Here is a 72,089-nt window from a genome sequence, read left to right on the forward strand (position 1 = left end):
ACTCTTCAGCAGAACAGTCACGTAGGCATGATGGAGAGTGAGTCATGTAAGTATAACCAGCCAGCATTTCCCCCACTGACTAAGGCAAAAGAGGAAGTCAACTCATCCTCAACTTAAGCCTAAGTAAGGAATATTAGGCTACAAAAAGTTCCAAATGAGACTTATGAGCAAGATGGCAAATAGGAGACCACAAGCCCCACTCATTCTGTCCTCAGAAACAATAGCTTAGCAGCCATCCATGGTCAAAAGTGTCTTTGTGGTAGCTTCAAGGAGATTGTAAAACCCCAACAGAGCCAAAGACTGAGGAGGTCCATTTTAAGAGGGCAGACCCGTGTCCAGGTGGCAGACTCGCCAACCATGGTCCTTGCCACAGACTCAGAAACAACCTCAACTCCCTGTGAACTCAGCTATAGTCCTATCTGGCCTTGGTTCTACCAGCAGTACCATATGCCAAGCAGATTATTTTAAATTGACCAGTTAGGGGAATAGAAAGAGAAAAGCACCAAGAGTACACAATGGAAAAAGGAGAATCTCTTCAATAAATGGTGTTGGGAAAACTGGATTTCCAAACAGAAAAGAATGGACCTGGGCCCTGATCTTATCCAAAATTCCTTGAAATGCATTAAAGATGTAAATGGGAGACCTGAAAATTATAATAAAGAGAAGAAATTAAACTGACAACACAGAAATACAAAGAATTATGAGACTACTGTCAAAATTATGCCAACAAATTGGGCAATCTAGAAAGAAATGCATAAACCTAGAAACATAGAGTCTGTCAAGATTGAACCATAAAGAAATAGAAAATCTGAACAGACCAATAAGAAATAAGGAAATTGAAGCAGAAATAAAAAAACCTCACAACAAAGAAATGGCTTTATGGGTGAGCTCTGCCCAATATTTAAAGATTAATTAAAATCAATTCTTCTCAAGCTCTTCCAAAAAAATTAAAGGTGAGGAAACATTTTCAAATTCATTTTAGTGGATCAGCATGGCTCTCATACCAAAGCTAAATGATGATACTACAAGATAAGTACAGGCCATACCCCTGATGAACATAAACATAAATTTCCTCAATGAAATACCAATAAATCAAATTCAACACACATTAAAAGGACCATACACTATGATCACATACTATATATCCTTGTGATGCAAGAATGGCTCAATATATGCAAATTAATAAAACTCTTAGAAGAAAACATAGAGAAACAGCTCCTTGACACTGATCTTGACAAGAGCTTTTTTTAGATATGACACCAAAAACAAAGGTAACAAAAGCAGAAATTACAAAGTGGGACTACATCAAACTAAAAAGCTTTTGCACAGCAAAGGAAATCATCAACAAAATAAAAAGACAACATAGAGAATGGAAGAACATATTTGCCAATACATCCGATAAGAGGTTTGTAACAAACTTACAAAACTCAATACCAAAAAAACAAACAACAAAAAAACCAAACAACCCAATTAAAAAATGGACAAAGGATCTGAATAGATTCTTCTCCAAAGAGAAAATACAGATGGCCAATAGACATATGAAAAGATGCTTGACATCACTAATTATCAGAGAAATGCAAATAAAAACCACAATGAGATATCATCTCACACCTGTCAGGATGGCCACTATCAAAAAATCCACACACAATAAGCGCTGGCAAGGATGTGAAGAAAGGAGAACTCTTCTGGATTATTGGTGGGAATACAGACTGGTGTAACCACTGTGGAAAGCACTGAGGTCTGAAGATACCTCAAAAAATTAAAAATGGATATGCCTTTTAACCCAGCAATCCCACTTCTGGGAATATATTTAAAAGAACCCAAAAGATTAATACAAAAGAACATAAGCACCCCTATGTTCATTGCAGCATTATTTACAATTGCCAAGATATGAAAGCAGCCCAAGAGTCCATCAGTAGATAAAACAACTGTGAGATACTTACATAATGGAATACTACTCAGCCTTCAGAAAGAATAAAATTTTACCCTTTGTGACAGTATAGATGGACCTGGAGGACATTATACGAAGTGAAATAAGCCAGTCAGAGAAAGACAATACCATACGATTTCACTTATATGTAGAATCAAACGAACAAACTGAACTAAGAAGAAAAATGGGGACAGGCTCATAGATGGAGAACAGGAGGACAGCTTGTGGAGCGGGGGATGTTAGGAGGTGGGAGGGTTGAGCAAAAGGGAAAGAGGACTCATGGACATGGACAGCATTGTGGCGATTGCTGGTGTGCAAGAAGTATAAGGGGACTAAACGGTAATGGAAAAAATATGATAAAGATTCAAAAATTAAAAATAAATAAATTAATGATCTGTAACATAAGGAAGCAGAAAGCAACCAATCAGAGCAACAAAAAGAAAAAAAGAATCCAAAGAAATGAGGATAGTGTAAGCAGCTTCAAGCATTCCAACATTTGCATCACAGGGGTGCCAGAACGGGAAGAGAGAAAGCAAGAAATTGGAAATCTGTTTGAAAAAACAATGAAAGAAAAGTTCCCTAATTTGGTGAAGGAAATAGACATGCAAGTCCAGAAAGCACTGAGCGTGTTCTTTGTGGATGCAAAGAGGACCACACAAAGACACATCATTATTAAAATGCCAAAAGTTAAAGAAAGGATCTTACAAGCAGCAAGAGAAAAGCAGTTGGTTACCTACAGGAGAGTTCCCATAAGACTGTCAGCAGATTTCTCAAAAGAAACTTTGCAGGCTAGAAGGGATTGGCAAGAAATATTCCAAGCAATGAAAAGCAGAGATCTACAGCCAAGATTGTTATACCCATCAAAGATATCATTTTAATTCTAAATGATAAATGATAAAGGGCAGATAAAGAGCTTCCAAGAAAAGAAAAAACTAAAGGAGTTCACCATCACCAAACCATTATTATGTGAAATGTTAACGAGACTTATTTAAGAAAAAGAAGATCAAAACTATGAACAATAAAATGGCAATAAATACATATCTAACAATGATTGAATATAAAAAAATAAACTAAGCAAGAACAGAGACTGAGGATGCGGAGAGAGTTTTGATGGTTGCCAGAAGGGAGAGGTTATAGAAAATGGGTGAAGAGGTGAGGGGATTATATACAAATAGGTAGTTACAGAATAACCAGGGGATGTAAAGTGCAGTACAGGAAATGGAGTAGCCAAAGAACTTAAACGCATGATCCACAGACATGAACAAAGGTGTGGGGATTGTCAGAGGGAGTGGGCAGTGCTGGGTGGAAGGGCACAAAGGGGGAAAAATTGGGACAACTGTAATAACATAATTAATAAAATATAATTTTTAAAAAACTCATCTAACTGCACCCTTAAATAAATGCATTTCCTATATGCAAATTATACAAATAAAGTTGATTTTAAAAGAAAAAAATGAGTCAATCCTATTATCATAGAATTTACCTTATTACTAAATACACCAGACCTCAGAAAAACTGTGGCCCTCTCACTTAGTATTACATAAAATGACCCCAATAATTACCCTCAATTCTGTTCCTTTGCTCCTTCTGCTGCTTATTAGTTGTCAACAAATACCATGTTTATATTTGTATTTTTTGAAGAAACTACACTGTAAGACAGATGGACATGATTGGTATACTTCACATGAGGAAGAACACCAGAAAGCTGGTATACATTCTCCCCACCATCCATCCTTGAGCTCTTCACTGTAGGGATCCCACATCCAAAAAAAAACAAAAACAAAAAAACCTAAGAAGGTAATATAATGTATGAAGAGACCCAATATGAGACATCATAGAATAATTGAGGACTTATAGCAAGGGAATTTGTCCAACCATTTAAAAACTTTTAGGAAAAACAATGGGACATTTGTAATCACATAATCAATAAAATATACTAAAAATTTAACATTGTGCTATCCAACATAATCAAGCATTTTCCAAATGCTAATAAAAAATTTAACACTCATATTTTATTTTAAACCCTGATTTTCACCAATGTTTAATCCATAGGAAATGCATACATCTAAAGTAATCAAATAGATTTCCTTTAGGGTAGATTAAATTATTGATTTATAAGTTATTAATGAATCCCTCATTAATAACTTATAGAAAAAATTTGAAGATTTAATGAAAATAGATAGTGGGAGAAGAAAATAAAATTAGGTGAGACCAAGAAAAACAAAGCTTAAGTCAGCCTAAATTTAGGTCCTTTTTAAGGTGAAGTGAACAGAAGTGAACCAAAATGTAAAAGAACAATTTTTTAGAAACCAACCAAAGAGAAGTATTTCTATCTTGATTTTGAGCTTGGTCTAAATGTTTTGAACTATCCATCCGTCCTATTTCATTTCATTTCAGGTGGGGTTCATGTGAAAAAATTATGTCATATTTCTAAGTATGCCATAAATCTGGACTTCAATATCCCATTGATCTCTTTCCTACTGCTGACAATGGTCACATTACAAAATCCTGTTTCTTCCACAACAGGAAGGCCTAAGTTGCAGCACGTTGTTTTCAGAAACTTCAGAGAAACTGTAGGACCAAGTAACATAGAAAAACTAAGTGGAAATTCAATTCTATATAATATAAAGGTAGGTAGTCTAGAGGAAAATACTGACCCATTAATAACAGAGAATTAAACAGCTAAAATACAAATCCTTATTAAATGCTCCAAGTTAAAAAAAAAAGCTTCTTTTTAAATATCAGAAACCACATTTTGTGTTTGTTTCTATGGGATCCTTTATGTATATAGAACTTACTTGTTTTGCACTGTGGATATTTCAAGAATCATTTATTCTACACAATTATAAAGCCATTTAGTAAACTCATAGACTTTACAGACATTGTGCAGATATGATTATCAAACTGTGGCTTCTGTGGCTCAGTAGCTTCTGCCACTGAGAAACTAGAAATAACCGCAGGAAGCTCTACTTAGCTGCAACAAAGAGACTAAGCTCTGACATCCCAAAAAGTACCTGGAAGAACTGAAATCAGTCTTTCCAGTTTACAAGATTCAAGAACAACCAGGATCTTGTTACATTTTAAGCAGGAGACAAAAAAAAAAAAAAAAAAAAAAAAAAACCCACAAAGTCCTCTGCTCAGGGGTAGGAATTAGAGAATAATTAAGGTGCCTTTTCAGATCTCAGCAAGGAAACATTGGTAGGACTTTAAAGGATGAAAGCCAAAGCCTGCTGAGATGCAAAAGAGCACTAAATTTTCAGTAAGGTTTCAGCCACGTGTTTGCACAATCTGTGCTGCTGGCACTTTTGCAGAATCAAAGGGAGAGATTGGAGAGTGGGGTGAGAGGGTGAAGGAGAAACACTGGAATGGGCTCCAGGGCAAGTCACTGTCTCTACCCAACTAAGGATAGCTACTACTGATTAAATATTTATGACTGTGTTTGTTGATCATACATTATCTCGTTAAATCATAATAATTGCTATGAAAAAGACACTATTAATTATTCCTATTGTCAAAGAAACCAAGTTCATAACACTTGTGAATTTGGAAGCTCTGATTGTTATAGTTTGCTTTCAGGCCCTCAGGGAAAACTGGGCTGGAGCCCAAACTACTTACACAGAGAAAACAAGGCTGTTGAGTTCTTTTACAACTTAAGAGAAGAATTCCATTTCCTGCACCACATCTATTATATAAATTAAATGAAAATATAATGTATCCAGGAACTTGCCCTTGGAGGTTAGATTCCAGACTAATTAAACATTAATTTTTAAACATCTTAAGAACTTGTGTATAGAGAAAGAGCAAAGTGGAGTTTTGAACACTTTTGACAATGCAATATGGAGTCACTGTTAGCCATGACCGTTATGTCAAGTGTTATGTAAGACGAAGGCAATGGAGTATAATGGGAATGGCCTTGGGAGGGGCCTGTAATGCGCAAAGCCACAAATCTGGACACCTGGAAAAGGACTCTATATAAACACTGATATGAGTGAGGCCTATGCATATTGTGGGCTATAAGAACTCAGAGCTCTGACCATTGGAATTTTGAGCTTGGCTATATACCATGGGTCATGTTCAAAGACCCGCCAGACTTCCACTCTATCAGATGCAACTTGCCAATATAGCCTCCTGGCTTGAGGTCCATGCCCACCCCTTCACCTGCAGACACCGCCAGTGAGCAGGACTTCACACTGGACACTGAGCCAGTGCTCTGCTCACTTCTATTGTGAAAGCTCCCTTTATCTGTGTGTAACCTGCATGTGACTCTATTGGCTAAGTGGGGAAGTCTCCTCTAATAAACCTGACATTGTGGAAAGACACAAACCTGTGTGAGTAACTCCCTTCAGAAATGCTCCCTTGCTCATGACACCTTATCTTCTTAAGGAGAAAGCATCTTCTATCCTTCTCTGTTATACCAAAAGACAGAATCTGTATAGGTTTGAACTTAAACGGGGCCATTTCCCCAACCGTCTGTCTTTAGAACGCTCTGTGCTGATTGTGTATCTTTGATCACAGAATATAAATATCTTTATCTTACCAGTACTTAAAGAAAATTTATTGATTGATTTTAGATGGAAAGATCAATTTGTTGTTCCACTTATTGATACAGTCATTGGTTGATTCTTGTATGTGCCCTGACCAGGGATCGAACCTGTGACCTTGTTGTATCAGGACAATGCTCTGACAACCGAACTACCTGGCCAGGGCAACTCACCAGCACTTAATTTGCAGTATTTCCTCCTAATCCATTATCATTATTTGTGAAATGTGATTTCTTTTCTCTTTAACCACGGCTGAATCAGGTTTTCTGTTTTATAAGTTCTATTTCCTCACCACTTTACATATGAGAACACTAAAGTTCGGAGAGGGTAAATATACCCAAGTTCACACAGATCTAATTGGAAGGTCTTGAACCTAGGTCTATGTGAATCCCAATCCCCTGCTTGGACCTGCTATATTGTCCTGTGTCCTTCAGTTATTAGTAGAACAGCTGAGACAATGGGAAGTTTAATGTGAATAAGAAGTGCCATTGGGCCAGAAGTCTGGATATATTTCTATGTGGGAGCTGACTTTTTAGACTCAAAGCTTTGGAAAATGTATATTAATTAAACAGAATCTCACACTCTCTGAGCCTGTTTCTATATCTAGCTGATGCATTAGAAATTTAAGTACACAAAAATGCCAAAGACATAAGAAAGCTGCACCATTATGTTTAATCTGAATAAGGCAAATTCCCTAATAATATGGTCAGGACACATCTAGTACCAAGTTACTAAAAATGGACCCAGGATGACTTTCTATGGTTTTTTTAATCTCCATATTAGGTAGATCTGCTATGACTTCCAGTCTTATAGGGTGGCCTTATGTAGTAGGTATCCTGGGGGAGCTAATGGCACAGCCTCCTTGACCGCCTGAGCTGGGTGCTCCAGGGATGTCCCTTGTGTGGGCTATGTGAGCGTTCCTGTTATAATTGAGTCTTGGATAGTATTGGCCTGTCATGTGTGAGGTCAACCCTCAGGGTGGCTGACTGTGAGAATTGACCTTGGTCACTGTGTATGAGCTGCTATGCAGGTGCTGACCACACCAAGTAAAATTTGCCTCAGCAGGGCCTGGTCCCTGCTGAGATCTCCTTTTGGATATGCCATTTGTGAAGCTCATTGGATTCTTCTCTGATGTTGTCTAAAGCTGGGCATTGGGTGTGTCTGTTATAGGACCTCTTGGGAGGGACTCTGGTGCAGATCAATATCAGACACTACCTATGACTTGCCTGAGCAACCTGTTTGAAGAGACAGAGTGATCCACTATTCGTTGCTGCCTCTGCTGGGTCTTGGTACATGTGGGAAGGACCAAACTGTGCACCAAGGCTAGCTTCCACCAGCACCGACCCCAGGAGCAGGTCATCAAAGCTCCCAAGGCATCCCAACATCTGTCTTTGCCTGCATCCATCTGCCAGCTGCCTTCTAGGCTCAGTTACTGAAAGAGCCTGTGGTAGTCCTCAAGTTGCATAAGATAGGTTCACAGTGACTCACCAGGTAAAGGTGAATGGTATTCATCAGACTGATAAAGGTTCATATGCAGTGCTAGTGCTGGGCCTGAGGCCACTCAGAAAAAATCCCAGGGTCCAAGTCCAGTTGCCCCCTACTGAGTGCCTGCAGACATTTGTGGTGAAATGGGGTCTCAGGGAATTGTTAAGGTTAGGTCATCAGAATTTATAAAGCCCAAACAGACCAAGATTTGGCCAAGTGAAGGGAAGGCTCTGCACCAGTCAGGTGAGCAGGGAAAAAATGACTGTCATCCTAGAGCCGTACCACCCAGTCTGCCCCAGATTATTCTGGGAACCCAGGCTCAACAGGGCAAGACTGCTGAGAACTGGGAGGGTAGGCCTAGTGGATCTCCCATGATGGAGAAGCACCAATGAAGCTTGGGGGATAATGAGGGGAGTAGCCCCATCCCAGAGCCACAGAGCTTAGTATGTCTCGAATCCTGCCCAGACATCCTGGGGAGGCTGAGCTTAGCGGGAGGGGTCACCAGGACTCAGGAAGGTAGCGTTAGTGCATCTCCTTCGAGGGAGAGGCCCCCATCGGGTGCAGAGGGAATTGGCGGGAATCACCCCACTCCAAAGCCATATAACTCAGTCTCTGACACCCCCTGAGTCTTCCCGGACCTTTACACCTTGGCCCAAGCAGCTGACTCCTCAGCAGGATGTGAGCTCAGCAAAGTGGGGTGTCAGGGAGTCCAGACAGTGGGGCTATTGTGTTTCAATCAGGCTGGTGTCCATGGAGGGCAGTGCTCCAACCAATAAAGATGCCCTCTGTGGTGTGGGAGAGGGACTCAGCATGGGAGTCCTGGTGGCTGTCCCTTCAGCCCTCTCCCCAGAGCCACACACTCCAATTTCTCCTCACACAGCTCCAGTTTTCATCTTCCAGAGCCTCCAGTGAGTGGCTGCAAATGAGATTTTGTTGATTGTCCCTTTAAGAGAGCAGGCTCCTGTCTTTCTCTGGTGAACAGAATCCCCACTGATTTTCACAGCCAGATGTTATGTGAGTGGCTCTTCCTTGTTCTGATGCTCTGGGCTGGGAAGCCCAATAACTAAGCAATCCATCTGAAATGTGAAAAATCACAAGGAAGGAAACTTGGCAGTGGCTTCTAGCCCTACTGGCTCCCCAACCTGCTGTCATTGCAAGGTTTTGGGGGGATTAAAAAATTTTGAAGGGTCTTCTTACATTTACAAATACAATGCTAACCTACATTCTAATGAAATAAACTAAGAACTTGATAATGTACAATTAAATTAGAAACTACTTTGGGACGATATCCAAGTGATCTGAGACTATTCCACCTTGAAAAAAAGCTCACTGTAAGTAGTTTTGCTTAGATTATGTTGCTTTATTGTATGAAGTAGATAGACATTTGTACTAACTGAAAAATTAAGACTTTTGATTTTTAATATTATCAAACGTTGCTTCCTTATTAAGACTAAACCAACTGAGTCCGTAGTAATTGACTCCCTATTATTTAAGCAAGTCTTGAGAGTTATGGTTCTTTATCAAGTAAGACCCATGGACATTATGCTTTTGTCTCCCACCACCCTTTAAATATAGTCAGTGGGGTTAGTTTATACTCTGCCTTTGCCTGAAAACTCATTCAGCCCAGTGATTCCCCTAGCACTAGCTGAGTGAATAGTCCTAAGCTGGCCTCATACTCTCTTGGTATAGGAAATGTTTTTAGCTGGCTTTCTCTGATGAAATGAATTGGTGGATTTTTCAGAGATTTTTCAGAGATTTTTCAGCATTAGAGTGAGCTCTCAAATGTGGTTCCTTGATCCAAGCACATCTATTTTCTTTCAGGGTTTCTTTATACTCTCTCCAGTCTCTATCATGTGACAGTCGGTTCTAACTTCTCGTGAGTGACCCCTAAAGTTGCCCTACCGGGCAGAATTAGGAACACCCCATTCCAGCTTCCTCGGACCTGTGGCCCACTCCAATTTGGATGGCATTTCTTCAGCTTTCGCCTCCACAACCTCCAGGACATTAGTGTGAGTCCAACGTCCTCTTTGGCCAGCAGATTTCCAATCAACCTTTCCAAGTAATCTCCTTGAATCCCTCCTCTCCTGACATAAAATGAAAGGGACATGCCCCATGGGTAGAAAAAAGTTTTATTAACTCCACTTTAAACTTTGTTTCATGACTCACCTTGATATCTTGCAGATATATTGACATCTAGGTTAACATATCAAATTTAACATCCAGTCCCATGTCTTAGGAAAACAGTTGCCCCCTCAGGAGACCCCTGAAGTCCTAACAGCCCCATCCATGCAGAAGAACCCTTAGAACATGTGAGTAATCTGCCTTAGAGCCTCGTTGAGGAAATGGGGAACATAAGCAGCTGGCTCCCTAACTAGAAAGTCAACTTCTCTCTAATTTTTGGCCTTTATCCCCTGTTAAGGAACATCCTTTTTCATTTGCAAAAATTATTTGTACTAAATTCAAATGGCTATTGAGGAGGGTAAGTTAGGGAAGATTGACTCAGAGGTCAACTAAAACAACTTTTTTAAGCCTCATTAAATTTTATATTTAAGGAGAATCACTTTCTCACTTGAAGTATTTAGGTAATTATTTTAATTTTCTGTTTCCCTCTACTAGTATGGAACTATTCTAAACCAACTAGCTTGGAAGAAATCTGTGATAGAAATATACCTAATATTAATAAGATCTGGATAATTAGTTTACAGGACAGAACCAATATACTTCCCCAAATTAACTAAGTTTTGCATTCAACTACAACTTATGTCTTCTTTAAAATTCAAATTTCCTTGTTTTTAAAACTCTAACAATATACTTAAAGCTGCACAGTTTATAAAACAAGATACTAGCTAATATTTTATGTTATTTCTCTGGTAGGAAAGACCATCTTGGGGGTCCATTAGAATATAAAATTCTTCTTTCAAAGTAATAATTTTAAAATAGTATACTACTGTGCTGGCCAAAAAGTTGATTTGTTTTTTCCATAAGATAGCTCTAGTAGTGCTTAGTTATATTTAACTTCATTTGAAACAATTTCATTAGACCGTATTGTGACAGCTGTCATATCAGCATGCATTTAAAAAAAAAATCAAAACTAGTGAATTTTTGTGTAGCCATTTAATATTGAAGATGGAGTAGAATAAGCAATAGTTTTTGCATGCTATGTTTTATTACTTCAAGAAAGGTAAAAATGCAACTGAAATGCAAAGAAAAAGATTGTGAGGTGTTTGGAGAAGGTGCTGTGACTGATCGAATGTGTCAAAAGTGGTTTGTGAAGCTTCATGCTAGAGATTTCTTGCTGGACGTTACTCCATGATCAGGTAGACCAGTTGAAGTTGATAGTGATCAAATCGGGACAGGATTGAGAATAATCAATGTTATGCCATGTAGGAGATAGCTGGCATACTCAAAATATCCAAATCAATAAAGTTACTGATGAAAATGAAAAATGTGTCTTTTATTTTATGGGAAAAATTAAATGGACTTTTTGGCCAACCCATTACATAGCTAAAATATCACACTCATACATACCATATTGCACCAAATTCCATATATGCTTCAAAAGTTTTTCACTTACATCTAGAATAGTTATAAAAACAAATAGAATCACTCTGCATTAAAAAAATTCAGTCCTCAGTAGTCTTTCTTTAACTAATTATCACTTTTAAAGAATTAAAGAGAGGAAAAACCTAATCATCCTGTCTAATGGAAGAGACTATAGAGCTCATCAAAAATGCCCTTTTAATTTATTAGCCGACTGATGGAAAAATTGTTTGGCCATCCTTTCATCACATGGCCAGACCTCGAACTTTTAAAGTATGATCAATATCAGCCACTTTAAAGGTTTAGATGAAAATAAACAACCCAGTTTCAGGCAGATTTAAGAATCACTTACTGCCCCAAGAAAATTAATTAATTAATTAATGCTGTATTATATTCAGAAATCAGTAAGCAATCAAACTTGCTTCCAATTCCATCTTTCTTCACTATTGTCAATTCTGTAAAATAATGGTGTAAAACATTATAAAAAATATTTTTCCAAACATCACCTTTTGACAAAAGTAATGAAAGGAGAGCTCAGGTTTTAAAAAGAAAAATTTGTAGGGAGTTAGGCAGAGTGATAAAAGACATTCATTCAAGCTAGAAAAAGAAAAAGGCAAGAAAAAGAATTCTTAAATTTTTATTGATGTTTTTATGACTGTGCTGTTGTAAGCAGTTAAACATTAAGCATTTCAGTAACTGTTATAGCAATAGAAATGCAGAAAACCATAACACAGTCCCCTTGCCCTCTTGCTGGCCTTCTGACAGCAGGCCTCCTCAGTCCTCCTCTGATACCACCTGGCTACATTTTTCCGGCCTCAGCCCTCACATCGGTATTTGAAAAAGGATATCTACCTAAAATCAGAAAACTTTATTACTTTTAAGTTTCTATACATTTATTTATCTCAAATATTAAAGTGTATAAAACTAACTATGCAAACTTGTTTAAAACACAGAACCTAGCACATAGGTCATCATCACAATCATCACTGAAGATTCTAAACAGATCTGCATTTTCAGAAATGTATAACTTTTTTAAGGCTTGAGCCATACTGAAAAGAAACACTGATCTAATTTTAAGGCTCACATTTAAATAATCTAGAAGCTCTTGTATGAAGACTATAATCAACCTGTGACATCTGGAAGGAAACAATCAAAATAAATACACAAAGATTATGATGATGACAAAGATAGGTAGATGATAGATAATAGATCGATGATCCATGGGTAGATAGATGATAGGTAGATAGATAGGTAGATAATTGATAAATGATAGGTTAGATGATGGGTGGGTAGATAGATGATAGATAGATAGGTAGATAGATATAGATAGATGATAGATAAATAGGTAAATGATGGATTAGGTGATAGATGATAGATGCGTAGATAGATATAACAGATGATAGATTAGATAGATAGATAGATAGATAGATAGATAGATAGATAGATAGATGATAAATACAATAGGAAGAAATGCAAGGGCACGTGGGAAGAGAGGAAAGAAAATAGGAGAGGAGAATGAATTTTTTAAAAAAAGGTAGCTAAAGTTAAGTTGACATAATGTAAAACAGCAATTTTAATTCTTACACTGAATTGGTTGGTTCTTTAGTACCAGGGAGACACTGTCTTTTGATACTTCAGAACAGGACATAGTCCTTCAGGATCCATCTCCTTTTATTCTCCCTCAGTCTTTTTCTCTCTACCCCATACCAGCTTACTTCTCTTTCCTCAGCTTTCTTCTATTTATGTGATTTCTTTTATTCATTTCTTTCCTGTTCATTTTAACAATGTACTATTTTATTATATTTTGTTCCTATGCCCACCTTAAGAACAGGTTGTTACTTTTATAATGTGATTAAAGGAGTTTATACCAATATAATGGCTTCCTTACTTCCTTTGCCTAAAAGTTTAGAGTTTCTTTCTTTTAGGTTAAGCATTGCTTTATCCATCAAATTCTCTTTTAAAAAAATCAGTATGCTTCTGGGAGGGACATACATTTCTGGAAATTCAAGGCACTATCAGCTGGAAACTCTTTGACCCTGGTGGTCAAGACAGGCAGGTATGGCTTTGGGCTTTTAACAAACGTAAAGGGAAGGTATCTTGGCCTACTTTAAAATTTGGAGACATATCACAATATGTACACAATACATATCAAATAATTGATTTTTCCATCTTTCCATCAAAGTGTGTCCATTAATTATTTTGGCCACACTTTGATTGCTAGGAAAAGCTAATTTTAACATGAAAAAATTTTCCTAGACTCTTTCTTAGACTCATAGACTCAGACAAATTGAAAAATAAGCTGATGAGAACAGTCAGCCATCCTTTCATAGAATTTAACAATGAATTTAACTGTCTCTTGAAAATATATCTTAAAATACACACAAACACAGACTAAGGACATTATGAAGCATATGCTTCTAAATCTCTGCCTGCTTTCTTGCCTAAAAATGTTTTACAATCTGCATTAATAAAAGCCCAATCTAGCACTGCATTAGGCAATGATTATTGCTGGGAAATCTTTACAAGTATCAACTAAAAATTTCTCATAATATGGCTTACTTTTTTCCTTTTGTTTTGTACATAGTGAAGATAATAGCTAATCATGATCCTTTATTTAAAACTTTTGCAGAACCTGTAGTTAAATACAGAGGCTATTTCTGTGTTTATTTTCTCTTTTATAATTTATGTATCCCTTCAGCAGAGGTCCTACTAAGAATTTTTATTCCTTCTTCCTTACAACCAGAATCATTATTAAAGCTCATTTTTATGTACTGCTTATATTTTCATGGAAACTTCAGCATTCTAAAAATATCTTTAATATTTAGCACTTAAGGAACAGCATTTTTCAATATAACTAGAAACAGAAAATGATTAAAGTTTAAATTCATTAGGCACTCAATAAATGTTTATTGAATTTAGCTGAGTGTCATGAATTTTTCTATTTTTAATCTTTATTATGATTTATTTTCTATTTTCATTTATTATGAGAAAACATTTTCAATTCCAATAAAGCAGTTAGATTTAATTTTTTCCTCCCTTGGATAATTTTTTATTTTCTGTTATTGTATATAATATTTCAAACTAAAGTGTTCTTACTGCAAGTCTCATGTTTCCATGATTATTTTTCCTTGCAGCAAAAAATGTATTAAATTTTTCCTCTTAATAGTAATTCTTACCACCTACCTGACTTATAGGAACGTTGTGAAGATTAATAAGACCATGAATAAAACAATTGAAATTCCTAGTTTTGGGCTTTAAAAAAGACTGTATAAGGGAAATAGTAGTATTGTGTTTTTCTGTTTTTCTCTTTCCTTATTTTTTAATTGAATTTAGTGGGGTGACATTGGTTAATAAAACCATGCAGGTTTCAAGTGCACAACTGAATAAAACATCACTGCACACTGCATTGTGTGCTCACCACCCAAGGTCAAGTCTCTTTCTGTCCCGTTTATCCGTCTTTGCCCACTATGGCCTCCCCTCGCCTGCCTTTTCCTCAAGCTATCATCTATATAATGAAAATAGTAGTATTGTTTTTATTTTTCTGTGTTTTTAGACCTCCTACAATAATTTCTTGAGGGATCCTTTTCTCCCTCTTGACCTTGTAATAAAACCATGAGCAAACATGAACTTGATAAAATATGGATCCCTTTTAATAAGGGCTCATTTACTTCTCTTTGTTACAGAAGATAGATTCACCACCGTCCATTCAAGTAACAACTAAATGGGGCATGACCAGACCAACTGATTTCAAATTCAGATATAGTCGTTTAATAGTATATCTCAGCAGCTGGCTTTTTCATAGCTAGTCCATCAACCAATAGAGAAAATGCTGCCTCTTAAAATCAAGGACTATAAAAATCTCTTGCTCCCCTTGCTATATTGACCAATCAATTCCAATGTCAGTTTGCATATGGTATAATACTAAATTTGACATCAGGAAACCTGTATCCAAAACTTTCTACACCACTTATCAATTGAGTAAACCTTCAACAAGTGTTTTTAATCGCCTTTGCTTTGTATTGGGTAAAAGAATAATATTTTCCCACCCTAATCGTAAAGTTTTTGAGAGGATGAAGTTAGGAAATGTCTGTGAAGGCACTGTATACTTTAAATTTCATTGTATGTATAAGATATTATGATGCCCGCCTATCTAGCTTTACTGACTCTTAATTCCACAATTTTATTCTTTAATTATATCATAATTCTCACATAAGGAATAACTGGGGGGGAAAAAGTCATTGGAAAACTGAACTGGGTCTTCCCATTTACCCAGCTTTGAACTACATATAGATTTAAAGACACTGTGATCTTACAAGGTTCTTAAAATCTCTCACTATTTTACATATTCCTTCCAATGCTTTGACCTACAATCCTGTCTCTGCTGAGTCCTCCCCCTCACCAGTCCTTCCAGCTGGGATGTTTTTCCTCTATCCATGCCTGTGGATATCTTCCTAATCCTTCAAAGACCAGTTTAAAAGCTACCTATTCCATTAAAAGTTCCTCAGTTCTTCAAATTAAAAGTAAATTTTTTAAATTTATTTTTGTTCCAGCACCTCTATTTATACTCCAGTCTCTTCCTCAATACTATGACCAACAGAGATGAAGAAATGACTTCTCTTTTTCTTTGCTATATCTTAGTGCCAAAGAGAGGAAATTGAACATGAAATTTACTGAGCAACTTTCTGTACTCTTACTCATCTATCTGTCTCATAAAAATTAGTCTTTCATTTGTTTTCACTGCACCTGCACAAAAATCTGCAAGGATATAATTTTCCACCAACTATGAATCCAATTTAAATGCTTGAGTCATTTACACAATACTCTACATTGCTATTTCCCCCTCCCATCTTTCTTAACTTTTGATATATAACTTAATTCACTATTTCTCCTTCTTATCATCCCAGAGGATATTTTAAATTCTAATCTCTATTTCCCCATATCTTTTGCATCTCATGGAACATCCTTCTTTAACAATCACTTCAAAATCTAGCCTAAAAGTTTACTCCTCCAAGAGGCCTTATCTATTTAACCCTTCTACACAGTCCTTTTATAAACACTAAGTTCTCAGCACCAAGGCAAAACCCTTATTAAATGAAGGTGAATGTATGACTCCATACTAGAAATACATTAGGATATACTCCCTAAAAGCAAAGCGACCTTAAGGCAATTTATCTGTACCCTTCAGAGTTTGTTTCTAAAGCATAAAATTAACAACTGCAGAGTTATTTTTAAAAGTATTTACAAACAAACATTTTTCATCCTTTCATTTCTTGTGTGTGTGAACAGCATTACTCAAGAGCAAAATATCTTGCACCATGCCAAGGTTTACAATATGAAGACAGAATATACAAGCAACTCTTGCTTATTTAAGATAATGTCTTTGTGGAAATCATATTGTGAAATAGATTGTCATAAAGTAAATCAAAATTGCTCATTGAAAGCTATACTAGTAATGAACCCTTACATAGAACCCAGCATAACTAACAGTACTTTAAAGACATATTAAGAAATATAAAGTTCTTTCATAATTCAAAAAACAATTTTAATTTTAACAAACTATAATTCAAGCTGTATACAATTATTTAAAAGACCTAGATTATACACTAATAATTTTCAAGGATTTTGCATGAACATGTAAAATACTTTTTAAAAATTGAATCTACCATGCTAAAATAAACATTCAATAGTTTTCCCAAAACTTGTGGAGCACCTCTCCCCATCTTAGAATGATTGGCCAAGCCTTGGGCCTAGAAACGCACTCTCCTCATGCTGTGTGGCCAAAGGCCCTCTGCCTGGGCTCTGATTGAAGACCTGCAATCCACCAATGCTAAAACTTAAAAGCAAAGATCCAAAGCCAAATATCGTTGGTGAATAGGACTAAGTCCACCTGAGTGTGCATTCTCCTTGTAGCTGTGCAAATGTACACAAACTATGTGAACTCAAACTTCCATTTTTACAGCTGTAAACTGAGGATAATTACACTTAATAACAAATAAGTGATTGGTAAAGATCAATTAAATAAAGCATATGATATGTTTAGCAGGTACCAAATTTATAGTAAATATAATAAATACAAATAGAGTTACTATTATTATTATGATGTCACTATTATTGTCATTGTATAGGGAATACTCATCCACTGGCAGGTGGTAAGTAAGCTAACCTATGTTGCCCATCCCTACCTCACACCTAGGAGAGAAAGTAAGTGCTCTCCTCAATGCCAGGAATGTAATATAATAGATCCACATTGTCCTCAACAGACAAAGGCCTTGTGAGCTTACTAGTAGCAGAAAGAACGCTGGCTCTCATAAATCTTGACAGACTTTTTTCATATGAATCGATGTTAAATCTTCTTTAGTTACTGAGCAGTAATTGAATCTATGTTAAATATCCTGAGTGAAATTTGTTTATGGCCTAAGGAGCATTTAATTACCCTATATACTTCCATCTAACTTGAGTTTTGTTTTTATCATTTATCTCCTCTCTTTTCACTGTATTGAAATGGCTCCTTCCTTCCCCTTATGCTATGTTCAGTCTCAAAAATTTTTCCCTTAATTCTGCATTTACCCATACCATTTTATCCCACAGCTTTCTTTGCTTTCTATTCAACTTTCTAATCCTAACATTGTCATACAATTTGATTCTGTATTCCCATCTTAACATTTAAACTCTGTTGGCAATGTCTACCACTGACTTCCACATTGCCAAATCCAAAGGACTGAAATTTTTAACATTTGATACTACTGATTAGTCTTTCTGTCTAAAAACAATACTGTTCCTTGGCTTCCATAACACTATTTTAAATAAAAGAGATTTTTATTCTTTTTTATTGGATCTTTTCATTCTGCTCATTTCTAAAATGCTATATACTAGACCTACTTGTATTTCCACCTTATATTTCTTCCTTTGTGTTTCAAACTAATCCTGTAAATTTACAAGTATGAAGTTGAGTCCCAAATCAGAACCTCTACCCTCAAATACTTCTGAACCCCACAACCAAATATTTGATAACCCACCATAATGTCTGCTTTAATGTCTTTTTTTCCCCTTGGTCATATCTATGCAATGAACCATTCCAGAATTTGGGAATTGTTTTTGAGCACTTGTTCTTTATCTATCTCATCAAAGCACTAAATCTTGTCAGTCCACTACCCAAAGCAATCTCTAATTCACCTACTTCTCTCCGTTCTCATGTTCTACCAAGGTCTTAGCACAGATAATATTACCTCTTCCCTTAGGACAGACCTGTTAATAAAAATTTAAGGTAAAAAGATGAATTTCAAACAGATATAAAATAAACACGCATTAAAGATATTATTCAGCAAATTAATGAGGAAGCTAGTAAGATGTTACAATGGGTTCAAAGGAAAATTCAAAGTACCACATTTATATAGGCTAACCAGGAAAGCTGAATTGAATCTATAATAGTTGCAAACTGGCTTTTTCCACAGCAATGAGGGAAATTGATTTTCCTTCCACCAGATAGAATTCATTAGCACATCTACAGGCAAGAGTCATTTGCATTGCTGTGATCTACAGTTTACAGGGTTTTAAATAGCTCAAACAATGAAAGATGCAAACTCCATAGACTCAAATAAACCACAAGGATGGTCTCTAGGCAACACATATATTTTAACTGAAGACCCCTAGTAATGTTTTTGGTCTACTTCAAAGTCTTTCACAATTTTTTTCTGAGAGATTTCACCATGTTTATCAAAAGTAAAATCTAATAATACCTTTCTCCATTTCAAAATACCACAGTGTCTCTTTAACAAACAGAAAATTAAATCCAGTTCCACCCCAAATGAGTGGGGTGGTCATTGTCACCTCCTGATCTTCAGTTCACCCACCCTCACATCCACAGGCACTTTATACCAGTGGAAGCAATAACCAAAAGGCTCACTCTTTTCCAGATAACACCTTGCTGTTTTATACTCATTACCTTCCACGTGCCATAAACTTTTCCTGCAATGTGCTTTTGTCCAACCAATGAAGCTCTATTAATTTCAAAGCCAAATTCAGAGGCTTTATTTTCCAGGAACATTCTGGCCAATCCAAACAGAAGTAATCATTTCCTCTCTATCAAGGCAAATTATTTGTTTTTATATATGACTTCCCTAAAATGCCAGCATCTGTGTAAGGACAGAGATTGAAAATGTTTATTGTGTGGTCAATAACAGGAGAGATTCTAAAGTCATATCTGGGTTCAAATTCTGAATCCATCACCTACTAACTGAGTGACAAGTTATTTAACCTCTCTATTCCCTAGTTTCTTCATCTGTAATTGGAAGCATTATAGTTTTGAGCACCGGTTCTGAATTAGACTACGTGTTTGAATCTCTGTTCTACAATTTACTAACTCTGTCATGCAAGAGAAACCACTTGTTCTCTGTCACTCAATTTTTTATCTATAAAATAGCACACTGATTGTGGGGTAATAATAATACTCCACAGGGTTGCTGAGGGATATAAAGATATAATATAGGTAAAGGAGTGTAATGTTTAATTTTATATGTCAACTTGTTTAGGCCAAGACAGGCTAGTACTTAACATATTTTGCCAGGTATAATGTGCACTTTTTTGCCCAAATTTTTTAGGGAAAAATAACAATGCATATTATACATAGGCAGTACAAATTCTGTATCTATATACTGTAAAATGAAAGATTTTCCCTGAAAGTTTGGGCCAAAAAATTGGGTGCGCATTACACATGGAAAAATACGGTATATACTTGGTCAAACACCAACTAGATATCATTGTCAAAATAGTTTTTTAGATGAGATTGACATTTAAATCAATGGATGTTGGGTAAAGTAGATTAGTCTCCACACTGTGAGTGGGCCTCATCCAATCTCTTGAAAGTCTTAAGAGCAAAAGGTTGATATCTTCAAAGGAAGAAGGAGTTCTGTTTCCAGACTGCCTTTGCTTGAGCTGGGTAACATCAGCTTCCTAGGTTCTCCAGCCTGTTGGCCTGCCCTGCAGTTTTCAGACTTGCCAACCTTCACAATGGCATGAACCAGTTCCTTAATGTAATTGTTATTATTATTGGAGCTTTATGGAATAAATGAATTGATGTTCGTAAAACAGTTAGCTGAACAATTTGGCAGATAACAAATATTGAGTAGATTTTATATAGTGTTATTAATTATAATTATGTTCCCAGGGCCAAACATAGTATCTGGTATAACAGATATTTGTTAGTTATCTAGATGGATGGATGGATGGATGGATGGATGAAAAAAATACATAATAGCAGGCAATATAGAACAGTCACTTTAAGCTCACTGTAAGTCATTTTCATGTTAATTATATTGTTTTTAATGTTAAAGGTATTATTCTGAATATTCCACTGGTAGAGTATAAAAACTGAAGTAAAGGAGAAGTGCTTGAGGAGAGACTAACAAGTCTGTTGTTTTCAAGAAAATAGGATTGGCCTGGGGTTAGAACCAAGGAATACAAGCATATTTTAAAAGGATTATTAATTGACTCGGGTATAAAAGAAAGGAGTGGTACAAACACTATCAGTGTGCCTCCATCCATCACCCAAGAATTAGAATCCAGATATCAAACCAGAAAGGTAGAGTCAAAATTTTCAATTGATTCAAGCATGAAGATCGAAGATGGAAGTTAAAATGTATAGCTTTAGAGCCATAGCTCTATCATCTGACTGAAATAGTACTGGGAGACACTGGAGAGGAAGGAGATTGGTCAATGTGATTAAGCCACCTGTGTTTGCTAATTGGCACTAATGGAAGGTAGGTTCCTGCCTAACTCTGGAGACTGGGAGACAGGAATCTATCTTTCTTGATTATACTTTAAAGGCAGGACTCCCAAATTCTTGAGAATGATGTTTCTGGCTTGGAAAACTGACAAGAGGCTGAGGGATTTACATCTAGAAGGAAGAGAGAAAGGATTTACAATTGCAAATGCTTTTACAAATGTTCTAAGAAAATAGTGGTCAGAGGAAGAAACCTATCCAACGTTTAGTTAAGCTGAGGGGAATATTAAGGTCATTGTGGTCACTTGTTCATAAACTACATTTTCTTCTTTATCCAAACCATTTGTTCTCTTTCTCCACATCACTCAGTAAATGTATTTTTACTAAAATCTCCTCACATGCTAAATCTAATGTCAATATTACATTATATTTATTTTCCTTGGTTTGTCTGTTGCAATTGTCCAACATCTCTTTTATATGCTCTCCTCTCTTAGAGTTCTTTAAAATATGCTTTCCTGGTTCTTCCATTTCTTCAGCTATTGCTTGGCTTTGCTTGGAATAATTGAAAGTCTCTCTCTTTGTTAACTTGTTCCACAGGCTTCTCTCACTTCCCTTTTTTTAAAAAACTGTATATGGTTGACTCTTTCAAGTTCAGAGGCACTGACCTACCCTACAATCTGTGTGCATATAGATGCAATTGGCCCTCTACATACGTGGATTCCCAACAGCAAAACTGACCCTTAGACAATGTGGGTTTGAACTGTGGAGGGTAATTTGAAGTGCAGTTGATTGAACTGCTGTCAGTTGAAAAATAAATCTGTGTATAAGTGGACCCGTCCAGTCCAAACCCGTTTGTTCAAGGGTCAACTGTACACTGTTGCACTCTTTCACCATCTCAAGGCAAACACCATGACTTCTCAGGAGATTTTATTTTTGTATTTACCAGACACAGGAAAAATACAGTAGTGTATTAAGTTATAAACTTGTGAAGCAGAATCAACAAGTGACACTGTAAAATTTATAATTCTTTATCAAAATCAAAAGTAATGCAAAAAGAAAAAACAACAAATTTGCCCTTTTGAAAAAAATCTGCCATTACAACAGCAGTTTAGTTCTCTTGTTAGCACAACCACCGCCACCATTTTAGTTATACTTTGCCTCTGCTCCCTGGAGGGTCTCTTCTAGGTCCCATCCCCATTTGAATGTCACATAAACATTTAAAACTCAACATACCCTAAAATCAATGTATAATATTACCCCAAACATACTCATCTCTTTGTAATTTGTCATTTTATGACACCTCCATTCACACAATATTCGTAGACCTTTCTCTTTTTCCATCACCCACTATCCAATCCTGACCAAGACCTACCTATTCTCTCTCCCAATACCTGGTCAATCTTTCACATCTTCCTTCCTTCTTCTGTCAATACTATACTTCCATTCTCATCTGGATTATTTTAGTAGTCATTCAACAAGTACCTACATCCCTGGGACTGAAGTCTGAAGTACATCCTTTACACTGCTATTAGGGAAAAATCTTTCTAAGCTACACATTTAATCATTAGTAACTTCCAACCTCAATTCTTTCAACAGACATTCACTACCTTCATGATAAATCTCTCACCATTCTTACCCTCAAAATCTATGCTTTGGATGAACTGAACTATTTGAAGGTGTAAGAAGGCAACAAGTCCCCTGCTACCTCTTAGCATTCCTCTCATGTTGTCCCTTCTGTCTGGAAATCCACTCACCCATCATCACCACCTTACTGCTTAACACATCCCTTCATCAAAAACTCACTTTCATGAAATCCTTCTCTGTTCTGTCCCCATATTCACCTGGTAACCACTCCTATGTGAGCTCATGATGGCCTACCCTGACCTGTTTCACAGTTCTGCCATTTAATGTACTAATAGTTCATTTATTCTTAGTTCTCCATTTTGGTAAGAGCCCATTCAAAGTAGGAACTTGTTTCTTATCTCTGTATTTCCAGTATGAGGGGACTGAGTTCATGGGTTCTTCTAAGGTACAATTTTAAAGCCATGAGAATCAAATTATATAATGTATATAAACCTTTAGTCAGATGCACAGTGAAGCTGGATTACATGATGACAAAGAGAAATTGTCATATATCTTGGTGTGAACCCCCTCCCAGAAACTTAGGAAAACAGCCTGGGAGACAGCCTAGCATTTGTAACATTTAAACACACAATTTAATGTTTTAAGTTTAAATGAAAAAAAAAAGGATAGGCAGTCATATAATCTGCAATAGGCATATCATGGTACCCAAACTTTCTACACCATTTTCAAGTCCCTCTAAACTCAGTGATGTATGACAGCTTGTCAGGGTCTCACAGGATAAATTTTCTCAAGATCTCAAGCCAATCATGGGCCTTAAAAGATACCCCTGGCTGATGTGGCTCAATTGATTGAGTGCTGGCCTGCAAACCGAAGGGTTGCCGGTTCAATTTCCAGTCAGTAGATGATTGGATCAAAAAATTATGGTACATATACACAATGGAATACTACGCAGCAGAAAGAAAAAAAGAGCTATTAAACTTCGCGACAGCATGGATGGAACTGGAGAGCATTATGCTAAGCGAAATAACCCAGGAGGCCAAAGACAAATACCATATGATCTCACCTATAAGTGGAACCTAACCAACAATACAAAGATGCAAGGAAAATAAGACCAGCAACACTGAAAGGAAAAGAAATCAACAGAGACAAGAGGGAAGGAGGGAGGGGGGCGGGGACAAGGAAGGGAAGGGGAAAGTCAAGGAACATATAGCAAGGACTCATGGACAAAACCAAAGGGGAAAAGCTGAGGGAGAGAAGGAGGGATGGGGCAAGGGAAAGTGGTGGGGGGTTGGCAGAGACAAATGTATTTGAAAAAATAAATTAAAATTAAATTAAAAAAAGAAAAAGAAAAAGAAAAGAAAATCTATTTGAAAAAATTATGGAAAAAAAAAAAGATGGAAGGTCTGGTCCTATGCTCCATATCCGGAAAAACACTAGGAAAATTTCTGATTCTGCCATGTGGATTTGCCAATTTCTTCTTTTAGCCAATGATTCTGTTGTATAAGAAAGATATATCTCTTTTTTGGTACTCTCAATTTCAATGAAGGGGACCTCCCCACTCTATACCTGCTAATCTTAACATTAGTTATTCCTATCCCTGTAACAGTTGCCTCCTAATCTAAGCTCTTCTGTATTTGTGGGCACTAACCCCTAAAAATGATTCTCACTTTCTTTGATTCACTGGTGGTGGTTCTGAAACCTGCATGGATATGTGAATCACCTGGAGCCACTTCTTAAATAAAAAGTATGTTGAGTCCCATCTCTGGTGATTCTGTATTTTTAGTAAGTGCTCAATGTAATTCGAATGGATTTGACCCTTAAATCAGAATTTAAAAACCACTGTGAAGGGAAGGACTCTACCTTGACTGTCTCTCCTTTTTATCATTGATAGTGTTGGTTACATGTTTCTTTCTTTCCATATTTCTTCCTTACTGGTAAGAAACAATAAACCTCAGGAAAACTTTATGGTTTGGGTTACAAAGCACAAGTTTCCTGGTAGTGAAACAAGAATAAATATCTCTCTCTGAGGCCAAATACATTTTTCTCAGAAATGTCCCTACATAGAAACAGCTGCAGGACACTGAACAAGGCATCACAGACAACTAGCTTAAAACTCTGAGTGACAACTATTACTGTTCTTTCATGTTGGTTAGATATATTTGAAAACATTCTGAGAAATACAAACAATTGTGCAACACAAGGTATTATTTTTTACTATCTTAACATTTTGATGCCTAATGTATTCCTTTTGCCTGTGGCAGTGTTCAATGAGCCCTGTTCATCTGAGAAAGCTATTTCTTAACGTGAATCTATGAAATGATGCTTGCAAAATTAAACCCTCAAAGAGGTCCAGTGCACATGTCACCAGGAAAGTTTTCAACAGTATTGTTTATGCTCTTTGATACTTGTGGACCACTGTGATATGGTTGTTTTTTTTTTTCAACTCCATTTAGAGGAGATATCTGCCCATTAATAAACTTTTGTAAATGTCTTATAACTATTCAAGTCACTCAATAGCTACTAGGACTAAGTCAAAATAGTTTTTTAATAACTTTAACTATAAACTGCAAAGATGATATTTACAGTTTATGTGAAGAATAAGAAAGGAGGACAATGCTCTTGAAAAATGAAACAGATTTTAGTCTAATTAATAATAGGAAAATTTTGTCATTATTTAAATAGTAGGACCAGTGTTTTTTTAAGAGTTATAAATTATTTTTTAATGTCTATTAGTACTTTAGATTTAGAAGGAAAGCTCTATAATACTGATGTAAATTAGGATAATCCTTCTAAGATTATTGTGCCCAAGAGTCAGTGGGATTATAAAATATATTATTTCTGCCAGGTAAGAAGTCAGTAAGACTATGTTCTTTTGCAAAGCGAACCCTCATGACCCAAAATTTATTTAATCTTTGAGATGGCAAAGCAGTCTACTCAATGAACAAGGAAAGCATGAATCAAAATTACGTAGGCCAGGGCATTGACTGAAAACAATTTTTTTGGTTTGCCACATGGACTTTTAGGCACAAAAACATGCTTCTCAATTTCCTTTATCATGTCAGAGTACCAGAAGCCTTTTTACAAATCTACTGAGTCCCCACAGATCACGAGAAATATTTTCAAAAGGCAATTATTGTGTACTAAGTCAATCCCAGGGTCTTATTAATACGCTCTTCTATGATACCATACAATTTTGTAATAGTGGAAAACCATAAGACCTCAAGAATTAGGTTCACATTCTGGCTCACTGAGTACTAGCTTTGTCATTTAGGTCAGGGTACTTAATGGTAATTCAAAATTTTGAGTTAAATCTAAATTAAAAGAAAACCAAAACAAAAAAACTTTAGCCCTCTCTGATGTAGCCCAGTGGGTTGGGCATTGTTCCACAGACTGAAAGGCTGCTGGTTTGATTCCAGTCAGGATACATGCCTGGGTTGTGGGCCAGCTCTCTGGTTGGGGGCAACCAGTCAATGTTTCTCTCACACATCGATGGTTTTCTCCTGCTCTTTCTCCTTCCTTTCTCCTCTCTCTAAAAATAAAATGAATAAAATCTTTAACAAAAATTTTAACTATAAGTGAGGGATGGGAAAGTAGAAACATTGGTTTTAGTAAATAGAAGACTTTAGTCTAACAAGTCATATGTTGCATAATAATGGAAACATTCTTCAACTATTTAAACAGAAGGACCTTAATTTTAAATTCTAAAAAATTAAGAGTAACAATAACATATATGAGGTCAAATCATTGTGCTTGTGGCCTTCCCATACTATTGCTTATAATATAAATTCATGTGAGGTTTTAAAGAAAAAAAATATGTGAAATATCTGAAGCATAGTGGATCCTCAATAATTTACACACACTTATGTTAAACTTAAACTTCTCAAGTACTTTTTAATTGCTCAAATATACGTGATAAAGAATTTGGGTTTGCTCTTAACTCTTGGAGTAATCTACGGCATACCTCACGGGAGAGTCTTTTTTGGGCAAGAGCCCTCCACATGAGATCTTAGGGTTGGGCAGGCCACACACTACAGTCTTCAGGTGGGGACTGGCTAAGCCAGAAAAACCAGCCATGTTTTAGGATGTGAGATTTGTATCATGTCGTATTGCAACTTCATCAGAAATCAGAAACACGAGCACATCAATCAGTCAATCATGCCTCTGTAATGCTGAAAACTGAGGCTTGGGTTCACTTTCCTAGTTGGCAATACTCTGTGCATATTGTCACACACCAATTCTAGGAGAGCAATGTATCCTGATAACATAGGAGGCTTCATATTTGTAACCAACCCAGACTCTGAACTATGGGTCTCTTCCTTGGCTATATCCTTTACCTGTTATAAGCCATAACTGTGAGTATAATAACTGCTTGTGAGTTTTGTGACTCCTTTCAGCAAATTATCAAAAGTGAGGGTGGCTTTGGGAGCCCTCTAACTTGCAATTGGTGTCAGAAGTGAGAGCAGCTTTATGGAGTGCCCTTGAATCCCACAGTTTGCTAACTGAATAAAGTGATATCATATCATTTAAGTTCATATAAAAGACAATCCCTGACTCAGAATTTGCTATCTGTGGTAAATTTTTTTTAAAAGTTAAGCAAATACTGAACCCTTCTTAAACCTTACTGTTTCACCAATCATACAATTTTATTGTAAGTAGAAGTTTCCTAATTAAAAAATTACCCTACAAGCATTTAATGCTTATTTGAATGAAGACAGATATAGTTCTCTAACTTTGTCTGAAGTCCATGCCATAAAATCTACCCAAATATTTAAGATTTTGCATGTTGAAAAGGGCTACACTATTATCAAGCTTTTGTCTTTCCATAAAATTATGATGAATTGGTCTAAATTGCAATATCCAGGCCAGAGTCTTACTATACCTGAAATTCAAGAAACAAATATTTCATCTGTCATTTTTCTGCATTTGGAGAGCATTTATATCCTGCCAAGATCAAACCTGGGAATCAATATCATATCCTGGAACATGTGTAGAAGAAACAGTATAAAAGACCTGGTGATTACTACAGCTCTTTTTAGTTATAGCCTAAAGATTTTAAAAGTTTGATTAAATTACAATCAGTGCTTTTTCCTTTCTCTAGAGCAGCAATATTTGACTATGATTTTGTCCCCAAGAACATTTGGCCACATCTAGAGAAATTTTTTAAAAAATCCTCATGCAAAGTTATGTTCATTGATTTTAGAGAGAGAAGAATGGGGAGAGAGAGATTGATCATCTGCCTCCCATATGCACCCCAACTGGGGATTGAACCCACAATCTATGTATTTGCTTGACTGGGAATTGAACCCTCAACATTTTTGGTATACAGGACAATGCTCTAAGAAACTGAGCTCCCTGGCCAGGGTGAGACATTTTTGTTTTATTATAAAACTAGGAGAAGTGCTATTGGCATGGTAAAGGCCAGAGGTGCTAATTATTCTACAAAGCACAGGGAAGCTTCTCACAAGTTGTCCAGCTTCAAATCTCCATGATGCCAAGGCTGAGAAATCCTGTTCTAGAGATATTACAGTTTCAGTCAAACTGATTTTTTTGTCCTCCAGACCAGTATAAAATGATTTCATCTTGATCCTTTCTGTAGATATCATTATACCTACATGATTAGATCAGATAATCTCACTTATTTAAACTGAAATCTTAAGGTATTTAAGCTTCATAGGGGCTGCACAAGATATCCCTTGAGGAAATTGAAATATAGATTTCTCAAGTTCCTCTTCCAGAGATTCTTAATCAGTATGTGGGTTGAGGCCTAAGAATCTCTATCTATGATCACTCCTCAGGTGATTCTAATTAGAAGCCACCTCTGGGAACTGCTGAGCTTGCAAGCCATCTGGAGTCTTTGTGAGAAATACTGACTACCAGGCCCACCAACACCTCTGATTCAGAGATATTGAATCAGAATTTCCAGGGATACGACCAGAGAAGTATTTTTAACAAATATCCCCAGATGACTCTTACTATCAGGCATGTTTGGGAAATATTGGCCAAGAGGTTATCTAAAAAATTAGGATTTGTGATTATGGCTCATTGAGTATCTTCTCATAGAGGATGACGTGACCAAAGGTGGGAAAAAGTGTTAAAAGCTAAATTCAATTAATCAGAGCCTCAGAGAAGCAGGGACTGTTATATTTTGGGTTACAAAAAAGTTGAAGTCTAATAGGATATCATGGCAGGAAGAATTTGACCTCTCCGCTGTGAAGGTATTATATTGTCCCTAGAACTGCTGAAAATGTACTATGTAGACAGAGTTTCATGAGTAACTTTCTCTTTCCATTAATATTGCAGAAAAATTTTCTCAGTCACTGTTTTAAAATCTATATCCAGATTTATGAACATTAATCTAACACTGGATAGAGACAATGAAGAATGGCGGACCAGGACCCATGACGTGCCCCATCTTCTGTCAGAGTTGAAGCTCTCCGAAGTTAAAATTCCCAAGTGACTTCATTATACATGGGCACAAGAACTTAGCCTTGAAATACACTCCAGCTAATATTTCTGACTCAAGCACTTTAGACATAGCTCAGCACTGATAAATATCTAAACAGCTCACTCGTGTCAAGCTACCCACCATCTGATTAAGATCCCATAAGTGAATGAGTCATACTTCATAAACAATGGGAAGGTTAAGTGTTGGTCAGCCACAGAATGTAAACTAATTATTCAGTAGCCAACTGCTTCATAAAGCTATAAGAAAAGCCAGAATAAGGGGACAGTACTTACTGAAAACATCTGCTGTCGGTCTCTAGTATGTGATCAACTGCAGACTCATTCAATCTCAGCTTAGAAAGGAACGAAGCTATCATCTAATTGAACTACCAGAAGAGCAAATGCCTACTACATTAACCAGCTCCATGTTCCCAAATCTAACTATATGAAGGATTACAATCAGAGGATTTTTTAAAATACACATATTTGGGCCCCATTTCAGCACTGCTGCACTAAAATCTCTAGAGGGTAGAAATATCTCTAGATGAAGGTTGTGCTTTCTGTCTTTGGGTAGCTTTTTAAATGCTTCATTAAATTGTCATAATTTTTTTCCCCGTAACTTCCAACCATTGGCTTTAGTTAAATTACCTGGGGCATGTCCTTGAAGTTTTTTCTTCTCAGCTAAATGTCTCCAATCTTCCCATTATTCAACATGTGACATAATGTTGAGTTCCTAACATCAGCTGTCTCCTATAAATAAATGTTTTCTAGTTACAGTTCACAGCCCAGGCAAAATGTGATTTCTAGTGCAAAGCAGAACAGCTTAGGGGCCTCCCTCCCGTTCTAGATACCTTGTTTCTATTATCCTATTTACTCATTGCTAGATCTTAATCCCTCTTTGCAATAGTTTACACTTTCCTGGTCAAGATCCTCTTCCATTTCCCCAAGTTCAGAAGTCAAAATCTGCATGAAACATTTTATTTAAATCCCATCCCAGATGCCCTTACTCTTAGCTGATAACCATGCTCCTAGTCCTTAGAAAAATACAGGCCTACTCTGTCTCCAACTCACCAAATTAACATCTGACACAACACAGAGTATCAAATTACCACATCAGAACCACACTGTATCAAGGACCTTCCCTAGTACCAATTTTTAGTAATAAAGTCAAGCACATAAGCAATCAAGAGAGAGAAGTCTGAAACACCCTGTATGGCTCCCTATGTCCTTCCTTTCTACATTGGACAAGGAGCCATCTGACCCAGAAAAATAGATGAGGTCTCTAAGTGAGATTTGTGACTCACCTTATATAATCAAGAGGGTTTAGTTATGAAATATCTCCATTTTATACCCTAGAGAATTATAGAACTTATATGACATTTTTCATGAGCTGTGCCTCATAAATCCATAAATCCTAGATGCATTTTCATAAATGATTCTCGGCCAAAGACAGCCTATAAAGGACATTCCATAGATAAGGGCTCCCTTCCTGACAAATATCATTCGTCTATTTACCCAAAGGGTCAGTCGCCAAGTTTACAGGGAGACAAGATTGAGTTATCTCCCTTCTTTTTTTACCCTGAAAGCTTCACCCTGGTAATCAGTGCAGAAATGAATCACAGACCTGCTGCTTAACTCCTTTCTTCCTAACATCTATTCTTATTTCTTTATTCTTTTATTCTTATTCTTAATGTAAAGCAGGACTAATAAGGTGCTCTGAATAGTATTCTTGCTATTTTTTTCATTAGACCCTCTAATATAGCTTTTTTCTTTTTTATTATGCCAAATAATGTAGCTTTAACATATTTCTATCTACGAGACTCTTCTCCTTACCATAGAAATATACTCATTCTCTCCCGCTCAAAAATTATTCCTCAAAATTTATTATCCCAGACATATCCAATATCTCTTCTTAACATTTAAAATTACTGATGCTTGCTTAGACCTAAATGTGCCTGTCAGAGTGGCATGGGACATTTGGGTATTTCCTGAGCTATGGAAGACATTTTTTGCTGCCTACTGAATATATCCAACTGGGTGTCTTATGAGTACCTAAAACTCCGAGTATTCATACTTAAAGTTGTTGTTTCTAATTTCTCTTCCCTAACAAGTTTCTGTGTCTATTTTGCCATTATAGTAAATGGAATACACGTATACCTAGATTTCCAAACCGAGAATCATGTGAAATGTTCCTTTTTCTAGTGAGATTGACATCCTGTCACTTAGTCAGTATTAATTTGTCTGCATAATAAATCTCCATCCATTTCCCTTTCACTCCCAATAACAGTACATTAATTAAATATTTTATCATTTGGGTTTAATACCTCAATACCTACATCAAGTCATATGTAGCCACAGTTCTCCATATTTTCCAGTCATCAAAAGAAATCTCATCAAATCTCAAAGTCAAGATACACTAAATCTAACATATTTTCCTAATCTGCTAGTTTAGAAAGGTCATCAGTAAAGGAAATGAGTCAGTAATATGATAATATGATTTATTCTGTGATATTACTTAGATATTGTTTTCCTTTATTGTTGTTTTGTTATTGATTTGTTTCCATTTTTTGTCTCTCTGCCAGCTCTTACTTAAAGCCATCGAGTTTTTCTGGTTCTGAATTCCCAGGCTGACATTTTAAAACAAGCTTTAAGGAAAAAAATATCAAGATTTGTTTGTAACTCCAAATACATAATTTGGTCTGGTCTAAAGTTGCATGCAAAAATCTCTCTAGCAGAAACAGACAGTGACCAGAGGGGAGGGGATAAGGGTTGAAAGAAAGGGAAAAGACTAGTCAAGGAACATGCATGAATGACCCATGGACATGGACAACAGGGTGGAGAATGACGGTGGGAGAAGGGGGTGGGCTTGGCAGAGGAGGGCAAAGGGGGAAAAATTGGGACAATTGTAATAGAATAATGATAAAATATTTTTAAAAAGAAAAAAAATATCTCTAGCAGAGACAAAGTTACAATTTCCCATGTTGTCACTTTAATTTTGGAGTCTAATTTTTAGAATTCTTTTAAGAGTTTCTAAATAACGGGAGAGATTTCAAATCCAGTTCATCTTTATTATTTAAGCAGTAATAGACGTCTATTAAGGACCATGTGGTAAATAGAACAATGAAAAAATGAAAAAAAGACATCCATAATCCCAAACTCAAAGATAACCATTATATCAGTGAGGGTTCTCCTGAGAAACAGAACCAAAAGATATAATATCTTTCATTATAAATGCAGGTCACATGTGTAATTATGCATAAACAGAATTGGCTCCCATGATTGTGGGAACAGGCAAATCAAAAATTCCATAGAGTAAGCTACTGTAGCAGGTTAGACACTGAGGCAGTCATTGATGTTTCAGTTTTGAGGCAAAACTTCCTCACCAGGCAATCTCTTTACCGTATGCCCTTCAAGTGACTGGACGAGGCTCGCCCACATTATTAAGGATAATTTCCTTTGCTTACAGCCAACTTATTTTAGCTATCATCCACATCTACATAATACCATTACAGCAACACTTAGGTAAGTATTTCATTAAATAACGGGGTACTACAGCTTACCCAAATAAACAATAATATTAGCCATCAGGACCATATAACAGTTCCTTCAGTCCTTTTCTAGGCATAAGTGGAATTGCACATGTGAGTTCTGTGATAAAATATAATAGAAAGGAAAGCATTTCAAAAGAAATTTCTCGTGTTAAAGGGTCATTCCAGTAACCAAAAGTTTAAAATTTAAAATTTCATTCATGTGCTGTTCCAAAGAGAGAAACCAACACCTTTACATTCTCAGAGGTGTGTTTAGATTTTGCCGGTTCAACATATGCAGTTGGCTTCAAAAATAAATCTTGGGATGGTTTGAGAATTATATCTGGTTGCTAGTCTGGAAAATATTTCTTATGATCTGAAAAATAACCTCAAGTTCTCTTTCTCAGTCTGGATCTTGGAGTTCTGCTAAAGGAAATAGAAACTCTACTCAATCTCCTTCTCCTACTTAGCTACATGACACTAAATTAATGGAGCACATTCTGATATTATGATATCAAAATATGCCCAAAGCAAAGCCTTCTTCCTGCTTCTTCTCATCCTCTTCTTCTGTCTTTTCTCACAGAAATGCACTTTTCTGGATGTAATGTGCCACCATCAGTATTCCTTTCTTTCATACCCAGTTATTTTCTGAAAATTAGTTTTGTTGTCTCGGTACAAATAAAAAGATACTAATGGAAATGGAAACCAAGATTCTGGCTATTGTAAAATTATAGCACTTCTGCAGTGGAAAGATGCCTATCAGTCAACAAATGAATGTTTTGAGTAGACTGCTTGAGAGGTCAGCCTGGGGAGATGGAGTACCATCAGATGATTAAGATGGTATTGGAGCCATAAGATTAAATGAGTTTGCAGGGGAAGTGAATGTACAAGAGGGGAGAGGAGAAAAAGGAGATGCAGGAACAGAAACATTGGGATCTTCAACATTAGGAGGCTAGGAGATGGGGAGGAATCAGTGAAGAACTCTGAGAATTATCAGCCAATAAGTTGGAAGGAAAGAACCCTAAAAGCAAAGAAGGAAAAATACATCAAGAAGAGAGTATTGATCCACTGTTAAATGATGCTACTGGGAAAAATAAGATGAGGATGATTACCTATGGGATTTGGCAATGATCACCATAGACCTGTACCAGAGCAGGGTCAGTGGGACAGTAAGAGTGAAAGCGTGACTGGAACAGGTTCAAGAGAAAATGGGTAGAGAGGAATTAAATAATGAGAACCAGAACAAGCATTTGTTGCTTACTATGGAGATACTGTTCAAAGAACTCACTATGGATTAATTATTCTGTGCTTCACAACACTCCTATTGGTCAGTTGTTCTTATTATGCTGGTTTTTCAGATAAGTAAACTGAAGCACAGGGAGCTTAATTAACCTGAACTAGCCAAACAGCTCATAAATGATGGAGTCAGGATTTGCAAACAGGCAGTAATGATCTTAACCTCCGCTTTATTCCCCCACCCTCTCTTTAATAAGGGTGACAGAAAGTAAGTTACAGTAGATTGTAAAGGACCATAACTATCATTTTAAAGAATATAGGTTTTATTTTTGTAAGCAAGTGACTGTATGAGATTTTTGATTTTAAATATAACTCTGCCAATTATAGAAATGTTATTTAGAAGAAAGACTAGACTAGAAAAAGCAAATAATGGCCACAATAAATGAAGAGAAGGATATTAAGCACCTAAACCTAAGTGATGGTGTTACTGAAGAGAAGTCATTACCAGGGATAAAAAGAGGTCTTTGTCAAGAAGACAATAATGATAAACATTTTCACAGCTCATAGCAAAGCTTCAAGATACATGAAGATAAAACTGATAGAATTTCAAGGGAAAATAGACAAATTCATAATTACAGTCAGGGATATCAACATAAGTCTCTCAATAATCTCAAGAACAGGTATACAGAAAATGAATAATGATATAGAACTGAACAACACTTTCAACCAATTATTGATTGTAAACTGACATTTATAAAACCCTCAAATAATAGAATATTTTATAACACAGAGCACTTACCAAGACAGGTCCTATGGTGGGCCATAAAACAAGTCAATAAATTTCAAAGGTCAAATGAAACAAACTATATTTTGTAACAAAAAGTAATTAAATGAATAATCAATAACAAAAAGAAATATGGAAAATTCCCACATATTTGGAAATCAAATAACATACTGTTTAACAACTCATACATCAAAAATTAAATCAAAACCAAAATTACAAAATATTTTAACTAAATGACAATGAAAGCACAAGGCACTGGGGTTTATAGACTACACTAAAACATTGTTCAGAGAGAAAGATGAAGCACTGAAGTACCATGTTAGAAAAGAAAAGACTCAATCAATGATATCATGTTTTATCTGAAAAAACTAGAAAAAGAATACATAAAAAGTTAAGTAAGCAGAAAAGTAGAAATAATAAAATTGAGGCCAGATGATAATAGAATTTTAAAAAATGGAGAAATAAATGAAACCAAAAACTGATTCTTTGAGAAGATCAGTAAAACTGATAAACCTTAAGCCAAACTGATATGGGAGCAAGAGAGAGAGAAAGAGACAGAGAAAAGACACCACTTAACAGTACTGATATAAGGTATCAATAATTATACCATAATTAAAGAAAGAATATCATTATAAATTCTATGGACATAAAAATAGTAGAAGTGTTACAACAATACAAATAGACCTATATCTATTAAAGAAACAGAATTTTTAGTTAAAAACTTCCCCATAGAATTTTTCTCAGCTAAAGTCCCACTTGGAATCAAGATAGTGATATAGAAATTTCCTGAATGTCCCTCCTCCCACAGATGCACCTACAAATAGAGCAGTTCCCTTTGAGAGAATTTCAGAAACCTGCTAAGTGACTCCTATACATCAGGTGAATAAGAAAATATTTGAAACATGTGGGAAAGACTGAGCTATACTCTTTCCATAATTCTACCTTTACACACAGGGCCATATGATTAGGAGGGGAACCCCCAACTCCAGCTTCTTCCTGAGTAGTGAGAATTTGAACCACATATCTAGTGCCCCAACTTTTAAGGATGCAACCTGAAGGCTGGGCCTCTAAGTTGCTTACCTTTGCAAGCCAACAAGGTTTGTGTTCACTAGTCCCAGAGAACTATAGGGTCATCTCAGTTGATGCAGCATTTGACAAAATCAACATCCTTTCACAATAAAAAAAAAAAAACTCTCAGCAAATTATAAATAGGAGAGCTCCTCATCATAATAAAGACCATATATGACAAGCCCACAGATAACATCATACTCAAAGATGAAAAACTGAAAGTTTTTTCTCTCAGATCATAAACAAGACAGAGATTCCTACTCTTGCCACTTTTATTCATTATGGTACTGGAACTCGCAGACAGAGCAATTAGTCAAGAAGAAGATATAAAAGGCATCCAAATTGGAATGGAAAAAGTAAAATCGTCTCTGTTTTCAAATTATATAATATTTTACATAGAAAATTCTAGAAACTTCACTAAAAATTGTTAGAATGAATAAATTCAGTAAAGTTGGAGAATACAAAATGAACACAAAAGGCACTTGAGTTTCTGTAAAATAACAATGAATTTTTGGAAAGAAAAATTAAGAAAATGGTCCCATTTACAATATCATCAAAAACAGTAAAATACTTAGGAAAAAATTAATGCAGGAGATGAAAGATCTCTATGCTGAAAGCTATAAGACATTGATGAAACAAACTGAAGATGACACAAATAAATTTAAAAATATGCCATCTCCATTAATTCAAAAAATAATATTTTAAAAATGTTCAAACCACCCAATGCCATCTCTATAGATTGAATGTAATGCCTATCAAAATCCCAATGGCATTTTTATGTGAATAGAAAAAGCAATTCTAAAAATATGGAACCACAAAGTACCCAAAATAGCCAAAGCAATTTTGAGAAAGAAGAAATGTAGAAGCATTATAATTCCTGATTTAAAACTATACTACAAAGCTATAATAATAGTATGTTATTAACATTTAAATGGACACATAAATCAATGGAATATAGAGCCTAGAAATCAATCCCTGCATGTATGTTTAATTAATTTTTAACAAACTGATCAAAACTACACAGTGGGAAAAAGATTCTCTATTCACGACAAAGGACTGGAAAAGTTGGATAATCACAAGCAAAAGAATGAAATGGAACCCTTATCATATACCATACACAAAAAACTCAAAATAGATTAAAGATTTGAACGTAAGACCTGAAACCATAAACCTCCTAGAAAAAAAAAATAAGGGGTGAGTTTCTTGACATTGGCAACAAAAACAAAAATGTACAAGTGAAACTACATCAAATTAAGCTTCTGCCCAGAAAAAGAAACCATCAACAAAATGAAAAGGCAATCTATGGAATGGGAAAAAAAGTATTTGCAAGGCACATATCTGATAATGAGTAAATATTCAAAATATACAAGGAATTCATACAACTTTATAGCAAAACAAATAAACAAATCATTGATCTAACATCACTAATCACATGGGAAATGCAACTCATAACCTAAATGAGATATCAACTCACACACGTTAAGATGTCTATTATCAAAAGACAAACAAAAGCAGGCATTAGAGAGAATGTGGAGAACTGGGAACCATTGCACGCTGTCAGTGGAAATGTAAACTGGTACATCCGTTATGAAAATAGTACTAAGATTCCTCAATCTTAGTACTTAGTACTAAGTACTAAGAAAATAGTACTAAGATTTAATTCCTCAAGAAATTAAAAATGGAGCTACCATATGATTTAGCAATCTCATCTAATTCCAAATGAAGTGAAGTTATTATCTAAAAGAGATATCTGCACTTTCTTGTTCATTGCAGTATTATAATAGCCAAGGTATGAAAACAACCTAATTGTTTATCAATAGATGGATGGATAAAGAAAATGCAGCATACATATACACAATGGTATAATGTTCAGTCATAATAATAATAACTTTTAAAAGGAAATCTTGCCATTGGTGACAACATGGATGGAACTTCAGTACACTATGCTAAATGAAATAAGTCAAATAAGAAAGACAAATATTAAATGATATCATTTTTGTGTGGAATCTACAAACTCAAAAACAAAGAGTAGAATGGTATTTCCTAGGAGTTAAGGGGTAGAAGAAATGGGAGATTTTGGTTAAAGGAAACAACTTCCAGCTAAGAGTAAATTCTGGGCATCTGATGTGGCAAACGGGGAGTATATATTATACAAGGTCTGTCCAGTAAAAGTCCAGCCATTGTTAATATAATGAGGACAGTTTTCACAACATCGCTGTAACCTGGCAGCCAAGGAGTGTGGACTGGAACACACATGCATTAACAATGACTTCACTGTACAAGTCAGTGGGGGCAGTACATGCAGTTGATTGAACATATATACTGTGTGACCATCGCATTCAAAATGACTGAGTAGAGCAAAGAATCTGCATCAAATTTTGCAGCAAGTTTGAACATTCCTCTGCAGAAACTATTCCAGATGATTCTGAAGTATTTCAGGGATGATGCAATGAGTGCAGTGCAAATAAAAGTGTGACACAAATGCTTCAAAGATGGTTGAGAATCTGTTGAAAGTAACCCATGTCCTGGAAGGCCTGCAGAAAGCAGAACACCTGAGAATATTGAACGTGTGTACAGGCTGCAATCAACAAAGATCAGAGACTATTAGTTCTAGAACTAGAAGCTTATCTGAGGATTCTAAAAACTACTGTGTCCAAGATTTTGACCCAGGATATTGGCATGAAATGTGTCATGGCAAAATTCATTCCATGCCTTCTGCTTCCAGAACAGAAGGAACATGATGCTACAGTTACTAATGACTTGATTCAATCTGCTACCAGCTAACCAGATTTCCTCAAGAAGGTCATAACCTGAAATGAATCGTGGGTCTATGGCTACAATCTGGAAACGAAGGTCCAGTCATCCCAGTGGAAGTCACCTGATTCTCCACACCCAAAGAAGGCACAGCAAAGTTGCAGCAAGATCCAGACCATATTAACTGTGTTTTGATTGGGAAGGTGTCGTTCATCATAAGTATGCCCCTCCAGGGTAAACGATTAATAAGGAATACTACCTCAGTGTTCTTCACTGGTTGAGAGATGCAATATGATGAAAATGGCCATAGCTATGGGCAACTGGTAATTGACAACTTCATTACAACACACCCACTCATGCATCATGTTTCATGCAGAGTTTTTTGGCAAAGCATCAAATCACCCAGGTAATTCAGCCCCACTACAGCCAAGATTTGGTGCCCTATGACTTCTGGCTTTTCCCAAAACTAAAATCACCTTTGAAAGGGAAAAGATTTCAAACCATCGATGAGATTCAAGAAAATACTCGTACGATGGGGCAGCTGATGGTGATTCCAACAAAGAATTTTGCAGAAAGATGGAACTGGAGAGCATTATGCTAAGTGAAATAAGCTAGGTGGTGAAAGACAAATATCATGTGATCTCACCTATAAGTGGAACCTAATCAACAAAGCAAACAAGCAAGCAAAATATAAACAGAGACATTGAAAAAAAAAAAACCAAACTGAGAGTAACCAGAGGGGAGAGGGATAATGGGGGAAAATAGAGGAAGGGTCATCAAGGAACATGTATAAAGGACACATAGACAAAGCTAAAGGAGGAGGTTTGAGGGTAGGAGGTGGGGAGGGTAGGAGGTGGGGAGTTGTGGGGGGAAAATGGAGACAACTGTACTTGGACAGCAACAACAACAAAAAAGAATTTGGCAGAGTGTTTTGAACAGTGGAAGAGGTGCTGGGAGAACTGTGTGAGGTCTCAAGGTGCCTACTTTGAAGGGGAGTAAGGTGTCATTGCCCTATGTACTATGTTTCTTGTATCTTCTTCAATAAATAACTCTATTTTTCATATTACATGGCTGGATACTTTCCGTATTATATACTTGAAAGTTGATAAGAGAGTAGACCTTAAATTATCTCACCAACTCAAAAATATTGTAATTATCTGAGGTGATGGATATATTAACTTCATTGAGGCAAATATTTCACAAAGTTATATGTATCAAATCATCACACTGTATACATTAAACTTAGTGTTATAAGTGAATTATATCTCAATAAAGCTGGAGGGAAAAAGAAAATCCAAAATAATTTGTTAAAACAACAGAAGAGAAGCCACAATAGAATATATAAAATTTTTTAAAAACTTCAAATTTAGAAAAAATATTTTTAATTGGATTTTAAGTATCTCAGAAAACAAAATAGACACTCTTGAAAACAGCAAAACAGCAACCCTCATTCAAGTCTAGAATAATGTTTCTCAATCTCAAATCTGGTCACACATTTTTTAAAAAAACAACATGTATTCAACCCTCCATATTTATGGCTTCCTCATCTGTGAATTTAACTAACTGCAATCAAAAACAGTATTTTCAATCTGTAATTGGGAATTCATAGATATGGAGGACCAGCTATATACTTTGTTCTATACCATTTTACATATAGGACTTGAGCATTCTCAGATTTTGGTATCTGTGGAGGGTCCTGGAACCAATTCTCCATGTATGTCATGTGATGACTGTGCTTACAAAAACTGCGAGAAAAATTTAACAACACAATGTGAGAAAAACTTAAAAACTATAATGCATCAAAGATTAACAAGGTTTAGAATCATCAACCTAGAGATTTCACTAGACAAAGGAATACACTTATCAAATTAAAATGTTTATGAGAATCATCTCATCATTTCAGAACATTGCAGCTAGAACATTGTAGTTAGACAAAATATTTTCCCAAAACTTCCCATAATCATAGAAATCAAAATACCCTTTAACAGACAATAATCTATAATTATTCTTTAAAACTGTCAATAGCTTATACTATAGTAATTCAACTTTATTCTAAGTTTCTTTGTCACAAGTTCAGAGTGCAAATATATAAGCCAAGCTTTGAAAGAACTCATCACATTGGAACTTGAAATGAAATTACAACTAAATGGGAATATGCTCTCAAGGCAATCTAAGTATATTTTTCTTTATGTTTACATATCTTTTAAAATATTCATCCATGGTTATCTTTAATGAAATGAAGATTTTTACAAAGAAAATAGGTTCCCTATACAGACATTGAAAAGTAAAATATGCAAGAAGATGGGGTGAATACAGGATAGAAATGTTGGCTCAGAAGGAATAAAATGAAAAGAGAAAAAGAGATATGAAGAATTTACTAAGGAGAAAGAAAACAGCACATAACTTTAGATGTGTGACTTAAACTCAAGGAACTTAAAGTAGATAAGAGAACTGAAGAAAATGCCTTTTTCACTATAAGCCACATATAGAGAAAAGAAAATATGGCTGTATATTTTATCCTTGTCAAAAGAGTTTAGTGTAAAAAGGATATTTTAAGTAATTATTTCAATCATAAACTTATTTCATTTAAAAATATGTATTTTATACACTCTAGATTGAATGAAAATAACAAGTAATTTTAAACTACTCATTTTTATTGTTCATTTTCCAACCTGCAGTTCACATCTTGGGGTTTTCTTTCATTTCCTTATTCACAAAGCTACTTCCAAATGACTACCCTTTTGCATAGTATGTTCTTCCAGAACCCCCTAGCTTCTAATAGTCAGCTTAGTTAAGACCTCCCTACAGCTGTGGAAGAGACCCCTATTTTAGTTCTATATGAATGTCACCCTCCATTTCAACAGGAGAAACCAGTTATTCCTCTATATTAGACAACTCTTCAGGAATATTCCTGTGCTAAAGGCTCTCCAGATTTTGGCTCATTTTTTAAAGTTGTTGATTCTGATTTTACCACTGGGACATCTATTATTTTGGAAGATTGATTTTTAGTAGACATAGTCTCTACCAGACCCTCATCTGCAGGGGTTTGTTCAGACAGTGGAGGCTGAACAACATCAGGGGAGCCTTTTATAGAGATGTGTGTAACAGAGGCTACTTCAGATGATGGAGGCTGTTTGTCCGCAGGGACCATTTCTAAAGTAGCTTCTTCATTTTCTAGAAGCTGAAGTTCAGCAGGAGTCTCTTCTGCGGAAGCCTCCTCATCTGGCATAGGCTGGGCTTCAGCTGGGGCCTCCTCTGCGGGGAGCCCCTCAGCGGGCGGCGACTGAGCTTCAGCTGCGGCCTCCTCTGCGGGGAGCCCCTCAGCGGGCGGCGACTGTGCTTCAGCTGGGGCCTCCTCTGCGGGGAGCCCCTCAGCAAGCGGAGACGGAGCTTCAGCTGGGGCCTCCTCTGCGGGGAGCCCCTCAGCGGGCGGCGACTGTGCTTCAGCTGGGGCCTCCTCTGCGGGGAGCCCCTCAGCGGGCGGCGACTGTGCTTCAGCTGGGGCCTCCTCTGCGGGGAGCCCCTCAGCGGGCGGCGACTGAGCTTCAGCTGCAGCGTCCTCTGCGGGGAGCCCCTCAGCGGGCGGCGACTGTGCTTCAGCTGCGGCCTCCTCTGCGGGGAGCCCCTCAGCGGGCGGAGACTGTGCTTCAGCTGGGGCCTCCTCTGCGGGGAGCCCCTCAGCGGGCAGGGACTGAGCTTCAGCTGGGGCCTCCTCTGCGGGGAGCCCCTCAGCAAGCGGAGACTGAGCTTCAGCTGGGGCCTCCTCTGCGGGGAGCCCCTCAGCAAGCGGAGACTGAGCTTCAGCTGGGACTTCTGCAGGGAACTCCTCAGATGGTGGAGACTGATCTTCCACAGGGAACTCCTCAGTTCTTAGAGATTGAACTTTGAAAGGGGCATCTCCTGCAGTGATCTTCTCAGTAGGAGTCTCTTCAGCTGATGGAAGTGGAAGTTCAGCTGGGATCCATTCTGCTGGGGCCTCCATAGGTGGCAGAGGTGGAAATTCTGTGGCCTCTTGTGTAGGAGCCTCTGCTGTTGATGGAGGATAAATGTAAGCAGAAGGCTCTTCTGAAAGAGCCTCTTCAGCTGGGGTAGGTTCTACTTTACCTGGGACCTCTCCTACAGGGATCTCCTCAGCTGGTGGAGACCGAACACCAGTGGAGGCCTCTTCTTGAGGGGCCTCCTCAGCTGGTAGAGACTGAACTTCAGCAGGGACTTTCTCTGTAAGAGTTTCTTCAGCTTGGGAAGGCTGTATTTCAACAGGAGCCTCTTCAGCTATTGGAGGCTGAATTTCAGAGGGAAGCACTTCTAAAGGAGACTCTTCAGCAAGGATAGGCTCTACTTTATCAGGGGCCTCATCTGCAGGAGCCACCTCAGCTGGTGGAGGTTGACGTTCATCAGGGGCCTCTTCTGCAGTAGTCTTCTCAGCTGGTGGAGACTGCACTTCAGGAGGGGTCTTTTCTACACTAGGTGGCTCTACTTCAGCAGGAAAATCATACTCATATGAAAGTACTGAAGTACCTTTCTTCATTTGTTGACTAAATGAAGACCTGTTGTTACTTTTCTGCCAAATCTCTTCCTTTCTACTTGTTGCAGGTTGTTCAGTAATGAAAATATTCCCTGTGGATTTATGTTTCTGCACACCCTCCTCTGACTTTGAAAAAGAACTGCTTGGCTTGCCAGTAACCACTATTTCAGATTCACCAAAGTACCTCTCCTGTTCTTTGTCTGCTTTTTCCATTTGAGGAATGTTCATCATTGTCCTGTCTCCGGTACAACTGGTCTGCTCAGGTCTGTCTGTTTTGAGTTGACCTGAGTGTTTGCTTGGTGGAATTTCAACTTCATGAACAGTCTCTAGAAATTCAGGAGCTGCTTCTCCAACAGCAGCTGGCTTTTCTTCAAGTACTACTGTTGCAGCAACTGACTTTATATCTTTTTTCTCTTCTCCATTAGTGTCTGTCTGCAGAGATTTATCAGTCATATCTTGCACACGCTTTCTCTTTGTCCAAGTTTGCTGAAGCTGAGAGGATACTCTAAGAGACTCATAGTTGGCTTTGCTTACAGGAATATTACTAATTCCAAGGGTAGCTTTGGGGTCACATGATTGTGGTATGGACAGGTGTTTCTTTTTCTCTGTCACTTCAGTCTGTTGTGATTTGTCTACCATTGGTTGGCTGGGTTTTCTTCTCTTTCGAATTTCTTGCCTCCCTGCTGAAATAGGCTCATCATGTTCGTCACTCTCTTCCATATATAAAACTGGTAAATTTCAAATTTATTAATCATCAATAATCACAATGTACCAGATGGTTAAACCTTTACCCTCCTTCAATAAGTGTTCCTTTGTTGAGCTCTCTCAGAAAAAAAGTAATCCACATATTGTCGCATTCTGTATTATACTCTTGTTGGACCCCACCCTACTCAGTAAGCATCTTTTTTGTTTAGTCTCTAGGATGACTAAATCCCACTTCTAGAAGTTTCCCTCAAGGGTCTATGACATCACAGGCAATTCTCACTACAATGTTCCATCTGTGGTATTCCCAACAATTTTTAACTTGGTAAACACTCTTGGAAAATGGCTACAAGTGAGAGAATTACCATTTGAAACATCAAATTGAAAAATAATTTATTAGAGGAAAATCAAGTAAACTCCGGTAATGCTGCTTTCTAATAGCTAATCAATGCTTTTGAACTTTCAATTTCTGTTCTTTTCATCCTACTATCAAAGACAGTTATATTGCAGAACTCAGAATGGTGCAGCCTGTTTTCAATTGTTAGAGAAAGCAACTGCTAACATATATATGACAGTATTCTATTAATGTATTTTTATGTGATTTGAAAGAAAGTTAATATTTTTTGAAAACTTTGAGTTCTGAGGTCCATATCTATGTAAACTCCTTTCTTATATTCTTAGCACTCGGAACTAAAAGAGACTAATGGACATAGAGTATGCCATGCTAGATATTTTTATTTTCAACTATTTCAGAACACAGTTCTACCTAAAGTTTGCTAAGTAAGTAAAGTTGAGTCTAAAGAGATATCAAGTGAAATAAAATTAATTTATTTGATGTAATTACTACATATTCTGCTTAACAGTCACATAGGAATGACTCCCCCAATGAAAAAATAAATTTAATTGAACTTCTGAAAAACAGGAACCCCATTTAGCAAAGTGTAAATAGCACTATATTCTATATGGAATACAAATAAAACTTTAATTTCTATGCAACACAAAAAATTTACTAGAAAGATGAAGATTGGTCAAAAGATGTGCAAAAACATATTCCTGTAGTCTAGGAAAGTTAAAGAGGAAAAGATGGACTTTAAAATATAGTAGAATCGCAAGAGAAAAAGTAATAATCTAAACAATCATTATGACTTCATTAACCTGGAATATTTTTATTTTTTTAATTTTTTAATTTTTAATCACGTTTTTTCTCTTACAGTTGTCTCAATTTTTCTCCCTTTGTCCTCCTCCACCCATCCCAATCCGCACCCCCACTCGCACAGCCAATTCCCACTCTGTTGTCCATGTCTATGGGTCATTCATACATGTTCTTTGTCTAGTCCCTTCCCCTTCATTCCAACACTGTCCTCCTTCCCCATCCTCTCTGGTCACTTCCAGTCTGCTCTGTGTTTCCATGCCTGTAGTTTATTTTATTCGTTAATTTATTTCATTGAATAGATTCCACTTTTAGGTGAGATCATATGCTATTTGTCTTTCACTGACTGTCTTATTCTACTTACCATAGTATTCTCCATTTCCATCCATGTTGTCACAGAAAGTAGGAGTTCCTTCTTTCTTTTTTTATGCAGATTGATTTTATTATTTTTTAAATGTCAAAATCCATTATGAAATATTGAAAATTTAAATCCATTATAAAGTCTCAACAATTAAAACATGACACCAACACAGAAATAATCAAGTAGGTCAATGAAATAAAATGATCACTCTAGAAACAAATGTATATATCTGTCTAACAATGTAATATATGATTCAATTGGTATTTCAAATCAATGGGGAAAATAAGGCTTATTCAACAAATAAGGTGCACGGACCACTATTACTTGAAATAAAACAAATATAGAGCCTATTTCATACATTATACAAAAAATATTCAAGTGAGTTAAAAATCAAATCAACATGTAAAATCTAAGGACTTTCAGCAGAAAATTCAAAATAATATTTTTCTAACCCTGGAGTAACATATTCAAACCCAGAAGCTATAAAGTAAAATATTGACAATATGACTATATTAAACTTTTAAGACTGTACAGTAATATACATATGAAAAAATTAAAGAACAAAGAATAGGAAAGTATTTGCAACACATCTAAAAAGGGTTAATAGTCTTTGGGGTTTTTTTAGGGGTAAAATTCTACAAACCTTTAATCAAAAAATAGATAAAGAATACCAAAAAGTCATTTAAAGCTTTTTAAAAATAATAGAAATAGGCAAGAAATATACAAAAACAAGTTCAGTTTCAACAATTAATAAAGTCACTTAAAATAACATCATTGTCACAGTCAGATTAATAAGCATTAAAAATATTGGTAATATCAAGTATTGGTGACTGCAAAAGGATATTAATAGGGTATTCATAGACTCTTTTCCTTCATCTTCTTAAAGCAGTCCCTTTAGCATGTTTTGAAATGCTGGTTTGGTGGAGGTGTATTCTTTTAGCTTTTTTTTGTCAGGGAAACTCCTTATTTTGCCTTCCATTTTAATGAGAGCTTTGCTAGGTAGAGCAGTCTTGGTTGCAGGCCTTTGCTTTTCATGACTTGGAATATTTTTTGCCATTCCCTTCTGGCTTGTAGTGTTTCTGAGGAGAAGTCAGCTGCTAACGGTACCGGGGCTCCCTTATATGTTACTTCCTCTTTCTCCCTTGCTTCCTTTAGTGTTCTCTCTTTGTCTTTGATATTTGCTATTTTAATGATGATGTATCTTGGAGTGGGCCTCATTGGGTTCTTCTTGAATGGGACCTTCTGTGCTTCTGGGACTTGTATGACTTTTTCCTCTCCTCCAATTAGGGAAGTTTTCCCCCATTACTTTTTCAAACAGGTTCTCTATCTCTTGCTTCTCTTTTTCTCCTGGTATCCCTATTACATGGATATTATTATGTTTCAGGTTATCCTGCATTTCCCTCAACACCTCTTCTTTCTTTTTGAGTCTTTTTTCATGTTCTTGCTCTTTCTGGGAGCTTTTTCCTACCTTATCCTCCAGCTCCCTGATTCGTGCCTCTGCTTCATGCAGCCTGCTTTGGATTCCTTCTACTGTGTTCTTCAATTCAGAAATTGTATTCTCCATTTCCTCTTGTCTCTTATTGATAGTTTCTATGTCCTTTTTCATGCTGATATAGTTTGCAGTAAGTTCCTCGTAGTTTCCCTGCAGGTTTTTGTAATTCTCCCTGAGCTCAGTGAGCTCATTGAGCTATTCTATTGAGCTTAGAACTGTTGTTTTGAACCCAATATCTGATAGTTGACTTGCCTCTATTTCATTCAGTTCTCTTTCTGGGGATTCCTCCTTTCCTTTAGATTGGGGGGTGTTTCTTTGTCTTCCCATTATTTGTGGGACTCTCCTTTTTTGCTTCTACTTCTTAAGTTGATCTGTCTAGATTTCCTATCTTTGTGGCGTGAACTTCTTGGTAGGAGCCTGCTGTTTTTTCTTTCTGGATCCGCCTCTGATAATGTCAGATGTTGTTCCTGTCTGACCTTAGGTAGTCTGTTTGAGACTTCCAAGAATCTGTTGTCTGTGGCTGTCTCCTTCAGCTGTTAATAGACCCCAGCAGAGTACCTCCTGGAGGCTCTTGTGTCCTCTCAGGCTACTGCCACTCATGGGAGTGGTCTGCCTGAGCCAGATGGCTCCTGCCATATGGGGGAGGAGTCAGCATGGGATCCCGCCTGCTACTCTCTTTGTCTCTCCTCCAATGCCTCTAGACCACTCTGTGCCCCCTTTAGTCAGGGATCTACTCTCCGTGGCTGCCACTCAGTACTCAGCTCAGGCTTTTAGTACCACTGGGCCAGGGCAGAGTCCCTCCTGGGGTCAGGGCTATTGTGTCTTCTCACTATTGCCACTCAGGGGAGTCCTCTGCCTGAGCAAGATGTCTGGGGGATGAGTCAGCACCAGGATCCCGCCAGCCACTCTCTCAGTTCTCTCCCCAAAGCCTCCTTCCCCAGTCTCACCTCAGGTGTCTCTAGCCCACTCTGCACCCACCTTTGCTGGAGACCAGGGTAAGTAGGTGCAAATAAAAATGTATGCAATGGCCCTTTAAAAGGCTCTTTGTGTCTCCAGCCGCCTGCTTCTGGCAGAGAGTAACTGTGCCGCTTTTTGCAGCTGGCTGTTATCTGTGTACTTTTTGGGCTCAGGTGCAGTAGGCTGGAGATCCCCACTTATGGTTTAGACCTTGCTCTTCTCAAGGGGATCTAACTGGCTGTTTCAGTATCCTTCTGGTGCTGCTCCCTGTGGGTGCGCTGCCCACCTTCTCGAGTCTCTATCAAACTTCTTACCAGTTAGGTTGTGCTAAAGCTGTTTCTTCTGTCTGTCCAAGGTTATAAGGCTCCTCTCTCGCTATTGTTCAGTTGTTTATTTCAGGTGATTTCTCCACAATTTAGTTGTAATTCCAGATCAGTCCTGGGAGGAAGTTGGTGTGACTTCCATTCACTCTTCTGCCATCTTCATTCATTAACTTGAAATATTTTAAAATTTTTTTATGCTATATTGCCCCTGGGAAATATAAAGTATCATTAAATAATTCTTTTTTTGGCACACATTAATCCTAATTGTAGGTAGGTCATCTTTGCCAAAGAAATGATCACTTTTCACATTTTTTGCCCCAACCCATAAAATGGTCTCTGTCTCTTGGCAGCGATCAGTGAAAATTTGTTCAGTGTAATTGGAGGAATATGATTAGAAACCACAATGCTTGTCTTACATCTCAACTTGTTTAGCTCTCATTTTTGTCTATTCTATTCCACTGTGTTATATCTTTCTAAGATTTAATAAAGTTTAGTAAAACAATAGTCATTTTACAATTGAATTAACATAGGTTTTAATCATAACTGCTACAGTTTGAAAATGAGGTTATTTATCCATCTCTTTGAGGCCTGGTGTTCCTCTCAATTGAATCAGTAAAATATTGTGTGTGTTTCATAATTATATTTCTGACGTTTTATGTAGTATCTTCAGAGTCTATTTTGAGTCAATATATATCAAGAAGTAAATGTCAAAAACAGCATTGTACTAATTGGGTTAATGTAATATTGCATGTATTGTACTAATTTTGCTGCCTCCCCTTCAATAAAATTTTGTCAAATTTTCCATAGACATAAAATGAGTTGCCAGTTTAGTTAAATTAAATGAACAATTTACTATTCTTTGATATTTATAATTTTTCCTCCACAAAATATAAAAAAATGGATCTTTCTTAATTATACACCAAACTATTATAGTAAACTGCCTTTTACACTGTCTTATTCATAGAAGCAAATTAATATGCCTAAATAATCAATTAAAATGTCCTTGAGCTTCCAAATAGAATTATGAAGGATTTCATGAAGCAGTTTCTCATTATATTTCTTAACATCCACAAATGCTCTTTTTGTCCTGATGATTTACCTAACCAACTAATCATTACCTAATCTGTCTTGTCAAGCTAGGGTCTGGTGTTTTACCCTTTGTTTTGGCAATCTCACATAATTCAGCTCTCTCCACTTCATTTGGTTCCTATCTGTTATGGGTTGAATTGTATATACCAAAAAGAGATGTTGAAGTCCTAATTCCTAGTACCTGTGAATGTGACCTTATTTGGAAACAGAGTCTTTGTGAACATAATCAGATTAATATGGCACCATTACAGAAGAGGAATTTATTTTATTTTATTTTTTTATTGTTGTTCAAGTACAGTAGTCTCCACTTTCCTGCCACCACTTTCCCCTACCGCACCCACCAGAAGAGGAAAAACACAAAAAGATACAGAGGGAAGATGGCCATGTGAAGATGGGGGCAGAGACTGGAGTTATACAGCCACAAAATAACGAACCAAGAGATACCAGAAGCTGGAGGAAGCAGCAAAGGATCCTCCCCTAAAGGCTCCGGAGGGATTATGGCCCTGCTAGCACCTTGATACTGGGCTCTAGAGCTGTGAGACAATAAATGTCTGTTATTTAACCCAGTTTCTGGTATTTTTCTTATGGAAATCAGAGGAAACTAATACATCTTTTCAGAGCCTCATATATTTTAATTCTACCTGTCATGTTGTACTTTTTATCACTCTCTAGGGCTAGTGTTTGTTTCTTTTTTAAATCTGTGATTCATGTGTGGCACTAAGTTTCATACAATATTTGTCTCATTTCTATAATCATAAAACCAGAAGGATTTACTTAAAGATCTCTACCTGGTGATTTGCATTTAATTTTACCAAAAACAAATTTGCTGAGTGGCATTTAATTTTATTTATAGTTTTAATGGCTTTAAAGCTATAATTTAGAGATGGCAGGGATGTTCCAAATCAATGTAGAGCAAATATCTAAACTGTGACCTATATTGCTTTGTTCTTAATTAAGTAGATCAAATAAAAAGAAGTCTGAAAAATGCCCATTGAACATAACAACTACAAGTTCATTGGTAATTTTAGTAAGGGCAAATCCAGTGTAAGGGTGAAGGTAGAAGCCATAAAATTCTAAAATCTGTGAATTAAAAATAAACAAAATTAAAATGCAATAAAAACAGGAAAAATAAGTACAATATATCACATAGACAAAGAGATATACTTAATATACTATAAGATCTTAGAAACTGATATAAATATAACACTGAAATTTTAACAAAGAACATAAATAGAAAATTTAGAGAAGAAAATAAATGACCAATAAACATACAAAAGATAAAATTCACTTCCAAAATTAAAATTAAAATAATACATAAAATTAGCAAATATTTTTTTAAATATAACATGCCACCTACCAAAAAGGAGCATATTATTCAATGGATGGTCTCCTACATTAATGGCAGGAGTTTAAACTTTATTCAGGAGGATTTGAAAGTTGATATCAAAAGTTGCTAAAATGTACATACCATTTGCAAAAAATTTTACTTACAATAAACTTAATTTTTTAAAATAATTATTCCCTCAAGAAATATTTATTGAGTACCTATCTATTCCAGAGACAATTAATATCCTGTGAATCTCACAGTCTAGTGGAAAAAACTGAATAGACAAGTATAAAGATTGTGAAAAATATTGTCAAGTATCGAAGAAGAAATATACTTTACATAGGGTAATAGGACCAGAAGGGTCTATGGGAGAGAGCATCCAATTGAGAAATCATGCAAAGGTGTAACAGGAATAAAATGACATGTCCTACCACTGTAAGAAATCTGCTGTAGCAGGAGGAAAGGCAAAGTGAACAAAGAAAAACATTTATGAGATTTGCTTAAAGAAGTATAGAGTGGCCTGATTATGCACTGACTCATAGATTCTATGAAGTATTATTATTTTGGATATAAAAATTGTAAATATTTATGCACCCAACATCAGAGCACCCAAATATATGAAGCAACTATTAAGAGATCTGAGGGACAAGTAGACAACAACACAATAATAGTAGCAGGATTGATTACAGCACTTTTATTAGTAGATGGATTATCCAGATAGAAAATAAATAAGAAAATTTTGGACACTGATAACCTAAGATACATACATAAACATTTCTTCCAACATCAGCAAAATAACCATTCTTTTCATGCATACACATGTAACATTCTCCAGGATAAATCACAAAGTATCTGACAAAAAAGTCAAAAAATATAAGAAGACTGAAATCATTTCGAGCATCTTTTTAAACCACAATGCCATATAATTAAATCAATTACAAAGATCACAGAAAAATTTATAAATATTTAAAAGTTAAACAACATACTGCTGAATATCCTACGAGTCTAAGAAAAAATCAGAAGGAAAATATAAAATATCTTGAGAAAAATAAATGGAAACACAACATATCAAAACATGTGGATATGACAAAAGTAGTTCTAAGAAGAATGTTTATAGCAATAATGCCTACATTTTCTTTAAAAGAAAGATTTCAAATAAACAACCTAACATTACACCTCAAGGAACTATAAAAAGAAGAACAAACTAAACCCAAAGATAGAAGCGGAAAGTACACAATAAAGATCCGAGCATAAATAATGAAGTAGTGACTAGAAAGATAATCAAAAAGATTAACAAAATGAAAATATTTTTAAAAGATACATAAAATTGACAAACTTCTCAACAGACTAAGAAAAAAAGAAGATGCAAATAATATAAAAAATGAAAGAGAAAACATTACAACTGGTAGAAATAATAAAAATTATAAGGCATTCCTATTAACAATTACATACCAACAAATTGAATTATTTAGAAGAAATGGATAGATTTCTAGAAAAATACAATCTACCAACTTTGAATCATGAAGAAATAGAAAATCTGAACAGACTAATTACAAGTAAGGAGATTAAATCAACAATCACTGCATCCCCCCCGCCCACCCCTTAGAGAAAACTCTAAGATCCTGCTGGCTTCACTGGTGAATTATACCAAGTATCATCTGAGAATTAATACAAATCCCCTAAAATTCTTTCAAAAAATGTAAAAGAAAAGAAAAATTCCAAAATAGTTTTATGAAGCCAACCTCATCCTGATATCAAAGCCTGACAAAGCCTGCTATCACAACAGATGATAATTATAGGTCAATATCGCTGATGAAAATACACACAAAAATTTTTAACAAAACATTAGCAAACTGAATTCAATATCACAGTAAAAGAATAATATACCATGATTAGCAAAATTTATTGCTGGGATGCAAGGATAATTCAGCATATGCAAATCAATAAATGTGATATACTACCTTAAGAAAATGTGATATACTACATTAACAAAATGATCACACAATTATCTTAATGGATGCAGAAAAGCATTTGACAAAAACATCCCTTTTTGATTAAAAATACTCAACAAATTAAGTCTATGTGAAAAGTACCTCAACATTATAAATCCATACATAAGCCTTCAGCTAAAACTAAAACATGCTCAACAATGAAAAGCTGAAGCTGGTTTTCTAAAATCAGAAAAGAAGACAAGGATGCCCATTCTCGCCACTTTCCTTGAAGATAATACTAGCGATACTAGCCAAAGCAATTAGGTAAGAAAAATAAATAGCTGGTATGTAAATCAAATGGGGAAATATAAATCTTTTTGTTTGCAGATGACATAATATTTTGTATAGAAAATACTAGACTCCACAAAAAAAAAACTGTTAGAACTTATAAATTCAGTAAATTTTCAGAATACAATATTGTCATACAAAATATTTTGCATTTTTATATACTAACAACTATCAGAAAGATAAAGCCTGAGGGCAATTCCATTTACAATAGCAAAAAAATAATAATAATAAGATACTTAGAAACAACTGCAACCAAAGAGGTAAAAAATCTTTATATTGAAAACTGTAAGATATTCATGAAAGAAATAGAAGATGACAAATAAATGAAAAGATATTCCATGTCCATGGATTGGAAAAATTAAAATTGCTAAAATACCCACAATACTGAAAGCCATCTATAAATTCAATGCAATCCTTATAACAATTCCAATGGCATTTTTCACAGAAATAGGAAAAAAAATCAATTCTAAAATTCATATGGAACCACAAAGAACCCTGAGTAGCCAATGCAAGATGAAGGCATTATACTTCCTAATTTCAAACAATACTACAAGGCTATAGTGATTGCAATGCTGGCATAAATACAGATACACAAATCAATGGAACAGAATAGAGAACCCATAAATATGCCCACACATAAATGATCAATTAATTTTTGACAAAGTCACCAAGAACATAAAATGGGGAAAGTATCGCCTCTTCAATGAATAGTGTTATGAAAACTGGATATTTACATGCAAACGAATGATATTATATGTCTATCTAATAACAATGATCCTCACAAAAATTAACTTAAAATAAATTAAAGATGAACATAAGGCTGTAACCATAAATCCCCTAGAAGAAAACATAGGGAGTAAGCTCCTTGACATTGGTCTGGCAATAATTTTTTGGATTTGACATCAAAGCAAAGACCAAAAATCAGAACTAAACAAGTGGAACTACATTAAGTTACAAAGCTTCTGAACAGCAAAAGAAACCATCAACAAAATGAAATGACAACTTGTGGAATGAGAGAAAATATTTGCAAACCACTTACCCCATAAAGAATTAAATCCAAATTATATTTTAAAAACTTATACAGCTCAATAACAACCACAAAAATAACCCAATGAAAAACATGGCTAAGGATGAGAATAGACATTATTCTCAAGAAAACATATAAATGGTCAATAGGTATATAAAAAGGTGCTCAAAATCACAAATCACCAGAAGAATGCAAATCAAAACCACAATGAGATATCACCTCATACATATTAGCATATCTATTATTTTAAAAAAACAAACCCTGAGATATGACAAATTCTGGGGAGGATGTGGAGAAAGGGAACTCTCATACACTCTTGTTGAGAATATAAACTGATACAACCTGATACAACCATAATGAAAATAGTGTTGAGCTTCCTCAAGAAATTAAACAGAACTACCATATGATCTCACTTTTGGTTATATTTCCAAAGAAAATAAAATTCACTATCTTGAAGAGATATTTGCATTCCCATGTTCATTTCAGCATTATTCACAATAGTCAACATATGGATACAAACTATTTGTCAATAGACAAATGGATAAAGAAAGTGTGAGATATATATCTATAGATAGATATGCATGTGTGTGATTTTCTGTGTATATACATATTACATATATTTGTATAACATGTATATTTATATTATTCATATGTATGCATATTATTCAGCCTTTAATAAGAAAAAAATCATGCCATTTGACAACATAAGTAAACCTGGAGTATATAATGCTAAATGAAGTAAGCCAGACAGGAAAAAGACAAATATTGCTTGTTATCACTTACAAGTAGAATCTAAAAAAAAAAAAAAAAAGTCAAACTCATACAGAGAGTACAATCATGATTGCCAGGGGCTGGAGGGTGGGGAAAATGAGAAGGGGTTGGTAAAAGGGTACAAACTTTTAGTTATGAGTAAAACCTGAGGATCTATTCTAAAGTATAGCATGATGACTATAGATGATAATATCATATTCTATAATTAAAATTTGCTAAGAGAATCAATTTTAAGCATTCTCACCAAAATTTTTAAAAATTAACTATGGTGGAGAGGAGGAGAGACAGAGGCCTGTAGGAGAGAAAAAGGGACACAGACTCGGGGGAACAGTGTGAAGACCACGCGGGAAGAGGGGAGGAAGGACTCTTGCTAGTGGGCCAGGAGAAGGTGCCACATGGTTATGGATTCAGAGGTGGGGATCGCGGCGACGCTGTGGATGGTGCTGAGATCTGCGAGAGGCCTGCCTAGCCAAGCCCTAGACTGTTCTTTTTCTTCTGAAGGACGGTACCCCTGACTGGCCTAACTGGGCAAAGGGGGGAAGGCAGGACGGTGTGTGCTGGTGGTTTTTTGAAGGGATTTTGAGGTTTAAGGGTGACATTTAACCATTAATCAAACCTGTAAAACTTGTGAATAAATAGTTCCTTTTCCTTTTCACCAAAAAAAAAAAAAAAATTAACTATGGTGATATATTAATTACTTTGTGGGAATACTTTCACAATGTAGACACATACCAAATTATATCATTGTTATATCATTGTATATTTTAAATATTTTTCCTTGTATATTATATATTGTCAACTACATCTAAATAAAGCTAGAAAGTAAATAATTATTATTTTGTTTTAATTGCTTTATAAAAATATTGCGAGGTTTTAAATTTTCTCTGTCCTTGGTATTTAGAATGATCATGGGAACAAGGAGGGAGGAGGTATATTAGTTTCTTTGCTGTATAACAAATTACCACAAATTTAGCAGCTTAAAACAACATAAATTTGCTATCTTACAGTTTTTGTGAGTCAGAATCCAGTTTAGCTGGATCTTCTGATCTGTATATGACCAGTGGATTTCGCATAAATCAGTGGTAGCCTGGGATGAAATCACATTGGATGCTCGGGGTCTTCTTCCAAGTTCACCAAGTGTTGACAGAACTGAATTCCTCATGATTGTACAACTGAAATCCTAATTTTCTTGCTGAGTGTCAGCCAAGTAGGCTCTCAACTTCTAGGGGCTGCCTTCAAGTCCTAGCCATGTGGCCTTCACACAACATGGCAATTTAATTTTTAAAAGCCAGTAGGATAATCTCTTTTTCATTTGCTACAACAAAATGCTATATAATGCACAGTTATCACAAATATGACTAATAATCACATCACCTTTATCATATATCATAACATAATCAACTATCCTATATCAAATCTTCACTATCTCATGATATTCAGAGGTCTCACCACATTCAAAGGACAGAGATTTTACGTGGCATATAGACCAGGAAGTGGGAAACTTTGGGGTCATCTTAAGGATTTGCCTACTACAGGAGGTAAGAAAGGAATTATGAAAATCAGCTAGAATGCTGACAAGAAAAGAGGGCCAAGATAAAGTCCTAAGTTATCAAGCATTTAAACATAAGGCAGAGGAAGAGAAGTTGGTATAAAATGAGTGCAAATGCATATAGGTTTGTGGCAGTATAGATGGAGGAAAGAGGGCAGAATATAGGTGGATTATGGAGCTGAGATCAGCAGGATTTGCTGATGGATTGAATATAAGGGTAAAAAAAGAGAAAATGCTAAGAATGATTCCTAAGTATTGGTTTCTGCAATTGGGTGAAAGGATATACCAATTTTTGAGATGGACGAAAAGAACAAAGAAATGAGGAACAGTTGATGAGGGCAATATACAGAGTTTAGTTGTGAATGTGTTAATTTTCAGATGCCTACAACACACCCAGATGAAGATGTTAGGTAGTTTAGTTGAATACCACGTCCAGAGTTCAAAAGAGTAGTCAGCGATAGATATATAAATTTGAGTATCATTGAACGTAAGTGGTATTAAAAGCCATGAGGTTAGATATGATCACTCAGGAGAAAGGTCCAGACGGACAAGAGGGCCAACACTGAGCCCACTTAGTTATCAAGCATTAAACAAAGTAGAGGGCTAGGAACTGGCAAAATATGACTGAAAATGAACAGCTAGAAATATCAGAAAACTAGGAATTTATTGTCATGGAAGCTACAAGAAGAGAATGTTTTAAGAAGGTGTGGTCAGTGGTGTCAAATGATGCTCAAGGATCTAGTCAGGTTAAGACAAAAAAGTTTTCGTCTGCATTTGTCAAAATGTGCACCATTGGTGAATTTAGCTAAAGCATTTTCAGTAGTGGTGAGGTTAAAGCCATATAATAGGTAATGAGAAAATGGAAATTTAAAAGTAGACAACTCTACAAAAGCTTCAGCCCAAAGATTATGGAAAGGAGTGATTATCATCACAGTAAACAACAATTAAATTTCACATATAACAGGAAAAGGACAAATAGTATATATTTAGTTTGAAATAATGTCACTATTAAAAACATGTTAATAAAAACTATGTAATAACAGAAAATACCCATGATAAAATATTAGGTGGGGGGGGAAACAGAATTAAAATTGTAAGTATAAGGTTATTTGGAAAATGAAAATCATATATTACACATTTTGCATTTCTTTACACATTTAAAATGTCTAGAAAAAATTACAGTGATACAGTTACTGGCTGTATATTAATGGAGAGATGGTGTCTACTTATTCTTTTCTATATTTCTGAATGTTTCAAATAAAAGCAGTACTTATATTTTAATCAGAAAAAAATAAGAATGGAGCCTCTAAAATATTCATTTTAGGAAATAATAGAAAGAGCTGACTACAATTAAAAAGACCTTCCAGGACTTAGGACTCAAAATTAGTTGTGCTATCAATCTTTACAATTGTTTAATTTTTTTCAAGCTGTGTTTAGCAAACCCATCAACAAATTCACAGCATTTAAAAATAGAGCTGTGTACCTGAGTTGTAAGAGTTCTTTATATAGTCTAGATGCAAGTCCTTCACCAGATATGATTTGCAAATATTTTCCCCAGTCTGTCGTTTTATATTTTTTAATTGTTTTTGAACTGCCTAAGCTTCAAAACTTGATTAATTTGTTTATTATAAAAATTTTTTCTGTGTGGGGGAGGGGATCCAAGATGATGGAAGAGTGGAATTTACACTAACCTCCTCCCAGGACCAATCTGAAATTACAACTAAATTGTGGAGAAATCACCCTGAAAAAACAAGTGAACTATAGCAAGAGGGAAGCCTTATAACCATGGACCAACAGAAGAAACAGATTGAGCATAGTGTGATTGGTAGGGTGTGAGGTGGAGACATGAGAGGGCTGGCTGGGCACCTATAGGCATCAGCTGAAGTGCCAGAGGGATATTTAAATGGCCTGTTGGATCCCCCTGAGAAGTGTGGCACCTAAATCCCAACCTGGGATCCCCATCCTAGAGCAACAGAGCCTGAAAAATAAACATCCAGCTGTGAAAAGCAACAGGATTGCTCTCTGCCAGAGATGGATGGCTAGAGATGCAAAGAGCTGCTTAAAGGGCCAATGCATACATTTTCAGTTGCAGCCATTTACCCTGGGCTCCAGCAAAGAGGGGTGGGGGGCAGAGTGGACTACAAACACTTGAGGAGAGGCTGGGGATAGGAGCTTGGGAGAGAAAACTGAGAGAATAGCTGCCAGTATCATGGTGCTGAGTCATCCCTCATATGGAAGCAGCCATCCTGCTCAGGCAGACCACTCCCTTCTGAGCAGCAGCCTCAGGAGAAACAACAGCCCCGACCCCAGGAGGGGTTCTGTCCTGCCCTGTGGTGCTTAAGCCTGACTCCTGAGAGCAAAGTGACTAGATTAACAACAGGAGGAGTCACTGCAGACAGTAGATTCCTGGAAGTCTTGAACAGGCTGCCTAAGTTTGGACAGGGTCAGCATCTGACACCGCCAGAGGCGGATCCAGGAAAGAAAAAAAAAAAAAACACTGGTAAATACTAGATGCTAGGAAGATGAAATCCACCCTGGTCTTTTCTATGATTTGTGATATTTTCTTTCCTGCAAAGCTTTCTCACATTCATTTCTTGTCATTCAAGTTTGTGCATATGAAGTCACTAGATTTTATACTATAGTTTATTTCAGTTCACATATTTTGCCCATCCCTTCTCTTACCACATTGAACCTTCTTCTTTCCTCTTGTTATTTTTATTTTAAATTTTGTTTTCTCCCTTCTACAACTTATTTCCACTCTGCATTCTTACTATTTCTCCCCAATCCAGGCTCTCAAAACCAATTTTCTTGTCAACGGTTGTTTCACTTCTTTTTCCCACTCTAAATTACCCATGTTCTCTCTCCATCTTTAGCAATCTTAGCTCATTGGCTGTGGGTAGGGTAGTTGTTTTTGCATTTTTCAATTTTATCTCTAGATCTTCACTAATTTTGTGTTTCAATTCTGAAATTTTACTGTTCCCCTCTCCTACTCTTCTTTTGTCTCAAATTTTAATTTTGCCCTGTCTTAGCTGTCTTTTTTTCTTTTCTTCTCTTTCATCATGCCCTTTTGCCCTTTTTTTCTTTTTTCTTTCTCTTTCCATCTCAATAGCAAGAGGGAAATTAAGAGATGTCCTCTAGACATCTCTTAAGCTTTTCTTTCTTTCTTTTTTTCCCTCTTATTCCCATCCCACCTTTATTAATTTTACTTCATTTGTTATTGATAGTGCTGTCATGGATTTTTCTCTCCAATCTGGTTCCTATTTTTTTTATTATCTATTTAATTTTTTTCCTTTTTTTCTCTCTCACTTTTATTTTATTTTATTTTATGTTTAACCCAAATACTATGTGTTTCCCTCCTCTTACTCCATTCTGCCTTCTTCACTCCCTTTTTTATTTATGATGTAAATTTATTTTATCTCTTCACATTACTCCGATTCCCTACTCTTAGTGCTCCATGCTCTACCCTCTCAAAATCATTTTTCTATCAGTAAGTCATCTCATATTCACTTTCCTTTCTTATAATAATCTTAATCTCTTTATACCCTTACTAATACTGGTTAATCTGCTGTTAATAGTGGGATTCTGGGTGGGAGTTATTTTTGTGGGAGTAAGTTTGTTTTCTGGGCTTTGTGGGTTTGTTCTGGCAGCACTTGCACAACAGCATACAAGACATGATGGGAGGAATGACCCTCAGTCAACCAGCTAAAGGGAAGGGCCTACCAAACAATGACCCAACAACAATCAAAGCCCAGTTACATCCAGAGAGCCAACACACAGGGCATTAAGGGCATCACAAGAGCATCTAGTTCAGGAGATCAAGGAGACTGCACCACTGAATCACGCAGTTCTCCTACCATAGAAGTTCACACCACAAAGACAGGGAGTCAAAACAGATCAATTTAAGAAGCAGAAGCAAACAAGAGGAGTCTCACAAATAATGGAAATTAAAAGAAACAACACCCAATCAAAAGGAAAAAAGGAATCCCCAGAAAGAGTGCTAAATGAATAAAGGCAAGTAAACTATCAGATATTGAGTTCAGAATAATGGTAATAAGGAAGCTCAATGGGCTCAGTGAGAATTACCAAAAACTGCAGAGATGCTACAAGGAACTTGCTGTGAACTATATCAGTATGAAGAAGCACATAGAAACTATCAATAAGAGACAGGACGGAATGGAGAATACAATTTCTGAATTTAAGAACATGGTAGAAGGAATCAGAAGCAGGCTAGATGAAGCAAAGGGCTGAATCAGCAAATGGGAGACAGTAGAAGTAAACTCCCAGAAAAAACAAGAAAATGAAAAAGGACTGAAAAAGAATGAAGATGTGTTAAGGGAACTGCAGGACAACATGATATATAATAATATCCATATTGTAGGGATACCAGAAGGAGAAGAAAAGGAGGAAGGGATAGAAAACCTGTTTGAAAAATTAATGACAGAAAACTTCCCTAATTTGAGGAGAGAAAAAGTCACTCAAGTCCAGAAAGAATAGAGGGCCCAAATTAAGATGAACCCAAAGAGACCCACTCCAAGACACATCATAATTAAAATAGCAAATTTCAAGGACAAAGAGAGACTCTTAAAGGGAGCAAGAGAGAAACAGGAAGTAACATACAAGGGAGCTCCAGTAAGGCTAGCAGCTGATTTCTCAATCAAGATACTACAAGCCAAAAGGGAATGGCAAGAAAATATTCCAAGTAATGAAAAGCAAAGAGGCCTCAAACCTAGACTACTCTACCCAGCAAGGCTCTAAATTAAAATGGAAGGCAAAATAAGGAGTTTCCCAGACAAAATACATCTCCACCAAATCGGCATTGCAAGATATGCTAAACAGACTGCTTTAAGAAGATGAAGGAAAAGTATGTGAAAGAGAGAGGAACACAGGCACAAAGGGGAAAAATGGCAATGAATAAGTGCCTATCAATAATAACCTTAAATGTAAATGGATTAAATGCTCCAATCCAAAGGCATGGGGTAGCTGAATGGATAAAAAAAAAAAAAAACATGGCTCACTCATATGCTGCCTACAAGAGACCCAACTCAGAAAACAAGACCTACATGGACTGAAAGTGAAGTGTTGGAAAGAAATATTCAAAGAAAAGGGACAGGGGGAAAAATGGAGTAGCAATACTTATAACAGACAACATAAACTTCAAAACGAAGGCCATAAAAAGAGACACACAAGGATGCTTACAGTAATCAAGGAAAGACTCCGTCAAGAAGATGTAAACATTGTAAACATATATGCACCCAACATAGTATAGCACCCAAATATAAAAGGAAAACCTTGGAGGACTTCAAGAAAGATACAGAGAGCAACACACTTAGAGTAGGGGATTTTAACACCCCACTGTCAACAATGGATAGATCTTCCAAACAAAATATCAACAAGGATACTGTGGCACTGAATGACACAGGCTTGAAACCACATACCAATCTCAAGGAAAAAACTCAAAAACATTCAAACTCATGGGGACTGAAGAGCATGCTATTAAACAATGAATTGGGTTCATAATGAGATCAAGGAAGAATCCAAAAAGTTTCTGGAAACAAATGAAAATGAACGCACCACAGTCCAAAACTTATGGAACACAGCGAAAGCAATCCTGAGAGGGAAATTCATAGCAATTCAGGGCCTACCTAAAAAAATAAAATTAAAAAAAAAAGGAAAGGAGAGAAATATTTCAGATAAACAGGCTATCCCTACATATACAAGAACTGGACAAACAACAGCAAACAAAGCCCAGAGTGAGTAGAAGGAAGGAAATAATCAAGATCAGAGCAGAATTAAATGATATAGAGGCTAAAAGAACAATTCAAAGTGTCAGCAAATCCGGGAGCTTGGTCTTTGAAAGGATAAACAAAATCGACCCAAATAAATAAAATCAGAAGTGAAAGACGAGTCATTATAACTGATACCACAGAAATACAAAGGATTGTAAGAAATTACTATGAACAACTATATGCCAAGAAATTTGAAAAATTGGGTGAAATGGACAAATTTCTAGAAATATATAATCTTCCAAAACTGAATCAAGAAGAACCAGAAAGCCTGAACAGACCAATAACAGCTAGTGAAATGAAAGCAGTAATCAAAAAGTCCCCAACACACAAAAACCCTGGATGGGATGGTTTCACAGGAGCACTTTACAAAACATTTAAGGAAGCACTAACATCTACCCTTCTGAAATTATTCCCAAAAATCTCAGAAGAGGGAAGACTTCCAAACTCTTTTTATTAGGCCAGCATCAGCCTAATCCTAAAACCAGATAAAGACACAACAAAGAAAGAAAACTACAGGCCAATATTGCTGATGAACAGACACTAAAATTCTCAAAATATTGGCAAATAGCAATACATTAAAAAGATCATACAGCATGATCAAGCAGGATTCATCCCAGGGATGAAATGGTGGTATAATATTCACAAATTAATAAATGTAATATATCGCATAAATAAAAGGAAAGATAAAAATCTCATGATCATATCAACAGATGCAGAAAAAGCATTTGATAAGGTACAGAACCCATTTATGATAAAAACACTCAGCAAAGCAGGAGCAGAGGGAGCATACCTCAACATAATAAGGGCCATATATGAGAAACCTATGGCCAATATCATATTCAGTAGACAAATACTAAAAGCTTTCCCACTAAGATCTGGGAAAAGGCAAGGGTGTCCTCTTTCACTACTGCTATTCAGCATAGAATTGGAAGTTTTAGCCACAGCAATCTGACTAGAAAAAGAACTAGAAGGCATCCAAATTGGAAAGGAAGAAGTAAAACTGTCATTGTTTGCAGATGACATGACCGTGTACATAGAAAACCCTGTAGACTCCACCAAAAAAACTACTCGACCTGATAAATGAATCAGGCAAAACAGCAGAATACAAAGTCAATATTCAGAAATCAAAGGCATTTTTGTATACCAACAACAAAATAGCAGAAACAGAAACCAGGAAAAAAAATCCCATTTGCTATAGCCACAAGGAAAATAAAGTACCTAGGAACAAACCTAACCAAGGAAGTAAAAGACCTGTACTCAGAAAACTACACAACACTGAAGAAAGAAATTGGAGGAAACAAATAGTTGGAAGCATATACCGTGTTCATGGATTGGAAGAATTAACATCATCAAAATATGCATACTACCCAAGGCGATTTAGAGATTCAACATAATCCTTATTAAAATACCAATAACATAGTTCACATATATAGAACAATCACTTCAAAAATGTATATAGAGCCATAAAGAACCCTGAATAGCCTCAGCAACTTTGAGAAAGAAGAACAAAATAGAAGGGATGAAAATACCTGATATTAAACTATATTACAAGATGACTGTAATCATAACAGTCTGGTACTGGTATAAGAACAGACACATAGATCAAAGGAACAGGATAGGGAGCCCAGAAAAAAAAACCATGTCTCTATAGTCAATTAATATTTGACAAAAGTGGGCAGGAGCATAAAATGGAGTAAAAATAGCGTCTTCAACAAATGGTTCTGGGAGATCTGAATAGCTACATGCAAGAAAATGAAACTTGACCACCAATTTATACCATACACAAAAATAAACTCAGGATGGATGGGTGTGAGTAGGGCAGGGGAGAGTAATGGGGGGAAAATGGGGACAATGATAGTTGAACAACAATAAAAAAAATAAAAAATAAAATAATTTTAAAAATCACAGGAGGGTGAGAATTAGATTTGTGCAAATTTTGACGGGCTCCTACCAGGGTAGTGGGACAAAAAAGTAAAAAGGGACAAGGCTGTTAACTCTACCTAAGGCCAGATATGATAAGAAGCAATGGCAAGTATAAACAGATACAGAGGAAATGGAAGAGACTAGTGACTGAAGCTCAATGAACAAGCATAGTGGGAGCAAACAGGTGAGGAAGTGGAAAAGATAGGAACAGGTGGTAAAAAAGTGAGATGCTATAATTTAAGATAAAAAAGGCAAAGTAGTGTTCGCAAGTAAGGTGCAGGTCTTTAAATTTGAGTAACCAAAAGGAACTTTGAGTTTAGACACTGACATTAGACAATGCAGGACAAGAGGTGAACACAATGACTCCAAAACTGAAGCCAATCACTTCAGTGAATTTGGAGAAGTATTCAGGAAGCTAATCAAGCACAAGGACAAGAAGTAATGGATACCACCACAGCATATCAGTAGGAGCTTCAATAAGCATATTTTATATACTGGTTAAAGGACGAACTGAAGTGGCCATGGGCTCCTGCTCCGCATCTCAAGGTGCTTGTGGTTTGAGAAAAGAGAGGCCTCCCATAAAGGTTTCAAGTAAAACTGAATCTTAACTTAAAACAAAGAGATGGATGTAGCAGGCTATCAACATATTGACAATGTATGGAAGTTTCTGTAGGAATTGGAGGAATACACAAAGTCAAAGAATTGAACTGAATGGGATCAATGGAAGATTAAAAGAGAAGTCAAAGGTGTATGACCAAAACAGCCTTAACACTCCCCTCAGCTTGACTAAACTTTAAACAATAGACTTCTTCCTAACTCTATGACGCTGATCTCCTGAATCCATTTTCTTAGGGTACTTTCTAAAACAAAACAAAACAAAAAAAAACCTTATTTAAAAAAGTCTTTTCCTGAGATTTTGAGATGTAAATTTTTTCTCTGGCTAGTTTTTACAGCTCAGGACTGTCTTTCTCAAGGATCTGGGAGCCAGCTAAAAAAGACTTTTTAAATATAATCCTCATGGGAGATAGTGTCTCTATCTCAGATTCTGTGGGAAAGTACTAGCGTAGTTTTGCTGAGCAGTAGGCACCTTGCTCCAAGTTGTAAAACTACCTCGTATTCTGAAGATTGAAAAAAGAAATTCATATGTGGCCTAAAATGTGCCGCACTCCAGCTCTTAAAAATTATCCTGTCCTTTGTTTCAGTGAAATTGAGTTTAGACTGCTCTTACATTTCTCCCATTAATTGTAATAACTTGAATAAAGTCCTACTTACATGTTTAACTTTGATCAGTACAGAATTTTGCTTTGACAGAATAAAAGAATAGATTATACAGGAGAAGTTCAGTATGGACAGTAACAGGATGAGAAGCACTTTGAAATGCTCTGGCCACAATGTTCTCAAAATATCTTGGATTAAAAAGTTTTGTTGTAGGTACAGACTGCATTGCCTTATTCTAGAAACCCCGGTTTAATCAGAGGCCATTGAACTATTTTTGCCCCACTCTTCCTTCTGTTCTTTATGATAAAAATGATGTAACTGTATACAGGGCAGGGTTTGGTTTTTTAAGATATTATTTTTGTCATTATTAATGGAAACACCTAGAAACTGTAAATTTAAGTAACTTGAAAAAGGGGAGTAGAAGGATATTGGTTTCTTATTGGATGTTTGTGTAAACCTTCACTTTACTTTTACCACAAGATGCCAAAAAATTAGATAAATGATAAATAGTGAAAAGATAGATACAGAATTAATTTAGTAAAGCAAGTTCCAGACTCCAGACTATATTGGTGAGTTGATATTCAGAATAATTTCCTAAAATATTATGTAATAAGAACCAATGCTCATACTGATTATCCACAAACATGCAGGAGTGTTTCACTGTCTTCTGAATCTTCAAATTTTATTTTTATGCTTTCTAAATATTAACTTTTTTATTTATTGTATTTTCTCCATTGACGTTTAACCCCTTATACTCCTGCCCCCTCACAATCACCATACTGTTGTTTATGTTAATGAGTCCTTTTACCTTTTTGCTTGTTACATATTGTTCTAACGTCTTCTGTTTGCTATTCTAGATCTCTTTACTCTTTTTTATCCTAAATTGTACCTCAGGAGTCTGGCCCTATGGACTTCAACAACAGGTAACTTTGCTTTTTCACTTTGGTTAGATTCAGGAAATGGACTGTTAGATAAGAGAGCTGAAAGAGTCAGACGAGTATGGTTAATCCATCTTCTTCACTAAGAATTGCACCAAGCTAGCTGATTCTCTCTCAAAGGTCACAGCTTCTATAAGATCCTTTTCACAGAGCTCTCTTCATACAGTTATCTCTCTCTCTCTCTCCGGGCCCCACCTTCCATCCCTCCCCGCATCCATCCATCTCTCCCTCCCTAATCACTCAACCACCTTTCCCCTTTCTAGTTAGTGACAGCGATGTTACTAGTTCAGGGCATTATCTAATGTTTTATGATTCCCTACATTCTGCCCAGGGTTTTATCAATAGTCTACTTATTAGACTCTCCTTAAAATACCCAAATTGAGTATTTTCTCCTGAGGTATGATACATACATTATATAAGTTTAAGGATTTGAAGATGTTACTATGTCATAAACTTTGAATTCATTATATGCTATATGGCTTAAATTATAAATTACAGGTAAAAAAATATGTATAGTTACCAAAACACTCCTTTCTCTAAATATTTTAGATAAATGGTATTATGTTTCACTTTGGTGAAACACAAGTTTAGCTAAAGAAATAAAGGAGTTGAAAAATAAGCTTATGCTAATTATTTTTAATCTACTCACATGGGGAAAAAACAAATTAGGTATTGGTTATATTACCAATCAAACTCTTAATAAATAAGCTACATTACAGGAACCAGAGGGAGGGGTCTCAACGACCACGGTCATCTTCCTTATTCCCATCCTTAGTTCTAATATAATGACCCAGGAATTCTCCTTTGGGATGGACATAATTTAGCAATAGAGAGGAAAGTAGTAATTCCTTTGAGGCCATAGCATAATTGCTACTAGGTGCTGGATTAATCTCTTTTACAGAGGATATGAGTTTTGTGAGAAAAGTAGGATGTGCAACCATTAGTCCTGTCCTGTGATCAGGATGCAGCTTCTTACAGAAATGAGTTCTTTACCAGGAGTTGGTTCTGCTCCTCGGCCCAACCCCCACCCCCCAAATTACTATATCAGAATTAGATTTTAATAAGAATTATTAATTTGTATTTAAAATATTGAAAATATGTTTCTTATTTAGTACAAAATAAATTCCTTACACAAAGGATTAAAACATTCTTGGATAAAGCAATTGCTGGTACTGGTCAATATAAAGTCTTAAAATTCTGCTTTTTAATCTAAAGTTTTCTAATCTCTACACAGAATAAATATTTGTTGCCTTTTCCTCTTCTCCTAGGACAATTAACTGTGATGAGAACTTAACAAAATCCCATATGCAGATTTAAAATCTAACATGAAAAACTACAGGACAAAATGAAATATAATAAAACATTAAATTTACCCCTCCGGGTCATCTCTAAATCTAAAATAGCATCTCTCCAGATCAAGAGAATATACAAGTTAGTCAAATTGCATTAATGAAAATTTTCATACCAGTGTGAGTAACTTATTGGGGTCCTCCTAACTTCAGTTTCTTCTTTAGACAGATGACATAAAAACCTTCTTAAAGAATTAATTGTTCCACATACAGCAATTTGAGTGAACCCTTTCAATGAAAATTTTTTATTTGGGTCTGTCACTACTTTTAATACTTTTTACTTAACTTTATATAAAGTATTATTTTGACAGAAATATGAATAAGTACATATAAGTTCTACTTTGAAATGTTCTAATTATATAGAGGCAGAAATGCTCAAGGAAGGAAAAAAACTATGAAAAACGGATATTCAGCAATTTGAAAGGCTATTAAATTCTTTATTAAAAAAGTAAGAAAGTTTTTTAAATAACAGGAGAAAAATGCTTAGAAATATCCTACAGGGATAAATTATAAACTTTTTGAGAAAAAAAACTTTTAAAGGATATCAATGGTATCCCTTCTATCCTTTCCTACTTTAGATCATGGGTGACTGCAGACCATTTCCATAAATACACCCATCAGAAGCTTCTATAAAAGGACCATTCCTAGTTGTGAAATATCTGCTGCCCTTTCCAGAATAAACCCACCTGCTTGTCTTTCTGCCCTACAGAAGACTGAACTTGAAGAGGTGAAAAGAGGCCCAGCTTGGACTAGAATTTTTGCAGTAGGATTGTGGCTGCATTTTACCCAAACTACATCTTACCCTAGAAACTTGCGTGCTTCCTGACTCTTTTGTCCACAGGAACAGCACCTCCCAAAGTAACTACCAGAATATGCTTACCTCAAATAACCCCCTGGTGTCAAGTAGGTTAAAAAATCCCCACATCTGCTATCCCTGAAATGTATGACCTAGTAAACACATAACAAAAGTAACATTAGAGCAGATGAGAAAAAAATATATATCCTTACGAAATGAAGACATTTGAAATAATCCTTTTTTATGGGATTGAATGTATAAAGAACTGAAGTTCTAACTAAGCTAAACAATATAACTCCTTGTTATATTGTGTTGGACATGCTCAGCTCTTGCTGAAAGGTCAAAGCTCTCTGTGGACTATAGAAGCTACTACACACACAAATGGGACATAGCATATGACTCTGTAGATTCATTCTAAAAGTATGACTTGTCATCTCTAGCATTACAAGGCATTGAAACCCAAGCACTGTTCTCTGATGATAACATTGTTCCTAACTATAACATTGTCCCTAACTGCTTGGCACTAGGACTCACCCGAAAAACCACTGCCGGGGGGAAAAAAAGAAAAAAAAAAAAGAAGAAGCAGAAGAACCAGAAAAAATGGATCCCCACTGTCCCAAATTTCAACGCAACATTACACTACATCACATTCAGTGCATAGCTAGATCTCTTTAAGTGTGAAACCCACGGGGCTCAGGAGAACAATTTGATGATGCATTTAGAAAACTGGAAAGCATCCTCACCTCTAAATATAAATTTTCTGCTTCAATCACACAGACAAGCAGCTATACGACTACCCTTCTGTTTTGTGTTTTGCTGTTTTCAAAGAGCAATGTAAAACAATTTTTTCCAATGGCAGTTTTAGATTGAATGCCAAATCAATTAACAGAGATCAAACCAAAACAGGCTCAACATATAGCAGAGATTCCAAGTAAGTATTAATTGAAATCAAGTATATCAATACAAACTAAACACTGATGTTGCCTCAACTAAGATGAAACAGAAATTTCTAAATTTCTAAAAGTGGGATTTTACTCAAAGACTGTTTAAATCAGAAAGTGTACACATATGGCGGGGTGGGGGAAGGCGGGGTGGTAGTTCTGCACATACACTTATGTGATTGTAAACATAAAGACCCTCCCCCAACTCTGCTGCTGAAAGTTTCTTTAACAAGAGGCAAAGCTATTCTATATGAAATGCAATCCAATGTACAAATATGCTTCAGAGAACAAAAGCATTGATTTAATTTTACAATATGTTTATACATGAGATTTTGGTGTTTTATCTTTTTCTTTTTCTTTCTTTTTTTTTTTTTTGGAATTGACCTTGATAATGGACAGAAGGAAGAAAACATGTTGGCTCTAAATATCTTTAAAAAGGAGGAACTAGGAGTCACAAGGTAAAAAGGGATGAAGGGTGCTAAAAATGAACTTTGCCTATTTCACAATTTGTCAAGATTCATTCTCACCATAGAAAATGATTCAAAAATACTTTAACACACTAAGCCCTGCCTCCAATAAACTGTGTTTATGCCTGTCATTAAAAATATCAAACCAACATGTGAGTTCATAACATATAACCAAACAAAAAGGGTATAAGGGGGAAAGTAATTGTCAGGCCAATTTATGATGCTGAAAATAAATTTTCCAGTAAGTACATATCCTTAATAATATTGGGTTCCATTAGGAACACTGCCAGTTTTTCTGAATGTTCATAAAATAAATGTTTAACTTTTATATTTGGCCAGGTAAATATCAGTGATATTAGAGCACCTGGTAGAACTTTAAAGAATGACAACATACTTGATGACTGACAAAAATAAGCTTCTTTTAAAAGATATGACACTTTCCCTTGTGAGATAATTCCAAGAATTTGGAGAGGTAGCGAGGACAAACTGGGCAACACTGACAGTCAGTAGGTGATCAATGCCCTCCTCTTCCAACAGAGAATCGATTCATCCATACACTAGCCACCACTTGCTTAAATTCCCCCAAACTGCTTGTGTTCCTTTTAAAATTATTGTTCATTATAATTTCATAATGTTAAAAATTATAGTAATTTTTAGGAACTTCCAAATAAAGAAGGATTTGAAGAAATTTGGATTGTACTGAAGAATATCTCTATTAATGACCATGTGCCAGGCAGAGTGCTAAGCACTTCATACACATTATTTACTTAATAAATATTTTCTGAGTCTAGTAGGCAGAATAATGACCTCCCAAAGATGACTGCATCCTAATATTCAGAACCGGTGAATATGTTAGCGTACACAACAAAGGAATTAAAGTTGCAGCTGGAATTAAGGTTGTCAATCAGTTGACCTTGAGATGGAGAGGTTATCCTAGACTATTCAGGTGATCCAAATGAAATTATAAGGGTGTTTATAAGTAAAGGGGGGGGAGAGAGAGAGAGAGAGAAGCATGGCAGATTTGATGTGAAGATGCTAGGCTGCTGGCTTTGAAGGTGTAGAAGGAGCTACAAGCCAAGAAATTGTAGGTGGGTTCTAGGAGCTAGAAAAGACGAAGAAATGGATTCTTCTCTAGACCTTCCAGGAGCAATACAGCCCTCCTGACACCTTCATTTTAGTCTAGTAAGACCCGCTTCAGACTTCTCACCTCCGGAACTGTAAGAGTACAAATTTGTGTTGTTTTAAGCCACTAAGTTTGTGGTAATTTGTTGGAGCAGCCATAATGATGGATATTTCATTATTTCATTTCTCACAAAATCATAGAATTAATTGTTTTTAATATTTTACTGATGAAGGAACTAAGCCTTAGAGAGTTTAGTTAACTTGCCCAAATTTACCCAGCTAGCAGGTGTCTGAACCAGGACTTAAAACTATTCCGATTCCAAAGTCTGTTCATTTAATTATAACACAATTATTCTGCTCTCGAGGGTTGATATTACCATAAACTTAACATTCCAACTCTTTACCATGGATTTATTCCAACAGAAGATTCCATCACTAGGGTCTTAACCTGTATCAACACTTAAAGTTCTAGCAAAAGCAAAACACCATGATTATAATGATAATAGTTTCCTGGTGGGAGGAACACCTAAACACTTATTAAGACCAAAAATATATATGTATTTTTATAACACTTCCAAGTTTACAAAATATTTTACATCCATGCTCTTATTTGTTGCTCACAATAAAACTATGAAACTGTCATACGACATACATTCACGATGAAAATGAAGACATAGGCAAACCTAGTATTAATCCAATAACTCCCCAATATCTGACAATTGCAAAGAGAGTGAATATCTCTACAAAAGGCTAAACTGAGGCCTTGGAGAAAACATATTATAGACACTTAGATGTTTTCATATTGTATGTGTGAAACTGTAGATGGGTTCAGAGCTGATGATGTATCTTAATGAAAAAGGCTCTTTGGTGGAGCAATAGTCTAATTAAACCACAAAATATCTTGGCAGATAGTAGGGATCACTGATGGCCATATACTAGGCTACTTCACTGTGGTCCTGTCATATTGCAGAACAGCTCCTAAAGTGTGGGCATTTTGCACACCTGAAGCTGCAAGATGGCCCATGCCAAGAAGGCCTGTCCCCTGCACTCCTACCCAGCTGACACTCCTGGCACAGCTTCAAAGGAATTCTGGGGAATTCCAACAGGTTCTTCTTATATAGACTGCTTAGAATTCAATAGTATCTGAAAATGACTGTTTAGGCTAACAATCAGAATCTGTTTCCTAGAATGACACAGGATCTAAAAGGATCTGCCTCTATTCTCTAACTTTACTGATTTATACAATGAAACAGAGTGAAGTTAGTGACTTGCTCAAAGGCACATAGATTCACAGCTTTTAGTGGCAGAGTTACAGCTAAATCCCACTTTCCTGAATGCAGGCCCAGCATTCTCTTTTGGCTCTATATGCTACCCTCCCTTAAGATT

General features: G+C 36.1%; 1 protein-coding gene across 1 annotated transcript; it reads right to left on the reverse strand.

Moving 5' to 3' along the window:
• Positions 1 to 41,510: 41,510 nt before the first annotated feature.
• Positions 41,511 to 43,856, reverse strand: FSCB (fibrous sheath CABYR binding protein). The gene has a single exon (XM_054577371.1). The coding sequence runs from the start codon at positions 43,854 to 43,856 to the stop codon at positions 41,511 to 41,513; it is 2,346 nt and encodes a 781-aa protein (XP_054433346.1).
• Between the last annotated feature and the right edge of the window lie 28,233 nt (positions 43,857 to 72,089).

This window comes from Pteronotus mesoamericanus, unplaced genomic scaffold, assembly GCF_021234165.1.
Source record: "Pteronotus mesoamericanus isolate MK-2021 breed Mesoamerican mustached bat unplaced genomic scaffold, CSHL_Meso_final contig_100, whole genome shotgun sequence".
In the NCBI taxonomy this organism is placed as follows: Eukaryota; Metazoa; Chordata; class Mammalia; order Chiroptera; family Mormoopidae; genus Pteronotus; species Pteronotus mesoamericanus.

Bases quoted from the DNA above. Each gene is read 5' to 3' on its own strand.
- FSCB (XM_054577371.1), bottom strand. From the start codon at position 43,856: ATGGAAGAGAGTGACGAACATGATGAGCCTATTTCAGCAGGGAGGCAA.